This window comes from Medicago truncatula, chromosome 3, assembly GCF_003473485.1.
Source record: "Medicago truncatula cultivar Jemalong A17 chromosome 3, MtrunA17r5.0-ANR, whole genome shotgun sequence".
Taxonomy (NCBI): Eukaryota; Viridiplantae; Streptophyta; class Magnoliopsida; order Fabales; family Fabaceae; genus Medicago; species Medicago truncatula.
The window spans coordinates 42,119,026-42,181,541 of NC_053044.1; the positions used below are offsets into that span (position 1 = coordinate 42,119,026).

At 32.5% G+C, this 62,516-nt stretch overlaps 8 protein-coding genes across 11 annotated transcripts; 7 read left to right on the top strand and 1 right to left on the bottom strand.

Moving 5' to 3' along the window:
• The first annotated feature begins 3,893 nt into the window (after positions 1-3,893).
• Positions 3,894-7,123, top strand: LOC11437294 (F-box/kelch-repeat protein At1g67480). Its single transcript, XM_003601756.4, has 4 exons — positions 3,894-4,073; positions 4,860-4,928; positions 5,036-5,892; positions 6,218-7,123. Exons 3-4 carry the CDS (start codon positions 5,402-5,404, stop codon positions 6,843-6,845), a joined length of 1,119 nt encoding a protein of 372 aa, XP_003601804.1. The 5' UTR covers positions 3,894-4,073; positions 4,860-4,928; positions 5,036-5,401; the 3' UTR covers positions 6,846-7,123.
• A 128-nt stretch (positions 7,124-7,251) lies between these two features.
• LOC11446406 (small ribosomal subunit biogenesis GTPase RsgA 1, mitochondrial-like) lies at positions 7,252-8,329 on the top strand. Its single transcript, XM_024778989.2, is given in 5 exon segments — positions 7,252-7,263; positions 7,365-7,421; positions 7,539-7,604; positions 7,694-7,916; positions 7,919-8,329. Coding segments are annotated over 5 exon segments (573 nt in total). The 3' UTR covers positions 8,134-8,329.
• A 3,761-nt stretch (positions 8,330-12,090) lies between these two features.
• On the top strand, positions 12,091-17,027 carry LOC11446407 (nuclear pore complex protein NUP54). Its single transcript, XM_003601758.4, is given in 10 exon segments — positions 12,091-12,583; positions 12,679-12,732; positions 13,373-13,432; positions 13,531-13,641; positions 15,788-15,853; positions 15,949-16,035; positions 16,133-16,234; positions 16,305-16,454; positions 16,614-16,707; positions 16,710-17,027. Coding segments are annotated over 10 exon segments (1,188 nt in total). The 5' UTR covers positions 12,091-12,193; the 3' UTR covers positions 16,784-17,027.
• Positions 17,028-18,464: 1,437 nt separating this feature from the next.
• On the bottom strand, positions 18,465-21,851 carry LOC11435681 (protein kish). Its single transcript, XM_003601759.4, has 6 exons — positions 21,690-21,851; positions 21,319-21,370; positions 21,022-21,128; positions 20,180-20,214; positions 19,578-19,668; positions 18,465-18,783 (listed from the first exon to the last, which is right to left on the bottom strand). The coding sequence occupies exons 2-5, from the start codon at positions 21,319-21,321 to the stop codon at positions 19,601-19,603; spliced, it is 213 nt and encodes a 70-aa protein (XP_003601807.1). The 5' UTR covers positions 21,322-21,370; positions 21,690-21,851; the 3' UTR covers positions 18,465-18,783; positions 19,578-19,600.
• A 12,462-nt stretch (positions 21,852-34,313) lies between these two features.
• LOC11442685 (U-box domain-containing protein 6) lies at positions 34,314-39,171 on the top strand. Its single transcript, XM_003601760.4, has 6 exons — positions 34,314-34,586; positions 35,224-35,393; positions 35,770-35,955; positions 36,136-36,243; positions 36,596-37,758; positions 38,112-39,171. The coding sequence occupies exons 2-6, from the start codon at positions 35,340-35,342 to the stop codon at positions 38,899-38,901; spliced, it is 2,301 nt and encodes a 766-aa protein (XP_003601808.1). The 5' UTR covers positions 34,314-34,586; positions 35,224-35,339; the 3' UTR covers positions 38,902-39,171.
• Positions 39,172-40,230: 1,059 nt separating this feature from the next.
• Positions 40,231-42,407, top strand: LOC11429086 (OVARIAN TUMOR DOMAIN-containing deubiquitinating enzyme 4). Of its 2 annotated transcripts, none has more exons than XM_024778500.2 (5): positions 40,231-40,529; positions 40,822-40,943; positions 41,162-41,202; positions 41,880-41,978; positions 42,120-42,261. In XM_024778500.2, exons 1-5 carry the CDS (start codon positions 40,484-40,486, stop codon positions 42,145-42,147), a joined length of 336 nt encoding a protein of 111 aa, XP_024634268.1. In that variant the 5' UTR covers positions 40,231-40,483; the 3' UTR covers positions 42,148-42,261. The 2 variants fall into 2 exon arrangements, with proteins under 2 accessions (XP_024634268.1, XP_024634267.1); XM_024778499.2 differs by having other exon boundaries at positions 40,234-40,529; positions 42,106-42,407.
• Positions 42,408-45,475: 3,068 nt separating this feature from the next.
• Positions 45,476-50,422, top strand: LOC11444172 (ankyrin-3). The gene is made up of 4 exons (XM_003601762.4): positions 45,476-45,879; positions 47,009-47,284; positions 47,816-47,953; positions 48,568-50,422. The coding sequence occupies exons 1-4, from the start codon at positions 45,562-45,564 to the stop codon at positions 50,140-50,142; spliced, it is 2,307 nt and encodes a 768-aa protein (XP_003601810.1). The 5' UTR covers positions 45,476-45,561; the 3' UTR covers positions 50,143-50,422.
• Positions 50,423-52,068: 1,646 nt separating this feature from the next.
• On the top strand, positions 52,069-59,643 carry LOC11429087 (urease). Of its 3 annotated transcripts, XM_039831608.1 has the most exons (19): positions 52,071-52,322; positions 52,450-52,523; positions 52,989-53,034; positions 53,389-53,494; positions 53,694-53,839; positions 54,375-54,485; positions 54,674-54,837; positions 54,939-55,135; positions 55,226-55,311; positions 55,398-55,506; positions 55,701-55,840; positions 55,993-56,130; positions 56,244-56,335; positions 56,727-56,856; positions 56,949-57,107; positions 57,440-57,607; positions 58,319-58,453; positions 58,853-58,924; positions 59,028-59,643. In XM_039831608.1, the coding sequence occupies exons 1-19, from the start codon at positions 52,197-52,199 to the stop codon at positions 59,247-59,249; spliced, it is 2,421 nt and encodes an 806-aa protein (XP_039687542.1). In that variant the 5' UTR covers positions 52,071-52,196; the 3' UTR covers positions 59,250-59,643. The 3 variants fall into 3 exon arrangements, 2 of the variants coding, with proteins under 2 accessions (XP_039687542.1, XP_003601811.1); XM_003601763.4 differs by having other exon boundaries at positions 52,072-52,322; positions 54,939-55,311; XR_003010433.2 differs by lacking the exon at positions 59,028-59,643 and having other exon boundaries at positions 52,069-52,322; positions 54,939-55,311; positions 58,311-58,453.
• Positions 59,644-62,516: the final 2,873 nt, after the last annotated feature.

Here is a 62,516-nt window from a genome sequence, read left to right on the forward strand (position 1 = left end):
ATTATTATGAGAAATGATATTTGAACAACCATTTTTTATAATTTTTGTGACAATTTTCTCTCTCGTACTCACATTGTTCTTATACTTTATTTCTCTATTACTTTAATTTTTGTATCACTATCTAAATCACTTTATATAATTTAATTGTATAGGAAGTTATTACAATAAATGGTTGTTCAAATAACATTCTTATATTATTATACATTCTTTTTCATTATTTGAAGCAATAAAATTCATCCACAAATGTCGCTGTCACCCAGTGGTTGGATCAATCCAACTACACGACACGAGCTTGGAATATCTGCTGTTTTTCTTTTTTTTGGTTTGGAATAAGTGATAGGTTTAGGTTGCCCAGATTTCTCACATCATGATTTGGGAAACACAGGAAGATTATCAGTAAGATTCTTGTAAATTGATTGGTTTTAATTAACTGGCATGTCTTAATACTACAGAACCCAACAATCTAAGAATCTTTCTTGGTAGTGGTAGTACAATAACTCATCATAACCACAAGAGAGAATATGACACTGTTAGACGTTAGTGGACGTTGGAATTGGTTTTTCACAGAAGTCGATCAATGGACCTGTATATCAATAGAATAACTTTATTTTGTTTGTATATAGTCCTTAACCTTTAGAGGAGTGTTAGTATAACACTATTTAACATGCGTTTTTTTAACAAATTATCTTCTATCAATTTAAATTTATTTAGGTATTACCAAATTTTGATCTCGCTTGATGGAATAATGTTTGGTTGTTGTAGTAGGTCTTGTTAGATCATGTGAGTTTCATTACCAAATTTTGATCTCACTTGATGGAATAATGTTTGGTTGTTGTAGTAGGTCTTGTTAGGTCATGTGAGTTTCATATTAATTTAGCAAAATCTTATAAATTTTGATAGATAAAAGAGACTAAGTTGAAAAATACAATGTGATGTTGAATCACATTTCTTTATAAAAAAAAAAGAGAAAGAAAATATTTCATTTATAAAATAAGAAGATATCTCATTCATGTCAAAAGACCCGTGGGACTGATGTGTCTGTGTGATCCAAATCTGGTTTGCCATTTATTTATCCAAATTAAATATGTGCACCTGTTTAAATTTTAAGGGTCATGTTAACTTCTGCTCTAAAGGTACATGTTAAACAACCCAAAAATAGAAATATTCTCTTAAGATTTGTGCATTCAATTATCTAAAACTTAAAAAAATTAAATTCAATGCACAAACTTCAAAAAAAAAATTACATTTGACTCATTAACTTGTGCCTTAAAGGCACGAGTTAACATTTCCCAAACTTTAAATATTTTACCAATCACAATATAATTTTTAAAGGTAGTTTGTTGTCTGTTTAGATTTCACAAAACTCGAGTACAAATTTGCGAGAGAGTCTAAAAATGTGTGATTTTGAAACGAAATATTAGTCCTGAAAATGAAATAAAATAGGAGAGCCAAATATTAAACATAGAAATTAGGGTTAAAGAGTACAAATGTGCAAGAGTCCGAAAATGTGTGATTTTGAAACGGAATATTAGTCCGGGAAATGACCTAAAATAGGATAACCAAATATTAAACATAGAAATTAGGGTTAAATATATTTTTAGTTTCTATAAAATTATAAGCTTTGAAGTATTGTCCCCAGGTTTTTTTATTCACTTTTAGTCTCTACTTATATTTTATGGGGACTATTTTGGAGGACTAAAAGTATCTATTTTTTTGTAAAAGGTTTTACAAACAGTAAATATTCTTACAAATTACAATATTATGGTTGATTAAAATTATCATTAAAATTTTATAGGGACTAAATACGTTTTTAACCCTGAAAATGATATGTTTATGCTAATAATAATAAACAATTTCCTTAATCTTGGGAGGACCGGGTCATTTTGTGCATATATAATTCAGTTGGTAGAGACATTGCAATACGCAAGGGTCGTAGTTCGAATTTTGGATTTCTCACTTGTTCACTTTGTTTATTTTTGGTTTCACATTTATGGTATGTTTGTGTTTGAAGTGGAATGCAATTTAAACGCACGTTTCACTTATTCTACTAATTAGAGCTCCCTTAAAATCACGTTAGATGGGCATTGGAACGCGAGATTTCTTGTTCCACCGCCAAACCAAACAACCTTTCAAAGAAGTTAAAATCGATTATTGAGATGTAATTTTGATTTTGACATGTTTGATTGTTTTCGAATAAAAACAATTATGCTTCCATAATTGATTATGTTTAAAGACGATTTATAGTTTTTTATTTTTACTAGGGATGGCAATACGGGCCAACCCGCCCCATTTAGGTCCAGCCCGCAATTAGCCCGCCAAAAACAGGGTGGGGCGGTACGGATCAACTTGAGGGGGTGGGCTCAAACTCACACCCTGCTTCGCCTAAAGGCGAACTAGCGGGCTGGCCCGTCTATTTTTTAAAATATTTTTTGTCGATTGTTGTTAACAAATACGTTGCTATTATAAAAACAATAAATTCAATATAAAGACTCTAACAAATCTCAAAATAAATCAACCATACATCCACATAAAACAAATTACAAAATAAATCCAACAACATGAAATAAGTCTGAATATAAGGCAGTGGTGAATCTGTTTTTTTCTAGAGGTAGTGGACTAGCGGTGAATCAGTTATCACCTATCACTATCACAGGAGAGTGGGACAATTTGAGGATGGATTGGTATCATTTGACCCAATTGTTTATGGGGTGTGTAAATTAAAAATTCGGTTACTAATAGTAAAAAAATAAAGTTTAATAGGCCCGTGGGCCAACCCGCTATGATCCGCTTTTTCAGCGGGCTTAATAGGGGGGGGGGGGGTCAACTAGAGAGATGAACTTAAATTCTCACCCAACCCGCCTAAAATGATGGGTTAAACGAGCTGGCCGATGGGCTGGGCCCGTTTTGCCACCCCTAATTTTTACGCACAAATCTACATTTCTAATGATAAGGGTAAAAGTGGGACAAAAAGCAATATGTTATAAGCTCAAACACTAACGACGTCTAAAGAACCAGTTATAAAATAATAAAATAAGTTATGAGCTTGTGATGAAATGATTGTTGCCAGATTTTTTCTGTCATATGAGCTTATAATTCTTTATAAGTTATTAAATAACTTATACTCACTCCATCCTAAAATGTAAGAAAAAAAAAACTCATTTTCTTTATCCCAAAATGTAAGAAAAAAGATAATTTTTTATCTTATTTAATCTTTTTTTTTTATTTTTAAAAAACCATTTTTTCCAAGAAAAACTTTAGCTTATTCTTATGAAATTAAATACAAATTAGATTCAATTTTCTCTCTCTTTCATTTTCTTCATAATCAATAGTCAATGAAAATTGTTTTTACTTATTCTCATAAAACAAAAAAGGCAAAATTACACTTTTAATCCCTTAACTTAATTTCAGGTAACAGTTTGGTCCTTTATCTTTTTTTAATTTCAATTTGGTCCTTTTTGTCCATTTTCATATAAAATTTTAAGCTTAAAATTCATGATTTTATTTTCTTATGGTCTTTCAGTCTTTAAATCTATGATCCTCGTTTATGTTTGTATAAGAATATTAGATTTGAAGCTTGAAAATGTATATGAAAATGGACAAAAAGGACCAAATTGAAATGAAAAAAAGATAAAGGACCAAACTGTTACCTGAAATTATGTTAAGGGACTAAAAGTGTAATTTTGCCAACAAAAAACTATACTCTAAAATCTTAATAAATATGATTTGATTTTTTTTCTTACAATTTAGGATGGAAGAAGTATTATGCCTTAACAAATAGACTTCTCCACCACCAAAAAAAAAAAAAAAAACCTACTTAGAGACAATGATTATTTTTGTTTGGACAAACTAGAGACAATGATGTTTGCTTGATTATCATTTTTCCGGTTCCAACTTAATTTGAGCGAGCGTTATCTCCTTCGACCAACCTTGGTCCCAATCCTATAAATACCCTTTGCCTCTTACAACACACATTCTCCTATCCCTATCCATTTTCCATCCACTCTATTTACTCATCTTCAAAACAAAAACCTTCATTATTCTACTTCTGAATCTGCAAAATAATTCTTTTTCCTGTTAGTTCCTTGTATCCTATATACTTTTTTCATTTTATTTTGTATACTTATCCATAGTTTTTTTTTTCTTTCTTTCTAATTGATATTATCTATGGTTATTGTTTATTGCTCTGTTTGGTGTCTCTCTATTGCAGATCTACCTGTTTTTTTTTTTTTTTTTTAAATTTAAACCTGGTTTACACAATAATCAAACTTTTTATTGGTTTAGAATTATTGCTAATTTCCTGAAAGATTTTCAACTTTGAATCGGTGTGCTATTTGTCTTGTTGCGTATTAAATATATATTAAATGAAACTAGACTTTGATTTTGTCTTGATCAATAGAGTTTGATAATGTGATTCCTGTTTTCTGGAAACTTTGATTCTGGATCGGTGGCTCTTGTTTTATTCGAGCCACCGCTTATTTGAGCCACAGGGATCTCTGTGAATTGTTTTTAAGTTCATTCTATAGATCAATTGAATTCCACACCGGAAAAAGCTTATTGGATCCAAACAGGTTGGACTTTTTTTGGTTTTCCGATCTGTTTGGTAATTTTTATTTCTGGTCATTTATGTGCAAACACATCTAAATTATATCATCAATTTAATATTGGATCTTGTGGATACTTTTTTTTTTCCTGGTTATATGTGTGCAAACACATCTTGTGAAGGATGATTTAATTTTCAACCCTCTAGAATGATTTTTTTTTTATTTTTTTTCTTTTCATTTGAATATGTATATATGCAGTTATATATTTCTGATTCTTGTTTTGACTTATTTTTATTCTGTTTGATGAATTCATTTCAGTTGGTATAAAGTTGAAGAAAATGGAAGTTAAGGGTGGCTGAGTCTTGGCAAGTTCTATGGCATATATTGGTATGTTATCTTGTGTTTATGTACACTCATAATTTTGTTGATGAGATGAATATTGGTTAGTTTGTATTTTTATCTTCAAATATAACACTCTTTGTCACAATTTGTAGATATCCGGGTAATGTGTGAGGGAGGATACATCTTTGGCAGCTCAAGAAATAATCGACAAAAAACTGAAAAGAATCACTGTAAGAGAAAAACCCCTGTTATGGAATCTAAATCAGACTGGACAAAGCATAAAAAATCATCCGCTTATACTGCTCAAGTGATTCGTTCTGCCACATCTTTTATGCCTTGGTCTTGTAGAATCCCAATCGGTGAAGGATTTTACGAATTTCTTTAGATTCTCAGTAAAACATTTTGTGCATTATTTGGTTAATTGGTAACAACAAAATTCTCTATATTCTTGTGCTACATTGCTGATTTCATAAGTGTCTGGTTTTGTTGTTGGAAAGAAGAAATTTATAAATTCAAACATGTGTTTCACCAATTTGGTCAATCAAGATAAAACAACTCATACGCGAAGCAAAAGCAATCATTGTTTAACCATTGAGGCTCTGGATAAAGATGATAGCCCTATTCTACCTGGGCTTCCTGATGATGTTGCAAAGTATTGTCTTGCACTTGTTCCCCGTTCCAACTTCCCAGCTATGGGTGGTGTCAGCAAGAAATGGAGGTTGTTTATTCGGAGCAAAGAATTTGTGATGGTGCGAAAATTGGCAGGGTTGCTTGAGGAATGGCTCTATTGCTTAACGTTGGACAGTGAAGGGAGGGAAAGCCATTGGGAGGTCATGGATAGTCTCGGTCGCAAATGTCGATCCCTTCCACCAATGCCTGGTCCAGCAAAGGCTTCGTTCGGGGTTGTGGTTCTTAACGGAAAGCTTCTTATCATGGCTGGCTATTCAGCTATTGAAGGAACTGTTGTTGCCTCAGATGAGGTTTACCAATATGATTCTTACCTTAACAGGTATAATTAACTTCTCAAATGTGCATTCTATCTAGAAATCTTAAGAGTTTATTATGTACACCCTCCGGTCACTATTATAAGCAAAAGTTTACATTTTAGATTCATTCATTTAATGATGCACATGGTCTTTATTATAGACCACATACATCATTAAATGAATGAACCTAGAATATAGTTTTTTGCTTATATTAGTGACCGGAGGGTGTATATGATAAGTAAGTTCTCCATCGTAATTTAATTGCTGGTAAACCTATCATCCATTTCATAATTTTTGAAACATAATGTTCTAAGTTTTTGACTTTTCTATTCTCAATTGCAATTGTAGTTGGAGCAGATTATCAAACATGAATGTGGCTCGTTATGACTTCGCTTGTGCCGAAGTGGACGGCTTGGTTTATATTGTTGGAGGCTATGGGGTGAATGGCGACAATCTCTCTAGTGTTGAGATGTACGATCCAGATACTGACAAGTGGACACTGATAGAGAGCCTTCGTCGCCCAAGGTGGGGTTGCTTTGCTTGTGGATTTGAGGATAAGCTCTATGTCATGGGTGGAAGGTCAAGCTTCACTATTGGAAACTCCAAGTTTGTTGATATATATAACCCCGAGAAGCACAGCTGGTGCGAGATTAAGAATGGCTGTGTTATGGTCACAGCTCATGCAGTATTGGAAAAGAAGTTGTTTTGCATTGAGTGGAAAAATCAGCGGAAGCTGGCAATATTCAGTCCTGAAAACAACTCATGGACAATGGTACCCGTCCCATTGACAGGGAGCTCAAGTGTTGGTTTTCGATTCGGGATACTGGACGGAAAGCTGTTGCTATTTCCGGTTGAGAAAGAACCTACTAATCAAACATTGTCATATGATCCAAACGCGGCTTCGGGGTCAGAGTGGCAAACTTCAGACATAAGGCCATCTGGTTTATGCTTGTGCAGTGTAACAATGAAGGCATGAAACTTCTATAGTTATGGAGTTTTCTGCATTTTAACTGAAGTTTAAAATGGTACTGAGCTGGGGTGGCTTTCATTATGTGATCAGATTTTAATCTGGTGCTTTTGCTTCGAGTTTTGACTGTTGTTGTATTTTTAATTTATAATTGTAATCTTGTTATCATGCATGATGCATGCTATTTATGTCTTTATGGCATAAAGGGGGTCAATACCCTTTGTTGTTTTGTAATATCAACTTTGTAGAATCTCTATTTCAATTTATGGTGGATGAATTTTTGTTTATTTTTCTCTTGGTTTAATAATGTGATAACTATATTATTGTTCTCTTGGTTTTATAATGTGATAACTAATTAACTTCGAGAGGGCTAGAGGCTACTGCACGTCGTAAGTTGTTAAAATAAAACAACTACATGAACATCAAAGTTATAAAAATATTTCCTGGATATTTCAGTTATGTGAAATTATGATACAATATTTGTTCTTGGATAGGTGAAATTTTTGCTTGATTGGGAAAGGATTGCAGGATTATGCTTCTGGTGGAATTTACAACTGGAATATATTAGAGCCTGGATCTAGTTTTGTATGGTCTACGATTAGATCATTTGAGCCTCCACAATCTCACATATAGATTAAAAAAAATGTTGTCCATCATCTGAGAAGAACAGCAATTAAATATGGAATTATTGATTGAGTTTAGCAATACAAGTCTTCGGGCAATCCTCGTACTTGTGATACTGCAGATGGGGAAAATTGGTTTGAACCTGTGCGTTTCTTTCTCTCGACTTTTCATGTATTTTAGTATGCGTATAACTTTGATATTTGTTTCACCTGTGTACCTGCATTGTTTCTCAGATTTTAGGTAGCAAGTGGTATGACGACCAGCGAGTTGCAGAGGTTTCAACTAGAAGTGGCAGGAGGAAGCATACGACTCATCATGTCTCTCCGCTTCCATTATCTGGAGGGGGTTCTCTTGCTGATACTCCTGGATTTAACCAGCCTAGTTTATTGAAAGTGACAAAGCAATCTATTGCACAAACTTTTCCCGAAGTTAGTATCTCTTGCACAAACTCTTGTAATAAGTATTTGGTAACTAATACACTATTCTTTTCAGGTTAAGGACAGGAGATATGGGTTCTCAGCAAGCAGAGCCACGTTTGGTGCTTAAGAAGCATAGAAGACAGTCTCGGAAGAAGACTAACCAATCAATTTTAGATGATCTTGATGATGACGACAATTTGCTTGATGAGGAGAACGATCCCCTTTTAAATGCTTTGAGGAATGAAAATCCTTAAATTTTTCGTTAATCCCCGTTATACTGATTGTAAATATTTCCTTTCGGCTTGTATCTCTGGGTCAAGTGAGTTCCCATTAGTTTCGATCCGAGTCTTCTGTCACTTTGGTTCTATCTTGTACAGAGTATGTGCAAATGACATTAACAAACACACCGATCTGGATTATGATGTTCCTTGCTGATTGCATATAAATGAATTGCAAGCATCATACAATCATTTTAGATTAGATCAGCTAGTTCCAACTATATTAGACAATTTGGTTAATGCCTAATGTTTTTTTCGTATTATTTCGGTTTTTTAAACTACAGATACGTTAGACAATTTGGTTATCAATCTCTTTGAAGAAAAAAAAAATGTTGCACAATTGGGTTAAGTTATTTTCTTTTCTTTTTGATCATTTAATATACAAATATTAGGTGATTTAATAATTTAAGTTGTAGAATTTAGACACTTTAAGCATTTGTATGAATGATCGAAATATCTTAATATCTATAAATCGAAAGACCGAGTGCTCAATGGACCAAAATGGAACCTAAATGAGCCAATTGTGCAACCTTTTAAAAAACAATTAAAATTAATTGATCATTGTATTCTTTAAAAAATGATATTAGTTTTTTTTTTATACTAAAGAAAAAATTGGTAATAGTGTTTTTTTCAATAAAAATTTGGTAGTAGTCTATAATAACATATTATTATTAGCTGGTACTAAGCATAATGAACTCCACTGAAAACGAATTGTTTAGGAGATCTCACTTCGATTTTTGGATAGAAAAATTCTTATCCAGACTTTTTAACTCATTTTTCGTGAATCCGTTTTCCGTAAAAATTAGAAAGTTAACACCAAGAAAACAACATAGAAAACCATAAATAAAAGGTTTCATTATAGCTTTGATCACTCCATTTTATTCGGATATAAAATTGCTTCCCTTACTTTAGAATCCACCGCTTTTGTCCCCTCTCCCAAATTTCTAGAGTGCAAAAGGACGATTTTACATGTTTCAAATTAGGAGTGTTTGCAACGCGATTTGATTCGGTTTTGAAACTAAAAGTCATCCAAACCGTAATATAAAAAACATGAGGTTTGGTTCGGTTAAGTTGACTTTTAAAATAAAATTTGAACCAAACCAAACCAATTCGGTTTGAGTTAGACCAGTTTGTGTGGTTTTTTTTTAAGACAATAAAACATTTTGTTTCCAATATTAAAATTAAGTTAAAAAGTTAAAACACAACATATTTCCAACAATGTTTTCAAGGATGCTTTAAATTCAGGGCCGTCCCTGAGAATTCGGAGGCTCGGCTCTGGAAATGAAAAGAGGCCAGTGATAAAATCAAAACATAATTTTTTTTAAAAGAGCAATGTTCTATTTATATTTTTTAAAAGATAAATACAAGGTGCCGTATGTATGCGGTACATCCAGAGGTGAAAATGACTACCGTATACATGAGGAAACCCCACCTAACACCAAAATCAAGAGGAACTAATTCTAATAATCCTAAAAGAGACCAATCCTTGTGAGGGAATGAAATAATCTTAGGGGGCCTAAGAGATATTAAGGGGGCCTAAAAAGAAACCACCATTATACTGGATGGATATAAAAAAAAATGAGGCCCATCCTTGAGGGAGGCCCAGCTCGTTTGAGCTGTTTGCACCCCCTCAGGGACGCCCCTGTTTAAATTTCATCTAACATTGCAATTTCATTTTCACCAAACAACATAGACCAAATTAAATGTGTGGACCAAAAGTAGTTGTATTATGTAAGAAATATAAAATACTAAGATTATATCATTTTCTAAAAGTTCAAGTAGCATATATATACATTTTTGAAAAGAAAAATAAAACTTAACAAGTGAAAATTATGTCATTTTATAAAAGTTTTCATTGAATTTTTACGAGTATTAGTCTAGATGGCATAGATTTAATTAGTGTTTTTCTTATGTTGCGGTTTGACTTGCTTTGGTTCGATCCATAAACCGAACCAGACCATATAGTTGAGTAAAAAAAAATTTGAATACATTCAAACCAAATGCAGTTTTTTTGGTTTTGATTTAGGCTAGTTCAATTTACCATTTTCTTATTTGATTTATTCGGTTTTGAACACCTCTATATCCAATGACGTAACATACAACCTAAAGATGTACAAATAATTGAGATAGAAAAATATTCACGTTTAATTAATTAAATTGGAAAATTGAATAATTTTTGAATAATTTTTATGGTTGAATTTAAAGTTTTTAGAGTTTTTTACATTTTCATCCGTGAATACGTGATAGATCATTCTACATTATCAAATCGTATCTTGCATCATTTAAAATATGTCAATTTAAATTCGTCTTTAAATTTCTTACTAGTTCTACCTATATCGATTCCTACTCAAATATGACCCGTCTTTACAAATTTATTCAATTACTTATATAGGCTAAAGCGAAACTTACCAAAGTAAAACTATATACCTAAAAAAAAATAAAAAATAAAAGTAAAGCTATTTTTTTTATCAGATAGCTTAGTGGTTAGAATTCACCTTATAAGATGAATAAGGAGGGTGTCCGGGATTCGAATCCCGACCCCTGCATATAATAATGTATTGTCCTACCAAATGAACTATGCTCAGTAGACAAGTAAAACTATAATTTAGTCCTTTTTATTTATTTTTCGTACCACAAAAAATAAAAAGATTTAAGGTGGGTGTATTGTATTGAGATTTCAAAGGATTTTAAAAGACTTTTTTGTTTTAAAAAAATCTTGTGGTATTCAATCAAGATTTTTAAGAAATGTAAAAATTATTGTGGTATTCAATTATGATTTTCAAGATTTTTTTAATGAGTCCAATAAACTTCAGTGATATTCAATTGAGATTTTGCACAACTTAAAAATTGTTATTGGTATTCAAAATTCTACGGATTTTAATGGATTGTTGTGAGTAATGGATTTTGAGAGATTTTTTAGTATAAAATGTAGTACCTACTAACAATCTCACACCTAGCCTCTGTCTCCCCACAGATAGACTTAAGATTTTTTTAGTAGATACATATATACTTTTGAAAAGACATTTCCTTCATTGGCATGCTAGATACACAATATTGTGGTGATTCGTGACGTCGAACCTCTGTCGTGTAGATTCTTTGCAGAAATGCAATATCTGATATATATTTTTTTTAAGAGAACTCAAACATTCCATCAATCTTTGCACTTCACCTTCCCAAATATTGGTCGATCACAATTCACATTACGTTGTTAACTCTTTGCATCCATCTAACAATAAAACACAAACAACATATAACTAGCCATTGGTGTGTGGTATTGATAATGGTGGTTCGAGATAAATTGCTGCAATTATGGCCACTGCAAGATTATTTCCTATAAAAGACCTTAGGTTCAAAGCAACAAAGCTAGCTGAGGCAACAACAAGGATTATTGTAATCAATTGAAGAATGCCGACTGGAATAAGAAATAGAAACTGAAAATTTTATGAACAGTAGTTTGAAAATTTGTTCAATGGATTAGATAAAAAATACAGAGTCATTTCATGTTTTATAAATCAATAAAGTCCTTTAAAATTTTAAAAGTCTTTGAATTAAAATCCAAATTATAGAATCTTGATTTTAAAAAGTCTTTTAAAAATTTTTAAAATTTTAAAATCAATAGTAAAAAAAAATTCTATTGGTTTTCTTTTTCTTTATCCAAACGCTAAAATTTATTTGTTTACTAATTTTATCATTCACGGTTGTAAGTTTGTTTTTTTTCCCCTTAAAATTCATTGAATCCTTTGAAATTTTAAAATCCTATAAAATCCTTTAAAATCTTTAAAAATCAGTGTGATAAATTCATTAAAATCTTGAGTATATAAAATCTTTTACATAAAAGTTATTTTAAAATCTTAAAACTTATTTTATTAGAAAAATCTTTAAAATCCTAATCCAATAAACCCTACCCTAAACTTAAATCATAAGTCCAATTCATCAAACACCTTGAGTGCTAAATTTAAGCGCGCCTTTTGTTTTCAGAACTTGAATCACACGCACACAAATTCTCAAATTCTCAATCTCATCGTCGCACACCACCATGTTCGGCGGTCAATCTTCATCTTCCCTCTTCGGAACTCCATCTTCAGCATTCGGCACTCCAACCTTCGGTACTCCATCTTCCACACCAGCTTTCAGCACCCCAGGTTTCGGTACCCCTTCTTCAACTCCTGCTTTTGGTGCTTCTTCTACACCCGCTTTCGGTGGTGGTTCTTCCCTCTTCTCAACACCGTTCTCTGCTCAACAACAACCCCAACAACAGCAGCAGCAACAGCAGAATTCACTCTTTCAACTATCACCTTCTACTGGTTTTGGGTTTCAGAATTCTACGCCAGCGCCGCAACCTTCGCCGTTTCCAAATTCTCAATTGACTACTCAAATGGCTAATGTTGCTCCAGTTCCATTCTCACTGGCGGATCGTGATATTCAAGTATTATTTTTTCACTACACTGTTCAAATTTATTTTTATTTTTATTTTTATTTTGTGCTGATTAATTTGTTTGTTATCTTTGTTTTTCCAATTAGGCGATTCTTGATTCTTATAAGGAAGATGCTGGAAACCCCAAATACGCTTTTAAGGTTTTCTTCCTCGCTGTCTTCTTAATTTCTAAATTATTTGGAATTATAGTGTGATAGATATAGGGTTCAAACCTAATTAAGCTATTTATCCAAGCAGAACCTAATTTATCATAAGCTGTTTCCTTAAGCTGTCTTAAATTGTCTCACAAATGTTTATGCCGGTAGATAAGTTTAAATAAGCCAATTCAAACAGAGCCTGAGACTCTGTTTGGTAAAATATAGCAGATAGCTTATAAGTTAATCTACAGCGGATAGCTAGTTGATAGCCGATAAACTAGTTGATTAAATTTGTGGTCTTTGGTATTAAAAGTTGAACTAGCTCATGAATATGTAATGACATAAAAAAGATATGTTTAGTTAGTATTTAATTTTTTTCAATTAAGATAACTGGGATAAAATTTAGAGAAAAAATGATAAGTTATAAGCTTTAAGCTATAAGCTACTTGAATTAGCTTATCAAAAAACGCTATAAGCTAGTAAAAATAATTTACAAGCTCCTGAGAAAATGACGGTTACCAAACGGATCTTTTTCAGTCATATGAACTGATAAGCTATTAACTATATGCTAGCTTATTGTGCTTTCCAAACAGAACCTTAGTCTTCATGTTTTCTCATGTTGGTCTTTGTGTGTGTTGTGCAGCATTTGTTATTCAGTGTAACAGACCCACAATTTAGGGTGAAGCCTGCTGGTGTTTCAGATGTAAGTTCGTATTTTTTCCCACTGAACACTCTAGTTGGTAGCTTCTTTTTCTTATGTCACGCGGCTGGCTAATTTTGGGGAATAGTTTATGTTGCTAGATCATGTGGGCGGAAGCTATGGGGAAGCTTGAGGGTATGGAAAGTGCTGATAGAGAACGTCTTTGGCCACAACAAGTTCAAGGTTTTAAGGATCTTTCCCAACGCCTTAAGGTAATTTTTTTGTGCTCCACTATGTTTGGATTGATTGGAAGGGGTGCATAGAAAGGACTCAACTGGAATTAGCTATGGGGTGTTTAAAACAGGGTTTAATGTAATGTGATGGACCTTGATGGAATCTGTTCCATCTAATACATTTTATTTTCTTTACCAATTCGAGGCTATGGAGCCCCATATTGTCTTTCTCTTCCGTACTCCCTAACATCGGAATTAAACTTTTCTTCATTCCATCATAAAATTTCCAAATATTGGTATGGTAGTTTTGTTCTATTCGATTTCACCTATCATTAGATATCCAAACAAAACATAGACATTGTACATTATAGCAATGGATTTGATAGGCTAACTACTGGACTAGTGCTAGCATATGATTTTTGAAGGAAATGGATGTTCATATGGTGCTGGGCATTTTGGCTCTTTTCTGCAGTTAGTTTTTAGTTAAATAGGGGCAACCTGGTGTAACTGGGCTCTCATGATTGTGGGATCCAAGGAAGACTCAAATCCATTCTAAATTTATTATAAACAACCTTACCTTGCAATTTAGATTTTAAATAATTATATATAAATGTAAATGTTTAGCAGTTTCAAAATTTAGGTGCATATCATCGGCATAGATGCCAGGCATTTGAACTTTGATTTTATGTGAAAAAAAGTTGTTTTCAAAATTTATTCTGCTCATCAGCTGTCCATGGTTAATACTAAAACAGAGAACTTTGCTGCTGATGTCAAGATTTTGTGGAAGATAAAAAACTTTACATAATACGTTGTTCTATTTTCAAAACAAACTGGTGATAGGAAGTGATAGGAAGGACATAGACATGTGCGTGCGTCGGTAACCTAGACAGACGGGAACTGCTAACATACTTCCATTTTCTTTTTAGAATAAGTAAATTTGCATCCTATTACTGTGTTTAATAGACAAGTTAAAACAAGGCATATCATATGGGTTTTGTTTCATGTTTGGTGCATGTGAAAAATAGAACAAAATAGGACAGAGCTTGAGAAAAGGGTTAATTCTAAGTAAAATGTTGGAATTAAATAAAACAGATATAACATGCTGTTCAGTTTCATTTTTTCTGTGTACCAAATGCTACCTACACCTTTTTTCATTTGGACCAAAACTCATTCTGCCTTTTCACAAACAGCTTAAGTTGATGGTTGGTTATTTAAGAAAATATAATTTGTTTTTCTTCAGAAAAACTTATATTTCACATTTTCTATTTCCTGTTAATGCCATGCCATTCATTTCAACATCATTATGCAATCAATCAAACAGTTGACATGTGAAAACAGCAGTAATGCATATTTTCCTAATAACAGAGTAGCTGTTTGACTTGCTTATAATTGTAAAACCCCATTTTACAATGGATGCATTGGAAAAGGTAGGAAACATAAATAAATATTGTCCAACTCTAATTTATTCTGCCTATAAATTACATGACATTTCTACTCTAGTCTCTGTTATGGTGGCATTTTAAATGAAGTTGATCAGCGTCTAGTCCTTTGTGGAGGGGATTGTTTATGATTGGTTTGAGTTAGCAGCTGCAAGATTGGTATGTTAGTAAATTTCAAAATCATTGAAACTGAAAGATTCTGCCACAAAAAAGTTGAGAAAAAATAATATTTAACGAGTGACATTTGATGATAGAAAGAGGTAGGAGTGGTAACAAAATAATAATGGCATGAAAGAGAAAATCGTTGATACCTATTAATTATAGTTGTTTTAGAAATGAGAGAAATATGATATTGACCAAATTAAAAGGCATGGTTATTAATATAGCATGTGTTGGGATCACGGTGGATATCCGACCTAACGCACATCCAAATTTATGCATCGTACTTTTAACCTACCAGTGGGAATTAATATGCTAAAAGATAAGTTAAGGAGAGCCAAGAGCTTTTAGGAACATGACTGCTCCAATTGTAGTATTAGATCAATATTCATTTGAGTATATACAACTCTTTACTGGGTGGATATATTGAAATATCCCACAATGGCAAAGGACGGTGCTTTGATCTGTATCCCCCCCAGTCAGTATTTGGTGCAAAAAACATATAATTAATAAAATCAGATATAGAAAATTAGAAATTGTTGAAATATGGGCTTTGATGACACATTTTTGCTCACATTGTCTTGCAGCTCCAAGATGAAGTCATTGTCTCTGATGCAGAGAGATTAAGTGTAACCCAAAGCAATGTTAAAATGGTATTTCTCTTCTCCTGCTCTCCAAAGAAAAATAGTGAACCGGTACCGGTTTTTTATGCTAACCTACCTTCTCGATTCTCTGATGGTATTTGCAGCTCCAAAGACATTTTCAAGCAGATACTCTTCCTTGGATTCAAAGACTGAAACAGAAAGAACAGATTCTTCAGCAACGTATTTTAAGAGTATGGACAATTGTTGTGTGTTTGAAATAAAGCTTTCACATTTCTTATTTTGTCTAGTTCTCTCCTCATTATGTCTAATCATATGTCGTGATTGAAGGTGATGAGAATAGTGGAGGCGTTGGAGGGAAAAGGCTGCCGTATTCCATTAACAAAAGGGGAAGCTGAACTCGCTGAGAAATTAGCCACAATAACTAGACAGGTAGAATTTTTGTATCTTCTGCCTCCTATTCTGTTGCTCGGATGGAACTAACATGAAAATGTTTTTCCAGCTGAAAGGATCTGGAGCGGAATTATCTAGAAGGGTACAAAATCTACTCGGCGTATCTCGTGTCAAGGCTAATAGCAATGGATTTTGTAACTCAGCTCATCTTCTGGGCTCAACCAAAATTCATGATCAAAGTCTGGCTGACCTGCAGGAGGTAAGATGCTACCAATATGGCAATATGAGGTTTATTGCTTAAAATATTTTTTGATCTTTTGCTGTATTTTTTAAACAATCATTTGTATGACGAAATTTGCATTTTCATAACTCCAAAGAACTCAATGTTCATTAATGATGGTCTACTTTGTGAGAACAGGTTTTACAGCAGCAGATGGATGCCATAGCAAGACTTGGCAGTGTTCTAAAGCGAGATGCACGGGATATGGAGATTATGATGGCCGAGGACACAGGAACTTCAGAAAATGGACATTTAATGTAAACTTGCTTAAGAAATCTGTAGCCTTCTTGCTTCATATTTTCCTTTGATTTGTTATTTTTCCATGTATCATGATTTGGTAATATAGTGAGCTCAGTAGATTTTAGGGACACTTTTCGTGTAGTTGGCGGAGTAGTTTAACTTGATCCATTTGTGATGTTTCTGTGGCTATTTGAATCTTCCTACATTCTTGAAGGGTTCAACATACATGGTTAGCAAGGGTATATTTGTCAGAGGATTTTGGAAAAAAAAGTGCTGGCATGTGAGGATTGTAAAATATTTTCAACTTTTGAAGTTTTTAAAATCAAATGATTATTATAAAACTATATTCTTCAATTGCTTCAATTTTTTAATGATTATATTATTTTTAATTCTAAAATTAAGAATTTACATTCTATTAAACTAGTTGTTTAAAATATTTATCCAAACGTACAATCCGTAAATAAATGTGAGGAATATATATATTTTTGAAAGAAAATGTTAGGAATATTAAAATGTGTTCTTATTTTTGCGAATTTTATCCACATATAAGATTTGGGATTATCACGTTGAAGTATTGACATGGTAAAACTTCTAATCTGCTCATGGATTAAATTCAAAGCTAAAGTTTTTTTATGTGATTTCACCAACAATGAAGTTCTCAACCTCTTATGTGTCTAGGTGCAGTTTTGTCTGGAACTTGATTTTATATTTTTGTTCCTTAGATGTTCTTAGGATATTCGTTAGCAACACCCTAAAACTTCTATTATAGTCTAAACTACTACTTATAAAAAGAACTCTCAAGAATTATTAATACTCTTTGCAAAAAAAAAAATTATTAATACTCAACAAACACTTTCTTTCAAGATCCCCAAGAATAAAATTCCCACTATTTTTATTTTTGGGTACAATGTTGCTTAAATTCCCACTATTTTATTCCCGGATAAGATATTTCTAGGATTAATTTATGAATATGTGTGAAACAAACGCCCCCTAAGTACATACGGAGTAGTATTCTACTAGAAATGTTTTTCAAACTCAAACGCCATGTTCCATACGATTTTTGTTGCTTTCAATCATTTTTTTCTCTCATCAAAGCCAAAAAAAAAAAAAAAAAAAAACACTAACAGAATAGAATTTCATACAATAGAAAATGGTTTAGTTTTAATTACTAATCCCTATTGGTATTGGACATGTTAACAAGGGAAGTCACGTTCATAAAATGATTTTTGACACAATGTTCCAGCGTTTGGCAAGAAGCTTCACGCTTGTATTTTGTTCTAGTTTTCCAACAACAAAAAATCATTTAAGTGCCAATGGTATCCACCCAAGTAATCAATCCAATCTAAATCCTGATTATTTATTGTTAATAATCTCCCGACACCATCGATTTGTAAATAGTTTTACATAAACAGAGACTTTCAATTTGTGCAAAAGCATGGATTTTTTTACAGGGTGTAAAAGCATTGACATCAGCAGTGTAACTCTAAATCAAATACAGGAAATGGATAAATTAAGGGTTTAGTAAGTGAGCTTGAAGATGATACCAAGTCACAACGATATAAACTACTCACTTGATGTATACTGGACCAAACTAGTCATATCTAATATTACAAATTTCCATATTTACGCATCTAATCTACTCTCAGTATCTTGGGAGTATATTTAGAAGAAAAGTGTCGATTATATTTGAGTTTCTAAAATACTCGATATTTCGAAGCAAAGTTAAAATGCTATAAACCGCAAAAGTTAAGTAATGTAGAGAGTAGATATATGAATTCCTTCAAATAAAGCATGCTAAAGAGACAAACAGAAAAAAATTCAACTAATTCCTAAGGAAAGGGCAAGCAAACTCTACAAATACAATTGCATACTGAAAAGGAGTTAAAGTTAGATAAAGTTATAAAGAGAATAATTGGTTAACCAGATTTGGGCTGCTATACTGAAAAGAAAGCTAAATAATGGAGTTTCAGGGGCTCCAATGGAATAATTTTAGGTACAAACTATCACACTGTAGAACTGCAGACCATGTAGCATACAAAACTGTAGCAGAGCATAGAACAGATGCCCCCTGCAAAGATAAAATTTATAATTATTAGTGTTGACTATCACCATGTGGAACTTGTTATACTACTATAGCAGATGTAAAAATGTTACACTTATTTCAATCCTCAAATTAGCTTATTCTACTTATGGGCTTTCCTTTTGCTAGCTGCTACCCAAGATATCCAACACCCCGTTCCGGCTGAATGCTACCATGAATAACAATTCAGAAAGGATTGAAAGACTTTAGCCTTTAAGGTATGGAAGAAGAGAAAACCAGGATAGGAATTTCTACAAAAAAAAAAAAAAAAAGACCACGAGTCTTCAATATAGAAGAGCATTCTTGGTAAGCTATCCACTTCCCTGGAGGAAGTCCTAAAAGGAAATTGAAGTTAATGGTAAGCTTCCCATAAGCATCAAAAAACATCCATTCAGGGCTACCTTTGTGCTGATATCACAAGATATACATGCTTAATGCTTTGACAAAATATGTTTCACACAACTGATTCTATTTATTGAACAAATTGGATCTGTCAGTAAATTCCCATATCATCAGAGTTATAAAGTACAAACTTATCAACTTCTGCACATCTGTAAAGAAAAATTCATGCATACAAATCACTTGGATGATCAAGTAACAGGCAGTACTACGAACCAACAGATCTCCATTGAAAGGTGCCACACCCATATATGGTTTACAAACTTTTTTTTTTTTTTTTTATATTTCAAGGCAAAAAAATACTAATTAAGCACATTTACGTCTTAACATTACGTTTATTTTACTAGTATCATTAGATTAGATAAAGGAAAGAGACAACTTACTATTGAGTAGACAGAATCGAAGCTTAGAAGAAGATTATTGAAACACCCATCATGAAACAACCCATAGCTACCCACGGGCTTAAACGCTCACCTGTGTAAATAACCATACAAGCATGATCAAGATAATATCTCTGACAGGTTCCACACCTCATGAATTTTTTTTCTCTCGCTTACTTCGTAGCATCTTTTTTTGTATTAAAATATTATAACAATGACAATCTATTTCACAAGGAATCCCAACATGCTTGTGCAGCATTAAATGTGAGACAATGACATTCAAGAACTACAAGGGAAAGCTAGAATACTAGTAACCGCTGTCGCAAACAACCTGCCAATAGGGGTGTAGGTCATTAACACAAGTATACAATACAACTATGTTGTTTGACCCAAATGGATAGAAGGTATAAAAATATCACAGAAGAAAGCTAAATAAAACTTCAAGGGAAACCTGGACCCAAACTATGACTCCTTTCACCCCTTATTTTTCACTACAATCTCTTTCCAGAGTTTGAATAAAAACACAAACAGACTTTAAAAGCGAATATAAAAATAGACATAAAATGATAATTGAGGCAGTAGCAAATCAAATAGGAGACATCTACCTATTCTTGCCGCCTTCCAGAAGAAACCGCGAAATCTGTCAGGAAAACACATGTCATCAATTCTGTTAGTTCAGCAAGTTCTAAAATTCCATTATGAAGAATGAAACCACTAGTGCAAAATAAATATCTAATGGTTAAGAAAAAGTGATTTGTGTATAGAAGAGATCATTTTTAAATGAAGATGTAAAATTCAAATATCCATATTAACAAACACTTGCAAAAGGAATCAGGAAGGTTGCGGGAAAGGAACGGAGGGTTATAAAATGATTTTCTTTCCCTTTGCATGGATATTTAAAATCCTCAATTTTGAGAGAACTTAAAAATGCTCATAAAAACTAATAAAGGGATTATTTTTAGGGGTCACGTGATAAGCCTGCATCCACTATGTTTAACCCATGTTGAAAACAACTCGTTGTCAATTGAAGATTGCAGAAAGAGTAGTGATATTTGTACAACCATTTATGACAACTTTCTTTTTCTATCTTCTTATTGGTCAAAAACAATAGAGAGAAAAACGAAGAGAGAGAATAAAAACATAATGTGAGTATGAGAGAGAGTTGTCACAAAATGGTTGTCCAAATATCACTTCTCTTGTAGAAAAAAGTGATTTGTTCAAATTTCACAACACTAGAGTGCTATAGCCGCTATTTGACAACACTTTGTACTAAATCGTGTATTGCAAAACACTAGCGGTTTGTTCAAATTCCGCTACCCTATAGCACCACTACAGCTGCTATTCGACAATGCTGGTTTAAGATATACTACAGCAGAAACCATAAGACATAAGAGTATTTGGATTCATATTATACATGGAAAGAGATATAGAAGTATATCGTATTTACCCAGTTCTCTGCTCAAGGATTGCTGGAAATTGCATCTTGAAGAAAGTGCAGGCACATATTCCCAAAAGTATGACAGTAAGAAATGAATGGAAATTGAAAAGCGCAGACTGAAACAAAATACCAAACAAATGTCAAAAGCATTGGAGCCACCGTAATTTCGCAAAAACTACACTTTGGAGCTTCAACAAAATCACAGTGCCACCGTGGTTTTGTCAAACACGCCACCGTGGTTTTGTCAAACACGCCACCATTCCAAAAACGAATACCAAAGTGACTCAGAATTTACAGTTTCCTCACCATGTTAACGTATTCTTAGAATTCACCAGTCTTCACCTTCTTCTTCTTCAATCTACAAAAGATGCAATTAGCAATCACATTAGAATCATGATGCAGAACAAGATGCAATAATTCCAGTAATCAATGTGAGGCACACAGAAACAACGAAAAAGTTTGAAGATTATGGCGATACAATCTGAATTGAGATTAATAGTAAAAAGGTAACTAAACTTGTAACCTAGAAAATCATGACAGAAAATTAGTAGATCCTTAATATCTGTAATTGTTATGAGATTATTACCAAGAATTAATGCGAGAATCGATGAAACCTGGATTAAGAATAGATCTACACTTTTGTAGGAAAAAAGGACCTAGAAGAAGGGAAAAATTACCTGAATCCAGAAGAGTAACCGTTGATCCCTGTGAGCGTGAAAAATTAGAATCGTTGTTGTTATTTTCCCGGAAGGAAGAATCACTTTTCGGTTGGATGGAAGTGTTGCCTTTCTTAATTGTTAATTTTTCCTTTGTCTCTAGGGTATTTGAGAGAGTAGTGATATTTGTACATTTAATTGATGATAACTTTGTAACAATCTTACTTTTTTTTTCTTTTTAATAGTCAAAAATAATGGAGAGAGAAAAAGGAAAAGAGAGAATAAGAATTTTATGTGAATATGAGAGAGAAAATTGTCCAAAAATTATCACATAATAATTGTGCAAATATCATTTCTCATTTGAGAACTTGAGTCGAAATTTTCCCAATCAAATTAATTTTTGGATTAAATAATTATTTCTAAATATGCGCTGCTAAATTGAATTTGGATATTGTGTTCAAAATATTTTTCAACTGTATGAGATTATTATTTTTTTTACCAATGGTTATGAAATTTTAATTTAGTAATTTTCTAATATAAGATTAATAAGGACTTGTAACACTTTATTAAAAAAAAAAAAAACAGTCTTATAAGTGCAACTTTTTTTTTATGTTAATTATAAATGCAATTCATTTGATAACTTAATCAATATTAGTATGCGGAGATCAGAGTTCAAATATTAAATTTCTCGTTTCTCCACACTTATAGTCAGGCTCGGCCATTGGAAAGTGTAACGTGAGCTAAGGAGTTTCGGTCTCACAGTTTTGGGGCCTCGGATATTTTTGTCAAAAATTGTATGTACTAATATAACAATCAAAAGTGTTAGTTGCATATAAATGTTATAGACATCTCGCAATGGTTCAGCGGTAAAACATAATGTACAACCAACCACTAAGCCATTACAATTCTTTTATAATATACAACCGACCACTAAGCCATTACAATTCTTTAATAAAATTTACGAATTAATCTATTAGATGATGCTTCAATTCTCCTCCAAAACAAACCAATAGTATTACTATTTATTTATGTTTTTCTTGAATCAAGGGATTTTGTTTTTGTTAAATGATTAATATATTTTGACAAAAAAGAAGAAAATAAACGTGATTAGGGATGACAATTGGATCCAGACCCTATGAGCACCCGCAAAAAATATCTGCGATGGGTAGGATAAAACTCCGCTTTCATGGGTCCGGGCTTGGGTATGGGTAATTACCCGCAAATTTATTTGGGTATGGGCACGGGTATGGGCACTGTACTACCCAGCCCCGCAACCCACATATATGTATTTATATAATATTATAAATAATTTATTTATTTTTGGTGTACAATTAATTAATAAATTTAACTATTTAAGCCTAACCTTAAACCTAAAACAGATTAATAAAAACTTTAGTAACAATTTATTATGATTTTAACATGCAACTACAACTTTTTAACGTATAACTGATGTAAGGTATCTATTTTTTTTTCTTTCTGGGAATAATTTGGATGTTTTTTTATTTAGTTAAATATTACGATTCATATTATTTCGTAAGTTGATTCAAGTGTGGTGATTTTTATTATCTTTTCATGGCTAAAGTGCGGGTAATGAGTGCGGGTATGGACACTTAAGTGTCCATAGGGTATGGGGAAGGGCACTAAAGTTTTTGCCCACGAGGGTACGGACACGGGTACAGGCATTTTTCACAAATGCGGATATGGGGATGGGTACTATAGTACCCTACCCATTGCCATCCCTAAACGTGATGAACTTTTGTTGTTAATTTTTTTGTAAATATAAAAGAATTAACAAAAAAACATTTTTTTAAAATTTTATTTATGAATATATGTAATATCGTCGGATACTTTAAAATTTGTGGATTACATGTTTAATAGATGTTTGCGCGGAGGCGGAGGGCACAAATATCATATTTTTTCAACGGGACAGACACATATATCATAGTATTCGTACCCACAAATATTCATTTACATCCGTAGAACGGATTAGCCAATGAGTTTGATCTATTTCCCTTTATGTTTTATTTGTATCTTATTTTGGGATTATCATGATATTGATACGAATTTTTCATCGCCGTTTTGGAACGACTAATCTCCGTCGAGGAACTAATGGGGCGTACAAGGTAGGTTCTCCCCTCCTAACTAATTTTTTTTCATACACATGAACCATAAATCGAACCATTGACCATATATTCAAGGTCCCCAAGTCATTTACCACTTGGATTAATCCATTGTTGGTATTTACATTTTGTTTTAGACCAAATTCTTTATTATTTAATTTCACTTTATTTTTATGTACCTTAAACGAAGTTAAATATTTTGATAAATAAGCTCTAAAATTTAATTTTGTATGAAAGAAACCTTGTCAACATAAGGTCCTAAGCAATAATTGTCAACAAAGCAATATGTTTTTTAAAATTTAGAAACACATATCAAATCCCCTTTCTCCTGTTTTCCACTGCCTTCATAATCTCTAGTCTAATTTTTAAAATATTAGGACAAACAGTCACATAATTTGATCGAACTTCATGTAGGGACAAATAGTGATGCATATACGAATAATTTTTTTGTTTTTTACAGTTGATTTTAGTGGAGTGGTGATTAATTTAGCTTATATTTTTACTTGCATTAGTTTCGAATCTTGGCAATTGTCCGAATGTATAAGTTATATAGGTTGTTCACAAAACATAAATCTTCCTTACCATTGAATGATAAGGTTTCAGTAAAATATCCTAAACCCAGCACACTGGTTTTTTTCTCCATCTTTTTCCTCATTCCCCTGTTCATCTTCCTGACACACACAACTCTATGCCTAAATCTAAATTTCAATTGATGTCTGCATATAACCAAAAATAATTCTTCATAGTGATAATTGTAGTGAAATAAAAATAATGGAAATAGAGGAGGAGAGAGGCGATCAAACTGAAGTAGGACGGACGTTGAAACCTTGCCACAAATTCATCTCTGTCTAGTCACTTTGTAAACTTGTCACCAATATAGCTCCTTGACAACTTAATAAGACATTTTATCAACTCAGTAACCATTCATCGACTTCAACAACAAAAGAAGGAAAAAAGATCATCCACATTCTCCAACTCAAATTGAAACCAATCAGAAGCATGATCGTAGTTCCATTTGCTAAGGATACCTAGAAAAGGAAACCTCTTACTTTAATACAATCCATTGAAACTGGGGAGATTGGGAGGGAAATGAAAATTGATTTTTAGATAGGCACAAAAAACTCTAGTGTGGCCGAAAAAGAAGAAAACTATTCAGGGTAGAAGAAAGTGTGCCGTTAAATATGATAAGCCTTGTTGATCTAATAGTAAATAAATACTGTGCCTGGTGCAATAAATTCAAATTGTGCCTTGTAAGGACAACGGGTATGATAAAAGGTTGTGATGACAAACGGTAAGGCCTACGTTATCCTCTCTTGTTTAGAGGATAATTACCCTTTCATGATATAAATTAATCAAAATGTAATATACATAAGTAACATTAAATGTCAAATAAATGAGTAGATTTTTTCTAAAAATAAAAAGAGTTAATCTTTTTTTTGGAGGACGGTTAATCTTAATCATAAGGTAACTTTTAATACTTTTAATTTTTATTTAATTTTTTTTTGAAACAACAAATGATTTTTTTTTTTTATATTAAGGTGTTCAATCTTAATTAATTTTCACCATTATAACAAATAAAATTTTACATCAAATTTCTTTCATCTGGATGTCCTTAAATTCATCACTTACATTCATAAAATTTCTTCCATTCCATAACTCCGAACGTGAGAACAAAAGCATCTCCTTCATTCAAATTTCTTCTTCTTTATTCTTTCCTATTGATCAATTCTTGTTTCTTTTTCATTCTTCTTCCCATTTTGATTGTTCAATTTTGTCGTTCCAAACTGTCGCAGTTTTCAATTATAGTGAGAATTGTCGTTGTTTCTAGAACTGCATCAGGTATCGTGACTTATTTTTTTATTTAAGCAGTCAACCTAATAAAATCTGATAACACGCATAGACCTGCCTCTCTATCAGCCAAATCCTTTAAGTCCAAACAAAAGAACAAAAACCTCATCACATAACCATTTCAGCAGCAACCAAAAAAATGCTAGCAGACTCCCACAACATCACAGCGGCAACACCTGCTAGCAGCCCTCAAAGTACAACAGATGACTTACTCAATTGTTATAATTAACTACCTCACAACCAAGAAAAATCAAATCAAAAAGAAAAATCAAGTCACCATACCTGACATGGTACTGGAAATAACGACAATTCTCACGATATTCGGAATCAAACGAACGACAATGATTCTCACGAAAATTGAAAAATGCGGCAGTTGGGAACGACAAAATTGAACAATCAAAATGAGAAGAAGAAATTTTATGAATATGACTGATAAATTTAAATACATTCAGATGAAAGAAATTTGATGTGAAATTTTAATTGTTCTAAGTCAGTCATGTAGTGTAAATTAATTAAGATTGAACACCTGAATATAATTAAGGCAAGATTACATTATGGGTCTTTTATCTTATTTATTTGTAACATTTTGATCCTTTATCTTTATTTTTTCCCGTTTAGGTCCTTTATCTCTCTTAGAAGCACATATGCATCTTTTTTCTCATTTTTTTTATTAAAAATGAAAAAAAATCCATAAATATGATGAATGTTCATCATCTTCATCTTCTTCCTTTGAATCTTCATCATCTTCTTTAAATAAAATAAAAATTCTACTAAAATATATCTCCAAATATCGTGAATTAATGTTATATTCACCTCAAATCTTCTTTTAAACACAAAAATCAAAACCTTAATTTCACAAATGTTGCAAGGCGGATGGTGGAGGTTTAGTCACTGGCGGAAGGGTTAGGCTTTACGAAAGTTAAGATTGTTCTGGAAACAACAAAATTGATGTGCAAAGCTGCTCTCAATTTTGGGGTTATTTTTATGTCGGGTTTGAATATTGAGTTAGAAAATAATAATAATAATAATAATAATAATAATAATAATATACGGTGTGACATTTTATTTTTTTTTGCGATGAAACTAAATCTCTTTCTCTACATGGTTTTCATTTTTGTGTTTAAAAGAAGATTTTAGGTGAATATAACATTAATTCATGATATTTGTGTAGAAATTTTTTTGATTCAATGAAGATGATGAAGATTCAAAGGAAGAAGATGAAGATGATGAACATCTTCATCATATTTCTGGATTTTTTTTTTCATTTTTAATAATAATATATTTTAAAAAATAAAATTATGTATTTTTTAAAAAAAATATATGAGAAAAAGGATGTATATGTGCTTTTATAAGAGATAAAAGACCTAAACGAAAAAAAATAAAGATAAAGGATCAAAGTGTTACAAATAAATAAGATAAATGACCTCTAATGTAATCATGTCTATAATTAAATAAAAATTAAAAATATAAAAAGTTATCTTATGATTATAATAGATTTTTTTTAGAAAAAATTGACTCATTTATGATATTTAATGTTGTCAATGTATATTACATTTTGATTGGTTGATATCATGAGAGGGTAAATATCCTCTAAACAAGAGAGGGTAATCTAAAAAAAAACCATTTAATATGGTTGCCAACAAGTTCAATACCACAATTGCACCTGGTGTATATAAGTTTCGCATATAGGGTCTTTTAAAGAAATAATAATTCCAAAATGCAACTAGCTAAAACATTTGTAAATGGTTGTGCCATGTTAGATAAACAACTTATTGGCTTCCTGTAGCTCAGATAGTTATCATGATAATCCCTTGTATAGCGTCCTCGTGAGCTTAGCTCAATTGATAGAGACGATGCATAAAATATGCAATATTCGGGATTCGAATCTCGGCCACCACTAAAAAAGATAATCCCTTATGTACGAGTTATTTTTATAATAAAAATAAAATGAAATTGTTTTTGTAGCAATCAATCAATTATCATCATCTTCATCCTCAATCAACCTCCAAACAGCATATTTTAGGTCTAGTAAGGATCAGTGGTGTTGTTTTTGGGAAACATGTTTAACGTTTTCACCACTACTTTGTTCTCAAATTTATGTGCCTACACGAGACAACAAATGGTAAGATTCGACGACTGCAACCTCCACCAAGTTGACGACACTAACGTGTAGTCGTCATCCCTTGAAGCAAATTTGGACCAACCTGCGAACTAAGAAATCCCTCTTTGGAACTAAGGAATTCCTCCTCGAAACCTAGATATCCAGCGGATTCCACCTTTCAACGGTGCCTTGGAGGCTAACAACCTCTTTTGTGATTTGTGGACAACCGTCCAACAAGAATCTCATATAAGTATAGAGCAAGGTGAAAGTCTAACTCACATCAAGAACGAATGGTGTAAACTTACATCGATCATTGCTGAAAACCTAGACCCTTATCAACACACGATCATGTAAGAAGATGAAGCAACATTCTCCTTTATCTGTTTGTTCAGAGTTCTATATCCATATTTTCACCACCTATTTAGGTTTCCAAGGCCCACATATAAAGGATATTGTAGTAATTGCCATCCAAGGCCGTAGTCTAGGAGCCAAAGATCATGTGTGAGATCTGTGGGAAGACACGACCCCCGTGACAAAGGACACATTGACTCTCCTCTATCCCGTGTAGGAATGAGATGGAAAAGTAGTTCCCAATCTCATTATCGCTACCACTGTTCCACCTTGTTAGAGAAATCTTGTTTTTTAGATGGGTTACCCCAACAAAACGCTTTCACCCATAGTGGACCGTCATAATATTCCTAAGGACCTGAAAGACCTCCAAAAGGACTCTAAAGACCTTAAGAAGGCGTTAAACACCCTTGAAAGGAGGCCTAGGGCCCCGGGCGCGCATTGTCCATGGCGCCGCCTCAATAACCTCTAGAATGTTCTAGAAACCGCCCTTAAATACGTAAATACCCCTATTACTTGGAGACTAAGCAACCAAAACCCAAGCCCATAAGAGGCTATAAATACCACCCTTAAGAACACTCTCACCTATCGAATAATCAGTCTAAAACCCTAGTATACGAAGAAAACCCTAATTCTCTTTACCGTACTTTTTCGTCAAGTACACATAGGATAAACGAATATCCCGTACATGAAATCTCTTTAAAAACCCTTATCATAGGAGTCTAGCCCTCGAACAAACAACACATACAACCATGTCGAGACGGTAGATGATTTCCTTTCATTTCGTGACGCTAGAGTCCACTATTCCAAACCCTAAAATCAACACACTGACGATCCTTACTTGCTTGATCGTTAGTGCTTTGTAGGTACACCCATTAGCGGAGCCACTCTTGGGCTCGGGTGGGCTAGGACCCACCCCGCTAGAAAAATATATTATTTTTAAGGTGAATTAATACATATATTTAAATTTTAAGTAAAATTATATTGTGTCACACCTTCTTCTCCATCTCAGTATGAGTTATTATCACACTTTCAAGTCATTCGAAATGTATAGATAATTATTTTGAATTTTTAAGGTATGCAAATTAATTTTTTGATGGTCAACTTTGTGTTTGATTATTATTAAATCATAACTTTTGTGTATAGATATATTATAGTTTATTTTTATGGCCCACCCAAACTATTTTTTTTTTGCTCTACCACTAGGCACACCATCCTCCACTGTCCATAGCTAATTTATCACCATCATTTTTATTGTTAATCAACCTCTAGATCTTAAATCTCTAGTCCGAAAAGGATCAATTTTTGTATAAACTATAAGTTATTTTCATTAGTTATCTTCTAAACTAAACGCCACCTCTAAAGGGTAAAGTTTAATTTGGACCATTGAAAAATTGGTCTAACTTGAACCAATTAACTTAAACCATTGATCAAATAGGATGTATAGATTTTATGGTAGTCCATTTGCACATGAGTTGCTCTCACACTCTTCCTGTATCTCTCTCCTTTGATACACCATCACCAACCTTTCCATTCCTCATTCTTGTGCTCATCTATTGTCAATTTTTTTGGACTTTACATTACCAAATTAACATCGATCATCTAGATGTTTACTCACCAGCATCACCCCTCAATTCACTCCAACCACCACAAGTTAAGATATGTAGACATCATTAAAAATAAACTTTTTGATGCTTCCATTTTTTAATACAAAATTTCGTCACTTCTTCACGTTATGTCCAGATTCGGAGTTTTTTTCTCACCCCCAAATTGGAGTTCCTGGTCTTTTTCTGGTTTCAGATGAGGCAGTGAAGAAGAAGGGGAAAGTTATCAACAAATGAGGTGAAATTTTAAAAGAGAATGGAATCGTGGGAGAGATAAAAAGTATGAGGGAGATAGAGCTAATGGGTTGGATTTGGTGCTGCTAGACCATGATAAGTTTAGTCACTTGATCTAATCTAGTGATGGAAAAAATTGGTCCATGATGGACCAATATTCCCATTGGTCCAAACTAAACGCCACCATCTTAAAGTACTTGTGGAAATAAGTTGAAATTATCTTTTGAACAATGTCACGGGCTTTTTTCACAACTTATTTCATACATTTGACCTCACAATAAGTTTGTCTGAACCATTATCAATAATTTTGGAACGAATTTAAATCCAAGCTAACAATTTACACATGTGATTCAACCATTCTTGAAGAGTTTATAAAAATACATATCAATATGATTGTGCTTATTAGATAAAACCCTAAGCAGTGATAAGTTTCTTATTCATAAAGTCACTCACACACTACTACAAATAGGATTGCAAACAAAAAAGTTCAAATAAACTCAACATAAGTCAAATCAATGGTCCCTTTAACCAATATTTAAATTTTAAATTTCTAATTTCTAAACTGCGCGCCCCATTCTATTTCTAGAGAAGTGAGATCTTACAGCTTGAAGCTTCAAATAGCAGTGAGACCTTTTCACTGTGAATGAAGAAAAACACAGAGTCACAGACACATCCATCCTAAAATTACGGATGCCTGCCGTGGGGTACTATGATTATTAGGGCCGATGTCAGTGGTCAACTGATATTTGCGGTTTTAAACACAACAGTATGGAGTCATGGAATGCTTCTGGGTCCACATTTTTTATTCAATTATAGAGGCTAATAATTAAATTTATGTGAAATCCTGTTGTCCGTACGACTATGTGGACACATTCACTGCCATTACATTTGACTGTTCAACACAAAACAAAACTAAACCTACCTAGTCGATCTATACTCTACCTGCCCCCACCAACATCCCATGATACTACAATACAAGGATGGAAATTTCTAGCTGGGAAAAACTCTCACTCGTCTTGTTGTACTCATTAGTCTTTATGCAGATATTTTTTTTAGCTAATTCTTTTTTTCAATAAACTAAAAATTATAGTTAATTAGTATAGTTATAATTATAGGAATACTTATTTATAAATGAACGTTCATCATCATATTCATATTCATAATAATACATGACATTTACTCATTTATCTCTTGGTCCAACTTTAAATTACCAAAATCTCTGTTTTTTAAATTACCACAAAATACATATTGGTAGCTTGTCATTAGCATAAACTATTTATTCACAAAAACTAAATATCTTGGTCAATATTCAATACTAGTTACTTGTATGAAAAAAATGAGTTAAGTCATTAAACAATTGAGTGACTATCTAATAAACAATTTTTTAAGACTTTTTTGAATAAGATAAAAACTACAGGTATTGTATTTTTGTTATAAAAAAAAAAAGGGTTAATAGTGTTTTACCCTGGGTAATATAGGTTATTTTCGATTTTTTTTTTCTGTAAAATATTTTTTTTTTGAATTTCATCCTTGTAATTTGAAGATTTTTTGGTTTTGAACCTTCATAGAAAATTTCACCCCCTGTAATATGAGCAAATCTAGGTTTACCCCCTTATAATTTGAGCAAATTTCGGTTTACCCCTCTGCTAATTTGAACAAATTTTGGTTTACCCCCTGCCATATCTTCGATTTTGTACGGTCAAAATTCACGAAGGTCCAAAACCAAAAATCTTCAGATTACAAGGACGAAATCCAAAAAAAATATTTTACCTGGGATAAAATAAAAAATGACATATATTACAGGGGGTAAAACACTATTAACCCTAAAAATAATGTACGCATGAAATGTGGATTTGATATACAGCAAAACACACCTATAAAAAGTTCATGAAACAAACTACAGATAGTTCATGGGATTCGATTGGTTTATAGGACCGACCTAATAATTTTTAAAAGTAAGTGAAATTTAAAACAATTTTGAATATATGAGGCTATTTTTGTTCGACTATAAGGCCATTTTGCTTGTAATATTTAATGAAAAATAATTTATTATTTGGAGGTCTAAAGCGAAAGTTTTAGTGGCTTTACTCTTGAGTCGGCCCTATTAATTTATGAGAAATGCTAACCTGTGCTCTTAAAGTACAAGTTAATAAATCAAATATATAAATAGTTTATTGGAATGTGTCGATGACTTGTTTTTAACAACATTGTGATCAATTTCTCAAAATGGTGTAGATGACTCTAATTAAGGGTGTACTATCAATTATTTATTTTAGGTGGATCTGAGATCTAACTTTGGTGGTTCTTGTTGTTTTGGATCTGCCTAGTTTCCATAATGACGTTTGTCATTTTTTTAATTCTGGAAGACATGAAAGTGCTCTTACACGTTCAGTAAATTAACTTTTCTAGCATCCCGCCATGATTTTTGTGAAGCACCAAATTTGCAGGATTAGGTAAACCCGTGGTATGATTTTTGTGATGCACCAACACCACATGCTAAAGCTTTTTGGGCACCCTTTCAATTTTGATATCATTTTGCTTTATTTCTCTAATTTCTTTCTAGATTATAGTTTCAGTTATCAAACAAGGTTAGCATTCACACGAGTGTCTAGTGAAATATGTATCTTAGAAAAATAAAAGGAAAAAGAGATTTAATTTAAAGAATATTCTTAATTGCCAAAGAACTTGGAGATAAATCTTGCACATACATACAACAAAAGTATACATGAGTTTGAATTTTCTAAAAACAAAATATGAGGTATAATATTTGAAGCACATGAATCTACTTTTTTTTTTTTTTGTTGCAAAGCACATGAATCTACTTAAATTTTAAATGACCCATATGCTTTTCCATGTGACCATGTAGTCCAATTCATCACCACCCAACACGTTGGATTGCAAAGTACTTATCATTTTTTGACATACAAAATTACTATAAGACAATATAAGACTGAAATAATGCATGATTCCATTTTTTTTACATTTATTTATGACTGTACTTAAATAACGTACCACTTAAATTAATTGCCAAAATAAAATCATATATAAAGTAGCTGTCTGGCAGATCCTAAAGAGTAATTCTAAAGATTTTAGTACAATAGTTATTATTATTTTAAAAAATAAAATAAATCTCATAAAAAAAAGAAGAAGTGAAAAGGACAAATTTGTCAGGAAGCAAGTATTATGAATGATTTATGACAAGTCTGCTAAGCGACAAACAAGGAGGTCGGCAACTGTCGGCCGGTGAAGCGGGGGAAAGAGATATAACAGCATTCATTTCATTCTTATAAATCCAAATTTCCCTCATTTAATTTTAATTAATACAGTTATTTTACCATATACTCGGTCTCAAATTCTATGATATTTTAGACATTAAAAAAAGGAAATTTTTACCGTGCTTCCGACACATTAGTTAAAACCTTTAAATGACAATTTATCATACAAATATGTGTAATCAATGCATCGGAAATCAAAATATTTGACATTTTTATAAAATAATTTTTTCTTTTTGAATTCTTAAAGAGTACTTCGGGGGCACTCGTTAACAAGACCCTTAAAAAAAATACTCCATCCATCTTATAATAATTGTCTCTTTGACATTTTTTTTTTCTTAAAATAATTGTCACTTTATAATACTCTTATTTATTGAATTTCATCTAACTTAATTACTCAACTAACTACAATTAATAAGAATATTTAGTAAATGATAGTACTAATTTTACCATTGAAATCTTCCTTAATAATCGTGCACAAACCTTAAACGATTATTATTTAAAAACAGTGAAAGTATAATTAATTTTGTGTGGGAAATAGTATTATTGAATGTATGTTTTCACGTCAATTAATAAATACAATATTTTTTTTTAAAAAAATACGACAACTTATATTCATTAATTGATATAACAACATATATTATTGAATGTATGTATTTTTTTTTACATAGTTTATAACAACATATTATTATTTTTTGAATCAATTACCTAATGTATGTATTGTGAAATAGCTTTGTACATAACAATTTATACGAATCAATCTCTTCATAAGTTGATACGATAATACATGATTTGATCTATGTGTACAATAATTAATTAAACCATTTTTTTAGATAGACAAAATAATAAAGTTGTTATAAGCTTCACATAGAAGTGAAATATAAACTTTGATCCTAAATTTTTTGTTTTCTTTCAAGAAATTTTGATCCTAAGTTTGATCTAATAATTTTAACATTTTAATCGGACTGAGCTAAGACTCGTGAACAATTAAACTATAGCTTTTTTTAGTCAATAATAATAATAATACAATCAATTAACTTAAACCCCATTTCTAATAAAATCCATATATCCTTAAAAAAAAATAAAAAATCCATATAATATATATAGTTTATTTAGAATTTACGCCATAACGAAGAAGGGAGTGGTAGTAACCAAATCTGCATATTTTTCCTATCCCTCCCTTCCTCCTTCTTTCTCTTTGTTGTCCTCTCTGTCTTCTCAACAATTCGTTGTTCTGTTCTTACCTCAATGCCTCTCTGTCTCTCAAACACAAAAACTCTCATACATAGATCGAAACAATACCTAATTTTTGTGTGTATCATTTTTCTGAATTTTCATTCTCATTGGCTTAAAATGATATGATTGTGATTCTTCTCTCTTCTTTTTTGCGGGTAAACCTTCCTTCAAAACCCTAATTATCATTCTAATCTGATATCTAAATCACATTTCTGTTGCTGAAGGTGATATTGTTTGAGACAATGTCCTAGCTGTGAATTATGGTTTTAAATAAAATGTATATTGGTTAATTTTATTTGCTTTGAAATTATTTTCTTATCAACATTAATTGTTTCCTTCAATGGAAAATGTTCAATTTGATTTGTTTACATTTTCCACTTTTTGTGTTTAATCTTTGGTTTAAACGGTCTATTATGAAACTTTTGCTTTTTCTACAGTTTTTTCTTTTCTTTTGACGATGTCATTGACAAATTAATTTGAATTGTTAATCATTTCTGTGGTCTATTTGGTTGGAGAGGAAATGATGAAAACACTAATCAGAAAGTGATGGTTATTTATTCCTCTTTAATTATAATAAGGGCATTGCAAATCTAATGCTTCTGTGATTTGAGTTCATCTTTGTCTTGGTTATGTTGTACATTAAAAAAAAAAACTGTGGTCACTGCATAAATAAAATAGCATGAGATTTAATGTAGTAGTGATATGCGTTGATGCAGTTTTTTACGAAGATAATATTAAAATCACTTAATTATGGTATTTGCTGATGCATTTTTTTGTTTTAATTCTAAGCAGGCTGAAGCAGTTTGTTTATCACCCCAATAGGCCAAAACTATAAGTTGATTTCTTTCTTGATTAAATCTGGATACAATTGAGATCATTTAGGACCCAAGTTTACACAGTGGATGTGAATGATGGATGTTTCTGAGGTTGAAGAAAGTTTCTTTGCCGCAAGCGATGCCAAGGTATGACATAACTTTTCTAATGGCAAATGTTAGTTGCTAGTTATGATTTTATCGGTGAGGGGAGTAAAAGAAAAGTGACCAAGTCCTTATGCAACGGTATAAATTAAGGACAAGCAGTCAACTTGCTTAAGTATTAATTGTTTAACATTTTGTTTTACATTTACTTAGAAAGATTTTAAGAAAATGCGTTGAATTGCATGCCAAACTAAAAATATAGAGCAAATATTTTGCATTCATTCTCTACCATGCTTTTTCTGCCCATCGTTTCATATTCTGTTCGACTTTTGTTTTTGGTGAAATGTTGGACGTTTTATTTGAGTAATTTTCTGACTGCAACATATTATCTTCTAACCAATGCATCTCTTATCTTATGCAGTTACATGCAGAAATGTGCAGAAGTCTTTCTGCAATATATTGTAAAGTATTGTCATTATTTCCTTCTTTAGAAGCTGCTAGGCCTAGGAGCAAATCTGGAATTCAGGCATTATGTTCACTGCATGTAGCATTAGAGAAGGCGAAGAATGTACTTAAGCATTGCTCAGAGTGTAGTAAACTTTACTTGGTATGACTATTGTTGTCTGATATCACTTTTATTTTATGATTTTGCCTTTTAGTATGGTAAGTTTTATCTAATTTACAGTAGCACCTCATACTTATTTTCTTATGTTGGTTGGTGAGGTTATTTAATTTAATCTGAAATACATTTTTAAAGTATCTTACAATAACTTTACTTATGATGCAGGCAATAACTGGGGACTCTGTTCTTCTCAAATTTGAGAAGGCCAAGTGTGCTCTTGTAGATAGTCTTAAGCTGGTGGAAGATATTGTTTCCCAATCCATTGGGTATCAGGTGATAAATTTCAACGATATGGTTGTATAGTTTCTCTTTTCGTGTTTGAATTTCATTTATATTTGATTCTAGATTCATTATCTTGTTCAATTAAGGAACGATCTATCTCAGCCTTTGTTAATTTTGTGTTCGATGTATGAGCAAGTGGAACCTATTTATTCTCTGAATTAATTCTTTCCAAAATAACCGAATGCCACCTCGTTTGCTATATTCTGGTTTCAGCTTTCTTAAGACTTATGCTAATATGTGAATGTACATGCACATATGGTATATTTGCTTATCATGGTCATTGTTTAGATTGTTCAGACTCCGAGTTTGATTATTTTTTCTTTGTGAATTTACCTCTGTTCAGATTGATGAAATTGTGAACGAAATTGCTGGCATGGTGTTTGCGCTTGATCCATCGGAGAAGCAAGTTGGGGATGATTTAATTGCATTGCTTCAGCAGGATAGAAAGTTTAACAACTCTAATGATAGTAGTGAACTTGAGTGTTTTCATATGGCTGCTACTAGACTTGGAATCACATCTTCCAGAGCAGCTCTCACCGAAAGAAGAGCTTTAAAAAAGCTCATTGAAAGGGCTCGAGCCGAAGAAGACAAGAGGAAGGAATCAATTATTGCATATCTATTACACCTTATGAGGAAATACTCCAAGTTATTTAGAAGTGAGTTCTCTGACGATAATGATTCTCAGGGTTCTCAACCTTGTTCTCCGACCGTTCAATCTTGCTCTCCCAACGTCGTTCCTGGTGGTCATTGTCAAGTCTTTGATAGACAGATATCAAAACTTGGTTCCTTTAATTTTAAACCTAACAATAAGAAATCAGGTCAAATGCCCCTTCCACCAGAAGAGTTAAGGTGTCCAATCTCACTGCAACTTATGAGCGATCCTGTTATAATTGCTTCTGGGCAGACATATGAAAGAGCTTGTATAGAAAAATGGTTCAATGATGGCCACAACACCTGCCCAAAAACTCAACAGAAACTTGCACATCTTTCTTTGACTCCTAATTACTGTGTCAAGGGTCTTGTGGCTAGTTGGTGTGAACAGAATAGAATCCCTATTCCCGAAGGCCCTCCCGAATCTCTTGATTTTAACTACTGGAGATTGGCATTATCAGATTCCGAATCCATTAATTCAAGATCTGTAAACAGTGTCAACTCTTGCAAATTGAAGGGTGTCAAAGTTGTTCCACTTGAAGAGAACAGTATCTTAGAGAAAACTGAGGGAAATGTAACTGAAAGTTTCTCTGCACAGGAAGAGGAAGACAGTGAGAAGTATCTTAGTTTACTGAAAGTATTGACCGAAGGGAACAATTGGAAAAGGAAGTGTAAAGTGGTAGAGCAGTTAAGACTGTTGCTGCGGGATGATGAGGAAGCCAGGATTTTTATGGGGGCTAATGGATTTGTTGAAGCACTTTTTCAGTTTCTTCAATCAGCTGTGCATGAAGGGAATGCGATGGCTCTGGAAAATGGAGCTATGGCTTTGTTCAACCTGGCTGTGAATAACAACAGGTAGGACTTAAATGTTTTTAGATTTGAACAGTAATGTGAATCTACTTTGTATATGTTCACAAATTTAAAACAGTCATCATTATTATTCCTAGTGCTCAAGGTCGAAAATGCAGAGAAGACGAGCATAGTTCACAAGTGCATGCTGAAAATAACGCTGTCACCTATTGAATTTCAACTTTTATTTAGGACGTTCGAATGTTAAACTGGACTAAATATTTTTTTGAAGAAATAGAAGAATTAAGTTCCAATAATTATTTCTGAATTAGCATAATGGTTGCTATTTTATTTCTTTTGTTCTTTCTTTTCTTTAGTGCAATTCATTAACATAAACTTGATCACTTTTTCTTCAACAGAAATAAGGAACTTATGATATCAGCGGGAATCTTATCGTTGTTGGAGGAAATGATTTCATGCACCAGTTCGTACAGTTGTGCAACCGCCCTGTATCTTAATCTTTCTTGCCTTGAAGAAGCCAAGCATATGATTGGCGTGAGTCAGGCCGTGCAGTTCCTAATACAGATGCTTGGAACTAAGATAGAAGTCCAGTGCAAGCTAGATGCCCTCCATGCACTGTATAATATTTCTACCGTACCCTCAAATATTTCGAACCTCCTTTCATCTGGCATCATCAATGGCCTACAATCCCTTCTTGTAGGCCAGGCCGAGTGCTCATGGACTGAAAAATGCATAGCTGTTTTGGTTAATTTGGCAGTTTCTCACGAAGGAAGAGAGGAAATGATGTTGAATCCTGAACTGATAAGCACATTGGCTTCTATACTCGATACTGGTGAATCCATAGAGCAGGAACAGGCTGTGTCTTGCCTCCTAATATTATGCAACAGAAGTGAGAAATGTTGTGAGATGGTCCTGCAAGAAGGCGCTATACCTGCATTGGTGTCGATAACGGTAAATGGTACCTCAAGAGGAAGAGAGAAAGCCCAGAAACTCTTGATGCTCTTTCGAGAGCAGCGACAGCGAGACCATTCACCTGCTAATACTCAAGACTGTTCACCTGAAGCTGGTGATTTGTCCATGCCTCCTCGAGAAACAAAACCTCTAAGTAAATCAATATCTAGAAGAAAAGTGGGGAAAGCTCTTAGTTTTCTATGGAAAAGCAAAAGCTATTCCGTTTACCAGTGTTAGTTTTAGAATGTAAATCTTCTGGGGATCTTGCTTTTTATCACCCCTCTCACTCATGTTCTCATGTAAATGGCTGCTTATTTTTTAGACTTGAAATGGATGAAGAGTTGTACAGGCATGTGTAATTTATTGAATTTTTTTTTGGGTTAGATTTACTTTATGAAGGTTAATTATGTCTCATGGTGAAGGGAGATTCCTAATTCTTGCTTAGCTAGTAAAGAAAGAACAAAACACCATAACTTTCTACTTAATTTTTTGTATTCTCATTTTCTATATTTGAGGAGTTTATGATAGATTTTGAGATGCAAGTTGATTTGAAGATTTTCCAAGTCATAAATTTAGTATAAACTCCATAATATTCGTTTTGTATGATTTTTTATAGTAGTCTAAAGGAAAATGGTCAATCACTTAATAAATTTGGGTGTAAGAAGATTTAATTATTAGTCTAAACAAAAAATAAGAATTTTAAGTATAAGAATAGAAGAAATTCCTTAAAAAAAAAGTATAAGACAAGAAATAGAAAATTTCAATAGCTCTGTAAGAAAAAATAAACAAATTTAATTGTAACAAACTTAAATAATTGAATAGGTAAATTTACTCAAAAAAAATCCTAAAGAGATCTTTTGAAAGAGATGACAATATTGCTTCAGTTTTTATGGAACACTATCTGTCATATTAATGCAATTGGAACAAAAGAGAGGACTGAACATAAAGTCCAAAATTAGAAAAAACTACAGCTATTTGGCACAAGGAACAAAGGTGAAGACCAAAGAACCAATTCCTTATCAGGAGGGAATGGTAGGTTTCTAATATTCATTCATCACATTCATGAATTTGAATATATAGCTGTCTGTCCACAATCTGTTGTGGGGTCCCATAAATTTGGCTGATCATCCTCTCCTTACGTGTCTTGTCTTGCCTTTGAAAGAACAAAAGCCACTGTTTCATATACCTCCCTGGACAAAATCCTACATGATATAGGTTTCTGACTTTTATATTGTTTTTTCTCTCTCATTGGTCCCGACACCACACACATTCGAATTGTATTTACACATGTTGATTATGTCCGACTTTGTGTCTAAATAACGCACCTCATACATTCTCTCGTTGCAAAACTTGTTTAACAAGCAACTTACGCCCATAACCTCACAATTGAAGTTATACCTGAAAACTCAGTAAAAAAACTTAAAAAGAAAAAACCATGAAAATTTGTTCTATTGATATATGAAACAGTTTATAACTTTGACAAATTGAAAGGCTATAAAGAAAAGTTAAAAAAAAAAAGCATCTGATTCTATTATTGAGTGCTGAAGCTCACGGCAACACACCAAAAGAAAAGATGAAAAGTTAGAAGGAAGTGTGATGCAGGATTTATAGTTGATCAAAAAGTGTTTCTCTTTTATGTGATAAATAGAACAAGAGTATTCTTTTTACTTAAAAATTATAAATTTCATAAGAATCTATCCATGACTTAAAAAGTAATAAATATCTTATGAACTATGGTCTGAAGACGAGCAATATACTGGTTATTCTTCTTCTGAATTAATGTTGTGCTTGATTTGTGTTTGCTTTTGCGGTTCAAGTGATGCTACAATCAGAAAGATCACTACGTAGCAACCTTCCAATAATTCGTATGTCTTAATTATTTAATTTTACTTCTTTATGACTATTCTGCTTGAAAAACTTCTTTATTCTTACAGTGCTTGGATTCGATTAAATTTCTCACGAAAGCATCATTTTGTTAAATTAGAAGTGATGATTTAGTAGTACTAGTATATAGTAACTGCATGGTTATAAACCTATAAATCCAATTTCAAATGGAGAGGAGTTACTGTATCACTTGAAAAATATGCACGTGCTTTGCAGCTTATTATTAATTTTTCTGATTCTACTTAATTTTGAAACGTTTTTTTGTTGTTGCAGGAATACCAGGAGATGGTAGATGTATGTTTAGATCTGTGGTCTACGGTGCCTGCCTCAGAAAAGGGGACCCACCTCCAAGTCTCACCAGGCAAAAAGAACTTGCAGATGAGCTCAGAGCCAAAGTGATTGACAGACTAATCAATTTTATTTTTCATCATTAAACTAATAAATTCTAGTTTGTCATACTTATCGTGAAATTATGTAGCGTAATTAGTTTTCTGGTGTGGACAATCAGCAACATTTGTGCAAATAGTGCTCAAATTATATATGGCTATTATATGCTGTTCTTTCAGTTTGATGCGTCCAAGTCTTTATGATGGGAAAACATTATTATTTGCAGGTTGTGGATGAGTTCATCAAGAGGAGAGTAGACACCGAATGGTAAGTTAACTATCTTGACCAAAAAGTTTGGTTACAAATTTACAATAACTAATACTTATATAATGAGACTGATTTGGGACTATTCTGTTAATTATCATACAAGCAAGTTTTGGGTCATTTGTTTTGGTAATAACAGCAAGTTTTAGTTCATTGGAATAACTTTGTTTTGTTTATTGCCTTGCTAGAATATCATGTTTATGCACCAGTCCCTAATATTTTGAAGAAAATAGTTGTAGTCCGAGTTGCAACACAAGTATGATATAAGAATGCCTCACGTTAATTTAATAATGCACGTGACCGGGACAAAACAAAACATATTTTTCCAAGGAAATGGATTCTCTGCGGTGAAAATCTCTCACCTTTTCTCCCGAGAGACAATCCACGCCCTTAAACACCTTATCGTTTCTATTTTTAATATTCAAAGCCCTTCTGACTTGATTTCACAAGACTCTCCATAAACCGGAGATGATCTGGTCTCATTTCTAATTAGTAGTATTGTATCATCTAAATCTTATCAATTCTGAATTCCTTACCATAAAGTGGTATAAAATGCCTAGATTATAACATTGTTACGTTTAAAAACTAGTCTTGAATACTTGTTTCTAATGTTTTCATTAGTAGTGCATAATGAAGTTGAAGCCTAGTATTCAATTTCATGTTTAATTCATTTTGTACAGGTTTCTTGAAGGTGACTTTAACACTTATACGGTACAAATGAGAAAGGCTCAAGTATGGGGAGGAGAACCTGAACTTCTAATGTCGTCGCATGTTTTACAGTTAAGTCAATTTTCATTTGCAGAACTTTCATATGATACATGTTATATACCCAGTGTTAAGAAGACACAGAGATACATGACAAAATATTCACTGATATTTTAATCATGATGTGTCTTATGGTTTTAGGATGCCTATAACAGTGGTCATGCAGGATACGAATTCCAATAACCTTAAAATTATAGCTGAATACGGCCAGGAGTATGGCAAGGAGAACCCTATTAGAGTCATCTATGATGGTTTTGGTCACTATGATGTACTGAAGTGTTCAACATGATCATACGCAATATGCAATCCAAACTCTGCAATTTAAATTTTCATGTAACCTAGTAGTAGTAATAATTAAATGTGTTATAACTTGAAAATGTGCTTCAATGTGATTGTGACGTCTTAGTAGTACCAAAGCAAAGCAAATTCTGAATTTCTGATCAGGAGAAAAATGTTTTTATTAATTGCAAAAATATACTAGTATATTTTTTCTTTCAAAATAAAACAAAGAGCGTACCCGTGAAATTACCTTGATTGCTAGGGACATTGCATAATATATACTGCAAAAACTAAGAAAAAAATATAAAATAAAAAAACTGTTGAGACCTCTATTGGCTTAGCAACAAGTCAACAAAAATTGACGGTTGTCGCAAAGAAAAAGAAAGCTCCCAAAGTAAAAAACAAATATAGGATTATAGAAAAATGAATTTGACTAACATAGTCATTCTTTCCTTTTCTTTCTTCATTCAAATAATAATAAAGTACCATAAATGAGTTGGTTTCTTTTCTTTAATGACTAAATGGTCGTAGTTTTCGTAAAAAATGAAATTTGCTAAAGAAGACGACACGACTAGAGTTCACTGGCTAAATTTTGTTAGCCATGTGGAACATTATACTTACTATAACTGCACTAAAGAAAGAGCGAGACATTGTCAAGGCTTAAAATAAAACCATGTGCAGGCCAAATACGGATTGATATTTCATGGTAAATTGACCATAGTGCTTTCATTGAAAATATCTACAAACGGTGACATCTAACCTTTATGTCCCTCTCAGGCCATCGATCTAAGCGAGGAGTGCTAACGTTCTCTTTTTAACATACTCTTTTATTAGATGAGATTCACGGTATCACACATTAGAAATAAATTTCGTATACAGTAATGAGACACATGAATTTCACCAAATAAGAGTGTAAGTGTTAGAGAGAGTAAGTAGAGTGTTCTTAGCATCTATCTGATTCTAGTATTTCTCGCTATAAAATCAAGTTCTAGCTATTTCCCAAAATTTTGGTCCAAAACAAAATATTTTCAAAAAAAAAAATGAAGTTCATCTACATAGCATTTTCATATTTTTACATCGATCAATATTTTTCTACATAAGAAAAAAATTATACATTAGTCTAATCTAACTGGTCTCATATAAATAAACCGTAATCACCTGTATAATTTTTTTATTTGATGATAAAAGTGTTTGTCTAATTTAACAAATCGTTGAAATGGAAATGCAAAGCAAGTACATGGGTCATTGATGTATGGCTTGTAATTTGGGTTATGATGGTCAAACCAAAACAAGATATATATGGTAGATCCAACAACCAAATAATATTTTTCCATAAGTATGGTCAAATTTTTTCAATCATTTTCAACCAAAACTAGGTATGGGAGTTAAATAGTATATAGTAGTAGCTTTTTTTTTTTTTTTTTTTTGTCAAAAGAAAAATAGTAGTTTATTTAGTTCTTTTTTATATTAAATGTGTGCTAAAGAGGTAGACTCCTAAAACTAACATGACTGAGTCTAACAAAAGAGGGAGAATCCTATAACTCAACAAACTAAAATTTCAATCTTGTTTGAGAGAAACGTCAACATTTACCGTCTGTTTGGTAGCCATGACAAAAAATATCCTCCAAGGACAGCTTATTGAAACATATCCTACACAAATATATTAGAATATTTAAAAATAATTATCCTACAAGAATAGTTTCATCATTTACACATAATATATAATATATCTTTATTTAGCTTATCTAACATATATATATAAGACTTATGTATTCACTCATAAAGTTTATAAAAAAAATTAAATTGTTGATTTAGCAGTGTCAATGGATTTTTTTATTTAAAAAAACTATAGAAAATCATTTATTACTTTTTTTATTATTATTTTTTATAATTTATGAAATTTAAAAATTAATTTGAGAAAAAAATATTGAATAGTTTCACAAAGTCATCTTGTCTTCTATGTGTATGCGTATGTGTGTATCAATATACGATAAGTTAAAATAATATATATTTTTTAAAAGAAATAAAACAATGTTATTATGTTTGTTATAATTGAGGTTATAATTTTTTATGTGCATATAATTCTTTTTTTTTCTTGACAAATTTTGTTCATATGTCATATTATTTTTGTCGAGCTTTATATCATATCACCCCTCAAAAAAAGAGCTTTATATCATATCTTTTTCTTTCACATACATTTATAAACGGAGTTATTAAAAGTGATTTTTGAAAGTAGTCTTATTTTTTTTTTGAACAAGAAAGTAGTCTTATTTTTAATCAATAAAAATAACTATATTTCTTAATCAGTGTATTATTTGGTAAATTAACTTATACTATAATGAAATGCATAGTGTACTAAAAAAAACTCCACGATATTTTTTTAGATACCACTTGTAAAAAAAATTAGATATCACAAATATTGTAAAAAAAGATTATATCTTTTGACAGTCAATTTTGTAAAAAAAAGGTAAAATTCACAATACTAACATTATTTTTAAATATTCCATAAAAAACATTATTTTTAAATATATATATATATATATATATATATATATATATATATATATATATTTTGAAGGGATTTTTAAATATATTTGTACACCAATAGACTATAATTTCATTAAAGAAAACAACAAATAAATTGTAATTACAGATTTGTATAAGTTCTATATTGATTTTGACTGCATATATAGCGCAGGCCATATGGGGTAAGGCCGATAGTCATACAAGTGTTGGCAATTTACACAATTTCATATTTTATTTTCAAAGTACTTGTCAGAGTACAATTGTGCAAATCCCGTCACCTTTAGCCAATTCAATTTGCAATTTTCTTTTTTTATTTTAACTAAAATAAAATTTATATAGTTACCAAAAGCAAACATTTTCTCCTCTAAAAATTCACCTTATTACACCATTGAGTAGTGAGTGACACTTATATTACACATCAATTGGGTAATATTATCGTGTTTAGAGCGTTGACATCAACTAAAATCATTAATTTATATTTCATTATTATTTTTTGTTCAAATAACATAATGATTAGAAATTCACATCTTATCAATTGAATTAATTGATTATTTTATGACATAGTTGAAGACAAATAAATGATTTTAATTAACACTGATATGGACCCACATTTTATTACGGGTAAATATGAATTTTCCCTAATACACGACCTACTATACTATATAAACATCAATCAGAAGCCCGATTTCCCTCCTCTGCCTTCATTTCTGGTTTCTATCGAAAATCACGGACACATTTCATTCCTTAAAAAACAAACACTAAAACAACATAGTTTCGGAGACTAAAACAAAAATGATGGCGTTGGTGAGTCCTAGTACAGGGCTAAGGAAACAGGTTTTTCCAATTGACTACGAAACAGAGATGTCGCAGCGTCTTGTTGATGCAGCTCATCGTGGTGACACGGATTCTGCCATTGAATGTTTAGCGAATCCATTGGTGGATGTTAACTTCATTGGAACGGTCATGTTGAAGTCCAAAACAATGGAGATCGTGCTTCAAGATGAGTCACCTCATCGAGTAAATTCAGTGTATGAAGAGTTCAAAATCGAGGTCACTGCTCTGTTTTTGGCTGCACATTCTGGAAATTTGACGTTAATTCGTAAACTACTGGTATGCAACCGTTCCGAATGTTCTGCCTTATATTGTGTTTTCGAAAATTATGTTCCTTGGACGTTTTGATTATTTGAAACGTGATTTTGGCCATGATTAACATTGTTGTAATCAATAATATTCAATTTGTGATTGTGCTTGGTGATTTTGATTTCATTTGATTACAAATTACGCTTTATCATTTAGTATGATCAATTTATTTAGCTCATGTGAACTATGAAGCACAAATACTCATCGGATTAAACGTGTCTCTCTTGGTCAGACACTTATCGTGTCCAACACATGATTGCATTTGTCGTGTCTGGTATGAGTGTTTGAGTCGGTGTTTTGTAGCTTATGTGCTAATTAGATCATTTATGTGTTTGAAACTCGTTAAATAAAACAGTTAAATATGTGACGGAGTTATCATTTGTTGATCGTTTCATTCCCAATGTATCAATGACACGCGAATTTTCTCTTTTCCCCTGCATTCTAATTTTTTTTTTTTTGGAGTCACATGATGCAAGTTGAGTCATTTACATGTTTCAACAATGTTATTCACACACAAGGCAATGATTGGATTGATAACGACATTTATCTTTTACACAAAATGTTATAAATTGTGTGAAAGACTTACAAGTTAATCCAATATGTAATTATGTTTTTTTTAAGGGAATGTAATTATGTTTATAATTTGATTTAGCTTAGACGTCCAGATTGTGGGTTTGGTTGGATTTATTTTCATGTATGGAACTATGTTAGGGGTATTTTTCTATCCTTATTCTTTCGGATAATTGGTCCATATTTGATCTTTCTATCCAACACTAAATTCCATTAACTTCTTTTTTTTTTTTCTTTTTTTCTTTTAACTGAACAACATATAAATGTTATGATATAATTATCATCATTATATCATGCATCTTATTTTAGCTATTACTAATTTGTCTGATGTAAGAACTATATCTTTTATTTTATTCTATTTCCATGAATTACCCTTTTAACTCTAAATTGAATTTTATACATATACGAACATCTTAAAATGTTCAAAAAATTAGTTGTGATGTCATATGTTACAAGAAATTTTATCTAAATGTGTTCAAATTGTCACACCATTCGTTATTAACTGACTTTTGGGAATTTCATTTGATAGAATGTGGGAGCTAATGTAAATGTGAGATTGTTCCGAGGCTATGCTACAACAGCAGCAGTGAGGGAAGGCCATTTGAAAATATTGGAGGTCCTTATCAATGGTGGGGCGTCACAACTTGCATGTGAAGAGGCTTTACTTGAAGCAAGCTATGTGGGACATGCAAGATTTGCTGAACTACTGATGCAATCCAACATGATCCGTCCTCATGTTGCAATACATGCCCTTGTCTCTGCTTGTTGCAGAGGATTCACTGAGGTTGTTGATGTACTCATCAAGGTAAGACCATTATAATTACTAGGGTATGTCCGCTATTTTGGGTATCATTTACACAAGTCCTCTCAACTAAATGTAATCATATTTAAGACCTATCAGACATTAAATATGGATACCTCTATTACTCGTTCAAAGTCTCATCAATTAAATGTAATCATATTCTAGACATGTTAGACACTAAATATGGATACATTTGTCGGTCAAGGTTCAATGTCTAGTCTCTTTCACTAGACCCAACTCCTATTGGTTCTATCATTTATAATTTATCAAAAAATAGTGGAAGGTACAAAATTGCATGTAGTTATTTAGAAAATTTCAATTATTTGATTTAGTAAAAAGGGAAAAATTGTAAATTAAATAAAGAGTAGAAATAGAAGAAAAAATGGCTACACCAAAATTTGGTAACCCCTACGTATATTCTTTAATAAGAGACGTGTTTTCTCTTTAAAACTTCTGGTAAATGCTGTTCAACTATAGACAGAAAGAAATACCTATGAATATAATTGATTACTAAATGACACTTTTTGTTTGCAGCATGGAGTGGATGTTAATGCAATGGATAGGACTCTGCTTCAATCTTCAAAGCCATTTCTTCACGCTAATGTTGATTGCAATGCATTATTTGCTGCTGTGGTCAGCAGGCAGATAAATGTAGTTAGACTACTGTTGCAGGTGGGGTTCTAACTTTGATAAGTAATAAACTTCACATGGGATAATAAACATGTCTAGGTTTTAAAGTGATAATTGATTAATTGTGTTGGTTAATAAGGCACACCAAGTCAACTTTATTTTAATTTTTTTAACTTTTGGGCATGTCATTATCATCATCGAAAATAGTATACTTCTTTTGATAGTATACCTTAACCTTTAACATATTGTCTGGTATTCATCCTTACAAAATTGATTTATAAGGTGAGAATGTTACTCTTTATAAGCCCTTTTTTCAACACACCCTCTTACACCCAATACTGTTCGGCTTGGTGCGTGGATAATTTGGTTGGTGGCCCTGATTAACAGACTATGAAACCATATTAGATTAATATTAGTTTTAATTCATTCATACAAAACTGTTTGTAAAATGATTCTTTTTTCTTTATAAACAATTTTCAAACATTATATCTTTTTAATATGGGGCTTGAGTTTTTCTCAAAACACTTTGCTCAATATTATCAAAATTTACTAAAATCCAATATTAGCCTGTCAAGTTTCTACATTGTGTACAGTTATTTTGCATAATATTGACCAATCTCTGAAAGAGGAACTAATTTTCTGATTTTTGCAAACAGGTTGGTGTAAGGCTAGATACCAAGGTCAAATTAGGAGCTTGGTCTTGGGAAAGAGATACAGGAGAAGAATTTCGTGTAGGTGTTGGACTAGCTGAGCCTTATCCAATCACATGGTGTGCTGTAGAGTATTTTGAATCAACTGGTACTATACTCAATATGCTTCTCTATCACCTCTCACCTAATAGTTTCCACATTGGAAGAACTCTCTTGCACCACACCATCATGTGCAACAATGAAAGAGCATTGAATATACTTTTAAGTAATGGTGTGGATACAGAACTAGTAGTGCAAACTACTGAAGAAACCAATGTACACCCTATTCACATGGCTGCGCGACTTGGGTCATGCAACATTCTTCGGTGTTTGATTAATGGTAAGTGTAACTTAGACTCACAAACAAAGTTTGGTGACACGGCATTGATGATTTGTACAAGGAATAAAAATGAGAAGTGTCTAAGAGTTTTAGTGTCATCAGGAGCTGACTTGGGGATAGTAAATTTGTCTGGTCATTATGCAACTTCAATATCAAGTTCTAATCAGTGGACTCAAGTTTATCAGAAAGCAATTCTGGATATAATTAGATCCGGAACAGGTGTTAAATCAAGTAATGCATCTAGATTTTCCGCTTTGTTATTTGTCACTCGCGCGAATGACATAGAGGCTTTGAAAAAGCTCATAGAATACCGGAATATAAATCTAGATGAACAAAATGGAAATGGACTTTCAGCTGTCATGATAGCTGCCGCAGAGGGTAACGTGGAAGCTTTCAAGGTACTTCTTCATGCTGGAGCTGATGTAATCAATCTTAAAAACAGATATGGTTTGACAGCTCTAAATCTCATAGACTTGAACCAAAATGGTGAAAATAAGGAAAATTTTCACAAGGTGATGTTTGAATATGCACTTAAAAAGGGATGTCTGAATATTAGTACTTTAACCGAGCCAAATCCTCTTCACCGTGCAGCTTGTTATGGAGACATAAGCATTGTTGAAAAATTATTAAAAGAGGGCTACTATGATGTGAATGGTTTTGATGGAAATGGATATACACCATTGATGTTAGCAGCAAGAGAAAGTAATGGAGAAATGTGTGAGATTTTGATATCTTATGGAGCAAAATGTGATGTTAAAAATGAGAGGAATGAAACAGCACTTTTACTTGCAAGAGAAAATAACAAAGGAAATGATGCAGAGCGTGTGATACTAGATGAGTTAGCTAGAAGAGTAGTGTTGCGTGGTGCATGTGTGAAAAAACATACAAAATGTGGTAAAGGGTTGCCACATAAGAAACAATTGGTAATGATTGGTGCTGCTGGAATTTTACGTTGGGGGAAATCAAATAAAAGAAATGTTGTTTGTAAAGAGGCTGAGGTTGGACCAAGTGAAAGATTTCGATGGAACCGTAGGAGGAAGTTTGATGTTGATGAGTTAGGAATGTTTTATGTTGTTACTGCAAAAAATAAGGAGGTGCATTTTGTTTGTGAAGGTGGGGTTGAAATGGCTGAGTTATGGGTAAGAGGGATTAGATTAGTAACAAGAGAAGCCATTTTTGGTTCTAGAGCTAATACTGGCTGAGGGAATATGGTTATGGATAGAAATTCATGGACAAGGTTGGAGAAAATACTTGTGGTCTCGTGCTATATGTATCAAAGTTCCTTTTGTTTTGAACATATAAACCAAGTTTTCCATGTATACTTCATACCATAGTCATGTATAATTGACTTTCTTTGTTGTAGATTTTAATTTTGTTGATATCTTCAACTAGGTGCGTAAGATTATAAATTGAAGTACAATTAGAGTGTATGTTAGGAATGTGAACGTTGATTAGATAAAAACGATTAAGGTGATATTTAAACTATGCGGCTCATCAATCTAACGAACTGATATATTAGGTTGGACTCTACTTGCATATTTAAGTCGGGCAATCCTCTCCCCCCTCATCCCTTTCACGTTCCCTTCAATTTTTCAAAGTTACCAACGTTTAGATTCTAAAATATGCATCATGCTTTTAAGGTTTGGATTCTAGAATCAAACACAACGAGTAGACAAAAACTACAACAACATGAATTAAAAGGTAAATTAAACACAAAGATTATGGATGAGCCAAACTAATTTCTTCATTGGGTTCAACCATACACGCCACAATTTCTTCAAATACCCTGGGATGAATCCAACTTTTTCGAATAGCCTGAACATATCTCACCAAGATATCATCTAACTCAATCAATCCTTTGAAACTATATTAACCAAGTACAGAGTACATGGTTCTCAGATCATCGTTGTTTAAAAGTTTCGTGTTGGTGAATCAAACACATCCATCTGAACCAATTGACGAACGATGATACTCAATACTAGTCACCCTTGTATCATTGTAATTGAGACAACTGTTCATTTCGTGCAATTGGTCTTAGAAATTAGACATTGTAATATCAACATTAATTATAAACAAATTGGATTTCCCCTTGTGGTAGTAAACTACAACTAGGTTAAAGTTCATTATGATTGGATAAGAGTTCATTATTTTATGTTGTTCATAGACCCGTCTGGGTTACACAGGGTTTCTCCGATTTACTTGCATGTCTGGTCTGATGAGTCGACAACCTGCTCACACCTCCGGTTCGACCAACAGTCTGATCTAAGTTTTAAAACACTAACGTCAATTAATAAATATGACAATTCATACATTTTTATATTTGTCAATGACATGTCAATATATTATCGACAATGGATACTAATTAACTTCTTAATTAATGACAAGACAAATAATAATTTTTGTCCCCAAGTGTATAACAAGTAACCACAATAAAAATCCATTAATGTAACAAAATTACAAAATAACTTTTGATTGTACAATGTTACTCAAAATAGTCATAGACAAGAACAATCCATTCATATTTTCAATTAAGAAATACTTACATCTATCATGTCTACTCTTTGTTTTAACCCACCACACTTCAACCCCCAAGACAATAACGTTAAAGAAAGCATTTCAATTTTAACCAACAAAGCACACAATCATAATTTTTAGATCTTGTTAACGAGTGCCCCAGAGCACTCTTTAAGGATCCCAAATTTAAAAAATATTCTTTAAAAAAATTAAATGTTATAAATTCCAATACACTGATTACACAGATTTTCGTAAAAATTTGCTATTAAAAATATTTAAAAGTGCTCCAGAACACTCGTTAACATTTTCCATTATTTTAATGCATTAAAAACTATCGTGGTTTATCATACGAGACTAAAATAACTATTTAATTTTTTTTTGAAAGAAAAATAACTTTTAATTATATGGGTGAATGCGACGTTGAGTGGGCAGTGCTCCAGGTCCAAGAATAAATCAATAAATAATGGTGACCCACACGTGACAGAAAGGTTTGAGAAAAGATTTGTCGTTGGTGGAGTTGTTTCATTTGTTTTTGTCTGTTCAGGATCTCGTTTTGCACAACATAATTAATAGTAGTACTATGTTGTTTATGTACTTTCTACAAAAAAAAAAAAAAAAAAAAAAAAACACAATAACTAACTAAAATCTCTCCGCTATAAATAACAACCATAACAAAAAACACATCATATTTTCCAACTTTGGGTTTTCAATTTTCACTGATTTGAATCCCCTCTTTTGAGAAATGAAACTGTGTCAAAGAGAAATTGAAAAACTACAGCTGCACAATGCTGGTTTTCTTGCTCAGAAACGTCTCGCTCGTGGTTTGAAACTCAACTACCCTGAAGCCGTTGCTCTCATAGCAACACAGGTTTAGTTTCCTAATTCTCTTGTATTAATCAATTTTCAAACCTTGCTTGCAAAACAATGTTTCTACAATTGAATTGAAGATGATACTGATTGAATTTTAATTGTGTTTTTGTTATATGCATGCATAGATTGTGGAGTTTGTTCGTAATGGGGATAAGACTGTTTCAGAGCTAATGTCTATTGGGAGAGAACTATTAGGAAGGTATAATTATGCTCTCATTTTCATCATCTGATTCTGTTTTGACTTTTGACCTTCCTTGATCAAAAGTTTTGTATCTTAAATTGTTACTCTCAGAATGATTTGGTTATTGAAATTAAAATCTATATTAGTTGAAGAGAATTTTATGAATAACATCATTAAGTAGGGTAAATTAGTTCAGTTTTACTTAGATTTTGAATTACTAAATATGAAGGTTTTATTTAATAGGAGGGATTATTATTCTTTGGTAGAAAAAGCAGAATTAGTTTTTTTCTATAATAAAAACTAAGAGTTAGGGGATGGTGCCCCAATCTAGTTTTTTTCTCAAATAGCACTTACAAAGGGATTTACGTTTACCTCCCTCCGGAGGCAGCATAGAGGCTCAAACTTGGGACCTCCAAGTCCAAAACCACTAGACCGAACCTTTGGAATTTTCCTGTGTCTAAATATGTCTTCATGTTTTAACAGGAGACAAGTTCTTTCAGCTGTTCCACATCTCTTGGAAACTGTTCAGGTACTTACTTTTATGAGATTGTTCAAAAAGCAGTCTCTCAAATGGCTTTATGCATGAAGTCAGCTCAGTTAACTTGTTACTATTGCAGTTTTTCCATCTTTTGTGCCAAAAACTGTTGCAATTTTTTCTTTCTTTTTTATTTATGATTCAAAAAATATCTTTTTGATATTTTATTGGATATATTTTGGGTTCTTTTAGTTTTTTTATCACAATTCTTAAAACTTCAAAGGGATGCAGCACAATTTTTGCACATGCTAGAATCTTCCTCGACTTCCTGGCTCATACAGAAACAGAAAGAATTTGCACATGCTAGAATGCTATGTTCATAGTTTTATAAAAAAAAATTGAATGTAGGTTGAAGCTACCTTTCATGATGGGACTAAGTTAATCACGGTTCATGACCCAATTGCTCGTGAAAATGGAAACCTTGTACTTGCATTATTCGGTTCTTTTCTTCCAGGTATGCCTTTATTATGTATTTCTGCTGAGTGCTTCCATGTTTTGAGCATATGCTATTTGGTAACCACTCTTAATTGTGTCTTTGCTTAATTTAAATTTAAGACAATAAAATTCTTATGTATTTATAGTAGCTGTTCATAATAAGCATTTTTCTATTGTTTATGTGAAAAGGTTTTGATGGATGGAAATTGTGTTTACAGTACCTTCACTTGATATATTTACCGAGAACAATGAAGATAATGTCATTCCTGGTGAAATAAAAACTGAAGATAGAATGGTGATTCTTAATGCTGGAAGGGAAGCAGTCTCTCTTAAAGTTGTAAACAATGGAGACAGACCAGTTCAGGTATTTTCCGGCACATGTTGCACACCTAGCACCTTATCATTTTCAATAGGTTTTTATGCTTTTTTAAAAAAGAAATGCATTTATTCCAGATTAAAAATGCTTGAAACATGCTCTAGTTACACGTAGTACAAGTGTTTTTAAATGCAGTAAGATAAGTTGTGCACATATGAAATAACAAAGTGATGTCAATGAACGTCACTAAACCAGTATTGGTTTTTGTGAATTTGTTTTGTTATCAATTATGGATGATTTAAACTGTTTGTTGTCTGAATATTTGAATTTAAGAATGTGAATCTCATTCACCTTTTTGTACCCGAATCAACTATCCTTGGATCATAGTTAATTCAGGAAATAGAATCTTTTGGGCTTTTGATGTCATGTTCAATCTAGTTATAATTCTTGAAGCTTGTCAAACATTAACATTAAAATTTTACTGTCTCAAATATTCCAGCTAGTTGACTCCTTTCTAATTCTTAGTATTGTCAATAGAAAATAACTGAAACAACCATTTTACGATATTTCTGAAAATTTCCAGGTTGGAAGCCACTATCATTTTATTGAAGTAAATCCTTACTTAACCTTTGATAGAAGAAAAGCATTTGGCAAGCGTCTTAATATAGCCTCTGGGACTACGACGCGCTTTGAGGTATAATTCTATGCTTTTGTCTATTTTTTAATTTACCACAGTAATTGTAATGTATAATTCATTAAAAAAATTGCACTATTTTTTTATTCAGTGCCGGTCTCATGTGAGCAGGCTAGATGCAACCTTTGGTAAACTATTTCCTTTATTAGATTACAAACCATTAATCAAAAACCATTTACTCTTGATAGCCAGGGGAGAGTAAAAGTGTTATACTTGTAAGCATTGGTGGTAACAAAGTCATCCAAGGAGGTCACAACATTGTTTGTGGTCCAGTTAACGATTCCAAATGCATAGCAGCCATGGAGGCTGTGAGAACAAGGGGATTCAAGCATAAGGAAGATGAAAATGCAAGGTTTATGATTTGTTATTTAAGTTATTGTTATATAAATTTGTGTGCATCTTTGCCAATTCCATGTCTGAGAAGATTTCTTACCTCAAATATGAATTTCCTAGGGAAGGTATTACCGGAGAAGACTATTCATTAACTAAATTAATTCCTCGAGAGGAATATGCTAACAAGTATGGTCCCACTATTGGCGACAAAATTCGTCTTGGTGACACTAACTTGTTTGCGGAAATTGAAAAAGATTTTGCTGCCTATGGTGATGAATGTGTTTTTGGAGGTGGGAAAGTCATAAGAGATGGAATGGGTCAGTCGTGTGGCCATTCACCTGATGGCTCCTTCGATACCGTTATAACAAATGCTGTGGTCGTTGATTATACTGGAATTTTCAAAGCAGATATTGGCATTAAAGATGGCCTTATTGCCTCAATTGGAAAAGCAGGAAATCCAGATGTTATGCACGGTGTTAATATGATCTTTGGGGTAAGTTCCTTTCCAGATATCTGCGGCAATGGGTTGAATTCCTTCATTATCTTGATACAGCTTATATTGCACCGTCCCATATCTAGGCTAATACTGAAGTTATTGCTGGAGAGGGCTTGATTGTAACAGCTGGGGCTATAGATTGCCATGTGCATTTTATATGCCCTCAATTAGTATATGAAGCCGTATCAAGTGGTGAGTTTCACAAAGTTTCTGTTGAAAGGGCTTACTTACATGAGTATTTTAAATATTTAATGCATGCTCTAGTGTGCTGGAATCATGACTGATAGTAAATTAAAATATTATTTTGGCTGTGCAATACAATATCTATATGTACTGTAGGCTCGCTTAGTGGATTTTATCTAGTCCTTTTTTTCTTTTTTATATAGGGATCACTACACTAGTGGGAGGAGGAACAGGACCAGCAGATGGAACGCGTGCTACAACTTGCACACCGGCACCTAATCAGATGCAAATGATGCTGCAATCAACAGATGACCTGCCTCTGAACTTTGGTTTTAATGGAAAAGTTCGTTTTTCTTCTTTGCTTGTATATAATGCTTGTTCATTTTCTTTTTTTTGTTCAGTTATTTTTCCTCATCTCTGCTCTGCTCAATTTTGTGTTGGACCTCTAGAATACGTTAAAGTTAAATAATTAAAACTTCCATTCATTGCTTTTAGGGGAATTGCGCCAAGCCTGATGAATTACATGAAATAGTCAAGGCTGGAGCTATGGGACTGAAGCTGCATGAGGATTGGGGAACTACACCAGCCACAATACACAACTGTTTGACTGTTGCAGAACAATATGATATCCAGGCACAATTTTCTCCTTAATTTCCCTTCTGGTTTTTTGTCCACTCATTTAGTGTAATACTCTCATCTTTACATTGTTCTGTTTATTTTTTTATTACTAACTTGTACGGTAACAGGTTAACATACATACTGACACCTTAAATGAATCTGGATTTGTGGAACATACAATTGCTGCATTTGAAGGAAGAACTATTCATACTTACCACAGGTATATGCTAACTTTGAAAAAAATCAGACAAAGGTCTGACATGATTGCTATATTTGATAATTAATTAGTGTTCTAAGAAAAACATCCATTTTAATGTTATTTGTAAAGTTTTTTGTATAGAAGTATTGCCATAGCGATAAGAAACTAATTTATAACTTCTTGCTAGAACACTGGTTTCATCATTTATGACTCTGATCTTATCTGTAATATGTGAAATCTGAAATAGGTAAACTCAAACCTTTGTTTTTCCCATAATAGGATACTCACTTCTATACATACGTATATGCTCATACTCATCATATTGTATGCTCATATCTTGCGGCCCATCAGAATTGAACATTGGATGACTTTTTGGTTCCGTTTTACTATTCTCTATTACTTTCCTGGGCAGTGAAGGTGCAGGTGGCGGCCATGCTCCAGATATCATCAAAGTATGTGGTGTGAAGAATGTCCTACCCTCATCAACAAATCCTACAAGTCCTTTTACATTAAACACCATAGATGAGCATCTTGACATGTTGGTACGAAAAAAGAAGAAAGAAAAAAAACAGTCGTAAAATTATAATGTAGCTTAAGTCATTTTGATTCTTATTTTTGACTTGATGATGTACAGATGGTCTGCCATCATCTTGATAAGAATTGTCCAGAAGATGTTGCATTTGCAGAATCAAGGATAAGAGCCGAGACGATTGCTGCTGAAGATATTTTGCATGATATGGGTGCAATTAGCATTATTGCTTCTGATTCGCAGGCTATGGGTAGAATTGGAGAGGTCCATCCTTTACTCAAGTCACCCCGTTTAAATTATACTCATTTACTATGAAATAAATAATTTTAGTGCTTGATAAATCCCAAAAAAGAAAAAAATAGTGTGTGCCAGCAGCATTTCTCTCAATTTGTTTGAAGGTCTTTCTTGTCATTGTCTCATGTAGTCTTTGGAACAGCACCTCATATCTTACTGTTATTTATGTGACTATAGCTGTACAAAATTCCCATATTTTCTTTTTGCTTTCACTTTCTCTTAAAAAATTTACAGTATACCCTTGAAAATTTATAATAGTTTTGTATCCTCGAGGTTAAATTGTCGAATGATTTCTTTCTTAGGTCATAAGCAGAACTTGGCAAACTGCCAATAAGATGAAGTCACAAAGAGGACCACTGCAGCCTGATGATTCAGACAATGACAACTTTCGAATCAAACGTTATGTTGCAAAGTACACTATAAATCCTGCTATAGCGAATGGTTTGTCACGATATATTGGTTCAGTTGAGGTATGTTGTTTGATTTTTCGTCCTTCGTCAATCCAAGCATGATTTTAAGTGGATAATAACATATATATACAGGAAGTTATTTTGATACTTCCCGTGAAAAAACATCGTTGTCAATGCTATCAGAACTTATCCACCTATGATCTATAGCTTTTGCAAAATCATGGTGGCTCACCATGATTTCGGCAAATCGACTATGATACCAAACATGCACTAAAGATACAAAGTGTTATAAATAAAGCTGTAGAGTATACACCAAGCAATTTACTGGCTTACCAAAAGTCAGACCTGATTTTCAGAAATCCAGCTTTCTCACTTCTGATATGTATGTCCATAATTGGAAAAATTAGCAGTATACTTTATAAGTAGTGCTAATTGCACAATACTTATAAGCAGTATACTCATGAATGTTCATTCAATTGCTTCCTTTGCAAGTTCTTCACCAAAAACCCTTATGAGAGTGCTTCACTGGCTTCAGGACAAGACAAAATCTTGTCACATTGCTGCATCCATCACAATTTTGACGAATCGGAATTATCTCAACTTCATCATTAACAACTACGCCATCACAGACTTCAACATCATTTTTCACTATTGTACTTTTAACTATTGAACTTTTGAACTATCTGAAATCCTCATTGAGCCCACTATAAAGCTGTGCATTTAAGTGGGATTTTTTTTCCTGCCTCATTTCCGTTATACCTAGTCTTGCAGGTGGGAAAGTTAGCTGATCTTGTATTATGGAAACCGTCCTTTTTTGGAGCAAAACCAGAAATGGTGATCAAAGGTGGTGACATTGCATGGGCTAACATGGGTGATGCAAACGCTAGCATCCCGACACCTGAACCGGTAATGTTTTCTTATGTCTTGATATTAGACGTCACACTTAGCATAGCTCATTAATTGTGTAAATATAAATTTAACAAATTTAAACAAAATAAAATATGAAATTAAGAGATCCAATTATTCAAATGAAAGTTCTCATTAAGTAGATCAAATCTACAAAATTTGTACAATTCAAAAATTTGATGCTTCGTATTTCACTATATCTGATATGATATCTAAATTCAAGTAAATGACTGTTGTGAAGTCGCATCCCTGCAAAGCATATGTATGCTAAATTTGACACACACTTATGTGATGTGAGATAGAGCACAGCATGGGAAGTGTATATGTAACCAGTCTTTCTAGAGGTGTTTAACTTTAATCAGAAATGCTTCAACTAAACTGGGAAACCCGATTTTGCAGGTGATTATGAGACCTATGTTCGGAGCATTTGGCAAGGCTGGTCGTGCAAACTCTATTGCTTTTGTGAGCAAGGTATGCAACCTTTTCTTTCTCCTTCTCTTTCACATACACACTCCACGCACACACATAAACCAATACAGATTCACCTCACACATCATTGCTCTGTCACAAACAGGCAGCTTTGGACTACGGTGTAAAAGCTTTATATGGACTTGACAAGAGGGTGGAAGCCGTGGACAATGTAAGGAAGCTCAGCAAATTAGACATGAAACTGAATGATGCCCTTCCAGAAATCACTGTGGACCCAGAGACATACACTGTCACCGCAGATGGAGAGGTTCTAACCTGCGCTGCAGCCACCACTGTTCCACTTTCTAGAAATTACTTCCTCTTCTAAGCTCGAATTGTCTTCTGCACTGTGAAGTTAGAACTGGATCACCCTTGTCCAGCAAAAAACCGTAAGAGCCATTAATGCCTTAGAGCAATGTTATTTGGGCATAGAACACCGATATTGTATCCGTACACAATAATACATACTTGAGTTAGTGTCTTATGGATCCGAGGAGAGAAAAAAGTTTGACCCAAGGATAGAGAAAAAACCAAAACAGTATGTTGGAAGTCTTTTTATATGGTATCCAGTGTCAACTTCTGCGTCAAAAAATCATTTCCCAGTAACATATACATTAGGGCTGGACTATGAAGCACGGATGCGGACACGGACAACGGACACGACATGTACACCGACATGTCGATACCGCTAATAATTTTAAAAAATCACATAATTCAGTGTAGTTATATGTGTCGGTGTCGGGCTGGATCATCTCTCGTTGGAAAAATTGAGGAAGAATCTGCATCTTTCAATCTCTTAATCCTCATTTCTTAATACATGCATTCTCGCTTAACATGTTAGACAGAAAAATTGAGGAAGAATCTACATCTTTCAATCTCTTTATCCTCATTTCTTAATACATGCGTTCTCTCTTAACATGTTAGACATGCATTCTCTCTTAACATGGACCTCATTTCTTAATACATGCATTCTCTCTTAACATGTTAGATGAGGCATTAAGATTTAACATGGAAAAAAAGCTTAAATGCTCATTTTTTTCCCTTCTGTTAGGTTTCCGTTAAGTTTAATAAAAAACGTTAAGTGTGGGCACGTGTCACCCTGTCATTGGCTCTGAGAATTTTTTTTTTACAAACAAATTTTTAAAAAAATAAAAATAAAATTAATATTATTTTATTTTTTTCTAAAAAATTCCCATAACCAATGACAAAGTGACACGTGTTAACTCTGGGACACGTGTCACTTTGTCGTTGGCTTTGGGATTTTTTTATAAAAAAATATTAAATTAGCCAATGACAAGGTGACACGTGTCCAGAAGTTAACTTTTTTTTTAAACCCTAACGGAAACTTAACAGAAGGGACCAAAACGAGACTAAAAAAAACTTAAATACTCAAACAATCTTTTTTTTAGTTAAGGGACCAAAGCGATACCAATTAAAGAGTTAAGAGACCAAAAAGCATTTAAGTCAGGAAAAAAATAGCATGATTATGCGAGAGCAATTAAAAAAATTAGCAATTGGAACATTTGTCGTGATAATTAATTTGGATTTGGTAAGAGCTTGAATCAATCAAATTATATAATTTGACAGTTTTTTTTTTGTTACAATATAATTTGACAGTTTGGTTTTACATATTGAAGCAACGATTTAGTCATAAAAGTAAAATAAGACGTGTTTTGATAAAATGAGACGTGTTTGGTAAAAAGCTTTTCTCACTAGCTTATAGCGTTTTTTAAGAAGCTAATCCAAGTAGCTTTTTAGCTTATAGCTTGTAGCTTTTTATACTTTCTTCCCATTTTAACCTTTTCTTAATTTTATTTTATTTTATTATAATAAAAAAAAAAAACTACCCACTATCTTCTTCAACTAACCATGTTTACCATGTATGACTTTTTAAATTTTCTTGTCCACTTTTTTGTTTTTTTTTACTTTGCTCATAATTCATATAATATATAATTTTATATAAAATTTATAATAGTGAAGCAAGTTTAGTTAAATAAAATTCATAAAAATAAAATAAAAATTGTTAAATAAAAAAATTCGATTGAATTCATAAATACATTTATTATTTTGGAGATGAAAATAATTTGAAATATATTTAAATATTTAAAAATAAATGTGTTAAGTAATAAAAATTATATATATGATATTAAAAAAAATTAAACAAGCATGTCCTTTTATGTCATTTTATATTTATAGTCACTTCAACAGCTAATTTTACCAAACACTTTTAATTTTAATCAGCTAACTTTTCAGCTATAAGCTATCAGTTATCAGCCATCAGCTATAAGCTAGCTTTTCAGCTATCAGCTAGCTTATAGCTTATTTTTACCAAACACACCCTAAATCAATCAATCAAAATAAGTGTAAAATAAATCATAAAAGTATTGAAGCACAAGGGAATTTATGTACATCGTTGATTTAAAACCCATTTGAGGTTGGGCTAATGGTTGACTTGGAATCTTGGAGTTTGTTCCTCCAGAGGTCTCAGGTCCGATTCTCTCTGTTGTCAATTTCGGTGGGCTGAGTTCATACAGAGGTTGCTCTGACTTTTAACTGAGTCCCCCGCAATGGACAGTGAGATTAGTCGATTCTTGAATCAGATACCAAGTTTACAAACAAAACAAAAAAAAATAAAAATTGACACATGCTTCTATCAACAGCAAAAAAAATCGATACATGTTTCCTTTTTTTATATCAAACAGCTTTTAATCAAAAAATATCAAACAGAGCTAAAAGCCCGATACGTGCTTAACTAGATAGTTCCTTAAAAAAAGTGCTTAATTAGATAGCAAACAATTTTTTTTTTTTTTGCAGAAGATAGCAAAGAAATTTATAAATGTACTTATATGGGATTAATTATACACTGGATAAACATATTTTTACAGTATTACATTGTTATATTTATTTTTGAACACTTCTATAAAATTATACAAATTAAAATTTACTTCATAAAGTTAACCAACAACCATACCCATCCAATTAATGTCCGATCACATGCATAGAACAGGTCCCGGATTGAAAGAGTTATAGATAAAGGAGTCAAATGGCCCAGCCCGGCTTGGGGGACTATAGAAATGGGCCAGCTCAGTTTGGGCCCGTTTATGATTGGGTTGTGAATTCTAGAGCCCGGCCTGGCCCGTTTATGTTTTATTTTTAAAATTTATTCACTTTTTTTTTTTATGTATTTTCTTATGTATTAATTACTCACCTTTATTTTTTTGCTAAAATATAATTGGATGGACATAAAAATATAAATAATTTTTACATTAACATTGAATAATAAATAATTAAACTCTAGATTATTCTTTCAATTAAATCAAATTAATAATTTTAAAACTGTAAGCTAAATTCATTCATATTTATTAAGTTTATTTATTTAAATATTTTTTTGTTAATAAATTTTAAATGAGTTGATAATTTTTTAAAAAAAATATGTTGTTTTTTAACAAAATAAAATGAAATATGGACTAATGGGCCGGCCCAAAGCCCGGTGGTCCAGCCCGGTCCAGCCCAACTTTTGTATGGCCCAAATGGGTTTGGGCTGAAAAACCCGAGTGCCTTTTTGTTAGTTTTTTAGACCCAGACCAAAAATATG

Coding starts and splice junctions, on each gene's coding strand:
- LOC11429086 (XM_024778499.2), top strand. CDS start 40,484: ATGCTACAATCAGAAAGATCACTACGTAGCAACCTTCCAATAATTC. Junction 40,530..40,821: donor TAGCAACCTTCCAATAATTC/GTATGTCTTAAT, acceptor TTGTTGTTGCAG/GAATACCAGGAGATGGTAGA. Junction 40,944..41,161: donor CAGATGAGCTCAGAGCCAAA/GTGATTGACAGA, acceptor TATTATTTGCAG/GTTGTGGATGAGTTCATCAA.
- LOC11435681 (XM_003601759.4), bottom strand. Junction 20,215..21,021: donor ATCCTTGAGCAGAGAACTGG/GTAAATACGATA, acceptor TTTTCCTGACAG/ATTTCGCGGTTTCTTCTGGA. Junction 19,669..20,179: donor CTGGAAGGCGGCAAGAATAG/GTAGATGTCTCC, acceptor TTATTTACACAG/GTGAGCGTTTAAGCCCGTGG.
- LOC11437294 (XM_003601756.4), top strand. CDS start 5,402: ATGTGTTTCACCAATTTGGTCAATCAAGATAAAACAACTCATACGCGA. Junction 5,893..6,217: donor TATGATTCTTACCTTAACAG/GTATAATTAACT, acceptor TTGCAATTGTAG/TTGGAGCAGATTATCAAACA.
- LOC11442685 (XM_003601760.4), top strand. CDS start 35,340: ATGATGGATGTTTCTGAGGTTGAAGAAAGTTTCTTTGCCGCAAGCGAT. Junction 35,394..35,769: donor TTGCCGCAAGCGATGCCAAG/GTATGACATAAC, acceptor TATCTTATGCAG/TTACATGCAGAAATGTGCAG. Junction 36,244..36,595: donor CCCAATCCATTGGGTATCAG/GTGATAAATTTC, acceptor ACCTCTGTTCAG/ATTGATGAAATTGTGAACGA.
- LOC11429087 (XM_003601763.4), top strand. CDS start 52,197: ATGAAACTGTGTCAAAGAGAAATTGAAAAACTACAGCTGCACAATGCT. Junction 53,495..53,693: donor ATTCGGTTCTTTTCTTCCAG/GTATGCCTTTAT, acceptor TTGTGTTTACAG/TACCTTCACTTGATATATTT. Junction 55,507..55,700: donor ATATGAAGCCGTATCAAGTG/GTGAGTTTCACA, acceptor TTTTTTATATAG/GGATCACTACACTAGTGGGA.
- LOC11444172 (XM_003601762.4), top strand. CDS start 45,562: ATGATGGCGTTGGTGAGTCCTAGTACAGGGCTAAGGAAACAGGTTTTT. Junction 45,880..47,008: donor CGTTAATTCGTAAACTACTG/GTATGCAACCGT, acceptor TTCATTTGATAG/AATGTGGGAGCTAATGTAAA. Junction 47,285..47,815: donor TTGTTGATGTACTCATCAAG/GTAAGACCATTA, acceptor TTTTGTTTGCAG/CATGGAGTGGATGTTAATGC.